At 59.5% G+C, this 66782-nt stretch overlaps 4 protein-coding genes across 7 annotated transcripts; 2 read left to right on the top strand and 2 right to left on the bottom strand.

Moving 5' to 3' along the window:
• Positions 1-6858: 6858 nt before the first annotated feature.
• Positions 6859-18297, top strand: Mib2 (MIB E3 ubiquitin protein ligase 2). The gene is given in 20 exon segments (XM_048350083.1): positions 6859-7714; positions 11785-12053; positions 12138-12309; positions 13139-13245; positions 13351-13545; positions 13659-13801; positions 13920-14027; positions 15074-15178; positions 15256-15418; positions 15504-15637; positions 15710-15858; positions 15946-16102; positions 16199-16359; positions 16436-16460; positions 16462-16563; positions 16698-16931; positions 17187-17365; positions 17443-17627; positions 17719-17784; positions 17995-18297. Coding segments are annotated over 19 exon segments (2871 nt in total). The 5' UTR covers positions 6859-7714; positions 11785-11806; the 3' UTR covers positions 18234-18297.
• Positions 18298-19127: 830 nt separating this feature from the next.
• On the top strand, positions 19128-21987 carry Mmp23b (matrix metallopeptidase 23B). Its single transcript, XM_048349995.1, has 8 exons — positions 19128-19425; positions 19482-19653; positions 19746-19885; positions 19962-20129; positions 20373-20537; positions 20629-20739; positions 21582-21708; positions 21811-21987. The coding sequence occupies exons 1-8, from the start codon at positions 19128-19130 to the stop codon at positions 21983-21985; spliced, it is 1356 nt and encodes a 451-aa protein (XP_048205952.1). The 3' UTR covers positions 21986-21987.
• Positions 21988-22476: 489 nt separating this feature from the next.
• Cdk11b (cyclin dependent kinase 11B) lies at positions 22477-39155 on the bottom strand. Of its 2 annotated transcripts, none has more exons than XM_048350078.1 (19): positions 38853-39155; positions 35955-36070; positions 33156-33283; positions 31102-31240; positions 28782-28936; positions 28562-28684; positions 28223-28318; positions 27977-28141; positions 27139-27204; positions 26668-26843; positions 26051-26141; positions 24557-24678; positions 24342-24447; positions 24082-24203; positions 23899-24006; positions 23688-23804; positions 23417-23565; positions 23105-23294; positions 22477-22665 (listed from the first exon to the last, which is right to left on the bottom strand). In XM_048350078.1, the coding sequence occupies exons 1-19, from the start codon at positions 39033-39035 to the stop codon at positions 22573-22575; spliced, it is 2445 nt and encodes an 814-aa protein (XP_048206035.1). In that variant the 5' UTR covers positions 39036-39155; the 3' UTR covers positions 22477-22572. The 2 variants fall into 2 exon arrangements, with proteins under 2 accessions (XP_048206035.1, XP_048206036.1); XM_048350079.1 differs by having other exon boundaries at positions 38734-39155.
• A 3349-nt stretch (positions 39156-42504) lies between these two features.
• Slc35e2b (solute carrier family 35 member E2B) lies at positions 42505-66243 on the bottom strand. Of its 3 annotated transcripts, none has more exons than XM_048350082.1 (11): positions 66187-66243; positions 63804-63869; positions 63472-63593; positions 57472-57930; positions 56933-57068; positions 56214-56341; positions 54438-54558; positions 50726-50779; positions 50489-50561; positions 47732-47877; positions 42505-44693 (listed from the first exon to the last, which is right to left on the bottom strand). In XM_048350082.1, the coding sequence occupies exons 4-11, from the start codon at positions 57791-57793 to the stop codon at positions 44438-44440; spliced, it is 1236 nt and encodes a 411-aa protein (XP_048206039.1). In that variant the 5' UTR covers positions 57794-57930; positions 63472-63593; positions 63804-63869; positions 66187-66243; the 3' UTR covers positions 42505-44437. The 3 variants fall into 3 exon arrangements, with proteins under 3 accessions (XP_048206039.1, XP_048206037.1, XP_048206038.1); XM_048350080.1 differs by having other exon boundaries at positions 63467-63593; XM_048350081.1 differs by lacking the exon at positions 66187-66243 and having other exon boundaries at positions 63467-63593; positions 63804-64074.
• Positions 66244-66782: the final 539 nt, after the last annotated feature.

Here is a 66782-nt window from a genome sequence, read left to right on the forward strand (position 1 = left end):
TTTGCTGCTGAGTAGCATCCCATTGTAAAAATTTTTTTTTTTGGCCAGTCCTGGGCTTGGACTCGGGGCCTGAGCACTGTCCCTGGCTTCCTTTTGCTCAAGGCTAGCACTCTACCTCTTGAGCCACAGCGCCACTTCCAGCTTTTTTCTCTATATGTGGTGCTGAGGAATCGCACCCAGGGCTTCATGTATACGAGGTGAGTACTTTACCACTAGGCCATATTCCCAGCCCCCCAAATAATTTTTATAATTTGTTGCTATTATAGAAGTGATATACAGAGGGGTTACTGTTATATAAATCAGATAAAGAGTCCATTTGTTTGTTTAGTCAGTTGTGGGGCTTGAACTCAGGGCCTGGGCAATGTCCCTGAGTTCTTGTGCCCAAGGCTACCACCTTGATACACAGCTCTCCTTCAGACTTTTGAGTGGTTAATTGGAGACAGGAGTCTCCTGAAGACTTTTTTGCTCAGGCTGGCTTCTGTTATGCCAAGTCGCGAGAAGACCACCAAGAAGGCCACCGAGACTCAGACATTCCGAAATGCAAAAGCAAGGCAAGGTTTTATTCAAGCGGGGCCGGGCCTCGTCCTACCCACCAACACTGCGGAGTTTAGGCGGAAGCCCCGAGCTGCGATTGCACAGGGCTTATAAAGGCAAAAAAGCAAAGTTACAGCAATCAGGTGTTCAAGCAAGCAAGATTAGGACACAGGTACAAATCTGATTGGCTCAGGGCTCGAGGCATTCTGGGGCTGGTTAGAGTTAAGCATTCCCAGCAGTTAGAGTTTTTGACCCACTGGGCCCTAATAAGCTTGTCCTGGGTTTGCTCACAGGGCCTGCTTATCTCAGGTTCGCGTGGTAAAGTGGGGCCTGACTTCAAAGTCTGGCACTTCAGCTTCAAGCTGAGATCCTCAGGTTTTAGCCTTGAGTAGCTAGGATTACAGGCATGAGCCACCAATGCCCAGCTAAGATTACATTTCTTTTTGGACAATGTTACCCCTTCCATTGCTCTCTCTGTTTTTCCCTCCCATTCCCACCCACAAGTTGTATGTATAGGTCATTTCAACGTAGTCTCCAATGACTACCATTGGTGCATTTGTTTATCCTTTGTGCCTCTATTTCAGTGCCTTCTCTTACACTCCCAAAGACATATAAACAAACAGAAAAAGAAAGAAACCAAAAAGAGCAAGAAAGAAAAAGGAACTGTCTTGTTTCATCTCAATAGATATCCCTGGGATTTATTTCCATGCTGCTGCTTCTGCTTCTTCTTCTTCTTCCTTGGGCTTGAGCTCAGGGCCTGGGCACTGTCCCTGGGCTGCTTTTGCTCAAGGCTAATGCTGTACCATTTGAGCCACAGCGCCACTTCCAGCTTTTGCTGTGTATGTGGTACTGAGGAATTGAACCCAGAGTTTCACGCATGCTAGGGAGCACTCCACCACTTATTAGCATTTCCCCTGCCTCAGGTCCTCAGCCCCTCCTAGCCCCTAGATCCACCCATACCTAAACTCCCTGCCCTAGAGCTATAACGGGCCACTCCCACTCACCATTCAGACCTGCCTACTTCCCCTTTAGCCCCAGTGATGAGATATATATTAAGGTGCCGAAAGACGCCATGTTGCTCCCTCTCCCATGGGATATATGGTCCCTCTAATAAACCTCCTTATGAACCTGTCCATGACTGTCATCCTGTCCGTGACTATCTCTGCACGGTCCCCTGGGATGGTTGGGATTTATTCTTTCACCACTAAGCCACATTCCCAGCTCCCACTTCAACAAATAATACTTTGTATGACTAGATGCACATAGGTGTGGAAACCAAGTGAAAGGTGTAGGGGAACCCCCTTCTTTGAATCCCTAGAAACAGCAGGCTTAGACAAAGTAGTAAGCCTGGGGAGGGGCAAACCTAAGCAGAATAACAGGAGCCCAAAACAGCTGGCCCTAGGCAAAAGAAAGGAATGAGGGGGCTGGGAATATGGTCTAGTGCCAAGAGTGCTTGCCTGGTAAGCTTGAAGCCCTGGGTTTGATTCCCCAGCACATATATGGAAAACGGCCAGAGGGGGCACTGTGGCTCAGGTGGCAGAGTGCTAGCCTTGAGCAAAGAGAAGCCAGGGACAGTGCTCAGGCCCTGAGTCCAAAGGCCCAGGACTGGCTAAGAAAAAAAAAAAAAAAAAAAAAAAAAAAAAGGAATGAGGAAGACCACTCTGTTTAGGGGAAGTTCTAGGAAGAGAAAGCTTAAGTAGTCACATCTAGGACCTGGAATTGTATGGCTTTGCCTTGTGTACTGGAATTTAAGGAAATTGTATTGCTTTGATTGCTGGGGTTTACTGGAATGGTAATCTCTAACAGTAATTCTGCTTCCTTGCGTTGTTTAACCTGGCAGACCACCTGTGTGTGGTACATATGATTCTTACCCCATGACCACCTGTGTGTGGTACATGTGATACTTGCCCTTAAAAGGCACGCTGTGCACAGCTAAACAGACTCCTAGCCTGACTGACTGAGTGCTGGGGATTCTTTTTGTGGGTTCGAGGCCCACCTGGGTATCTGGTGTGTAACGGTAGGCATTGTGCCTTTCTGTTTCTCTCCTAGGAGTAGCCTCCTTTGGTCTCACTGTGTGAGTGCCTAGAGACCTACAGAATTTATTTATTTTTATTTGTTCTGTTTTTGTTGCCAGTGCTGGGCCTTGGACTCAGGGCCTGAGCACTGTCCCTGGCTTCTTTTTGCTCAAGGCTAGCACTCTACCACCTGAGCCACAGCGCCACTTCTGGCCTTTTTGTATATATGTGGTGCTGAGGAATCGAACCCAGGGCTTCATGTATACGAGGCGAGCCCTTTTCCACTAGGCCATATCCTCAGTCCCCTGCAGAATTTATTATGCTGTATGTTTTATAAGTATGGTTTGTCATGCTGCTGGATTTAGATCTGGCTTCCCCATATGAGAGAAAACATGTGCCACTACATTGTTTTTGAAAGAAGCTAGACTTTTTTTTTTTTTTGGCCAGTCCTGGGCTTGGACTCAGGGCCTGAGCACTGTCCCTGGCTTCCTGTTGCTCAAGGCTAGCACTCTGCCAACTTGAGCCACAGTGCCCACTTCTGGATTTTTCTACAGATGTGGTGCTGAGGAATTTAACCCAGGGCTTCATGAGGTAAGCACTCTACCGCTAGGCCATATTCCCAGCCCAAGAAGCTATATTTTTTAACTTCTATTCTTGTACCAGGGCTTGCACTTAGCTCCTTATAGGTTTGTTCAGCTTTCTTGCTCATGGCTGCCACTCTACAGTTTGAACTGTGCTTTTAGACCAGCAATTTACTTGTTAATTGGAGATGGAATCTCACAAACTTTTTTGCCCAGGCTGGCTTTGAATCTCTATCCTCTATGTCTTGGCCTTCTGAGAAGCTAGGATTACAGGTATGTGATGCCAAAACCTGGCTTAATTTTAATTAAACAATAATTTTAAATATTTGCGTGTTTTGTGGTGCTGGGCAATCAAAACCATTTTATCACTGAGCTACAAGCCCAGAAGCCTGTACCATTTTATATTTTCATTAGCAATAAGGCAATTTAGGAAATGAACAGCTGGCATGGAAATCAAAGCAAGCCAGAGTCAGCAGCAAGTTAGGGTTGTGTAGTTAAAATTAAGCATCATGTGTTTTCTGGGTGGGGGCATATTGGGACTTGAAATCAGTGCCACCAGCTCTCAACTCATGTCTGCTGTTTCACACTTAAGCATGCCACCACTTCCAGCTTACTTTGTGCTAATTGGAAATGAGACTCTCAGGTTTTTCTGCCAGATTGGCTGTGAACTTTGAGCCTCAGACCTTAATCTCCTGAGTAGCCTCAGCCACTGGCCCCTGGCTAGATCTCTAGCTTGCTTGCTCAAGAAACTGCTTCCTGCTGGGCGCTGGTGGCTCACACCTGTAGTTCTACCTACTCAGAAGGCTGAGATCTGAGAATCTCAGATAAGAGTCTTCTCTCTAAATAACCAGGAAAACTGGAAGTGGCGCCGTGGCTCAAAGTAGTAGAGTGCTAGCTAGCCTCGAGCAAAAAAGCTCGTGGACAGTGTCCAGGCCCTGAGTTCAAGCCCCATGACTGACCAAAAAATAAGTTTTGCATCTATGTTCATCAAAGAGATTGGCTCATAGTTCTCTGTTTTTCTTGGTTCCCTACTTGTTTTTTTTTTTTTTTTGCCAGTCCCGGACCTTGGACTCAGGGCCTGAGCACTGTCCCTGGCTTCTTTTTGCTCAAGGGTTAGCACTCTGCCACTTGAGCCACAGCGCCACTTCTGGCCATTTTCTATATACGTGGTGCTGGGGAATCGAACCCAGGGCTTCATGTATACGAGGCAAGCGCTCTTGCCACTAGGCCATATTCCCAGCCCCCTACTTGGTTTTAGGATGAGTGTAGTGCTAGCTTCATAGAGTCAGTTTGCTAGTGATCCTTACTGTGGAAACCAAGTGAAAGGTGTAGGGAGCCCCCTTTTTTGAGTTCCAAGAAATAGCAGGCTTTGACAAGGTAGTGGGCCTGGGGCGGGGCTAACCTAAGCCGAATAACAGGAGCCCAAAACAGCTGGACTCAGAGATGCCTGACCCTTACAAAAGAAAGGAATTAGGAAAACCACTCAACTCTGCATGTTTTAGTTTAGGGAAGTTCCAGAAACAGAGATTTAAAGTTAAGTTAAATAGATAAATACCAGTCACATCCAGAATCAAGAATGGTATTGCTTTGATTGCTTTGTTTACAGGAATTGTAATCCTAGCAACAAGTCTGCTTCTGTTAGGTCTGCTTGCCTGCTTGCTTTGCCCGGCTTGCCAGACCACCTTCAGTGGTACATGTGATTTTTGCCTTTAAAAACCCAGCCCTACTGAGGCCTAGGCTGTTAGTCACCATCCCGCGGTGGCGATTAGACCGCTGTACACAACTAAGTAAGACTCCTAGCCTAATGGACTGAGTGCTGGTGACTGTTGTGGGTTAGGGGCCCACCTGGGTGTCTGGTGTACAATACCACCCTTGGGCACCCCGCCCCCCAATAAGACCAGAGCCTATTTTTTATTTTCTTCTTCCTGGTTAAGACCTATATAAGCCTGGCCCTAAAATCCGGTCCCTTGCACAACCTCCAAACCCGCAGGAAGTTCTGTTCCCCTCGCTGGCAATAAACAGTTCTAGCCTGTTGTCAACTGAGTCCTGTCTGTTCCTTTTCTGTTGTCCTCCATTTTCCTAATACTTAACTGCTGTTTTTTCCTTCCTTCCTCTCTCCTCCCTCCTTCTCTCTTTCCTTCCTTCCTTCCTCTCTCCCTCCCTCCCTCTCTCCCTCCTTCCCTTTCTCCTTCCCTTTCTCCCTCCCTCTCTCCCTCCTTCCCTCCCTCCTTCCCTCTCTCCCTCCTTCCCTCCCTCCCTCCCTCCCTTCCTCTCTCTCTCCCTCCCTCCCTCCCTCTCTCCCTCCCTTCCTCCCTCCTTCCCTCCCTCCCTCTCTCTCTCTTTCCTTCCTTCCTTCCTCTCTCCCTCCCTCCCTCCCTCCCTCTCTCCCTCCCTCCCTCTCTCCCTCCCTCCCTCCCTCCCTCCCTCCCTCCCTCTCTCTCCCTCCCTCCTTCCCTTCCACCACAGTGCCCTCTGTACTCCACAGTGGACGTCTCCCGGTTCCCGGGCCGCCCCGCAGTCGGCTCGGGCCCGCCTCTGGGCCGGTCCTGGGACCTGGGCGCTGTCCCTCGGAGGGCCACGCCAGGCTGGGGCTCTGCCCGGGAGCCACGGGGCCCCTCGGGGTGCTCGGCCGGTGCACGGAGACGCGAACCTCGCGGGCGGGGCTGCCGGGCACCCAGTCTCCTTCCCGCCCCGGGGGGCGCGGCGGGGCGGGCGCCGGGTTTGAACGCTGGCTCTCCCAGCGGGTTTGCGGGACGGCGGCCGCCACCCCTCGGGCCTGGGGTCCCGAGGCCCTCCCGGCCGGCGCGAGGCTCCGCCTCCCTCAGCCCAACACGCCCGCAGCTCGGCCCGCGAGGCTGGCCGCGGGGCCCGGTCTCCACAGCGACGGCGTGCGTCCTCGGAGCCCGCGCTGCGCCGGCGCGAGGGCCGCGTAGGCCCCGCCCCCACGCCCCTACGCACCCGGGAGGGGCGGGGCCTCGGCGTCCGCCGGGCGGAGGCTGGCTGGGCCCCCGGCCGCTGGGCCCCCGGCTCGCGCCCCGCCCCGCCCCCCCCCCAGTGTGAGCTCGTTTTCGGTGCGCCACGCGGGCCCGCAGAGCGCCTGCGCGCGCGGCCTCCCGCGGAGGACGCCCGCGCCGCCCCGCCCCCCGGCCCCGCGCCGGGAACTACCGCTCCCGGCAGGCCGCGCGGCGCCCGGGGCCGAGGGAGGTCGCGGCGGGGCGGCCGGGTGGGCTGGCGAGGGCGGGGCGGCCGGTGGCGGCGCGGCTGTGGGCGGGGGCGCCGCGGGCTGAGGTGCGGCGGGGCGGCCGCCGCCCCCGGGCCGTGGGCCTGGGCGCCGCTGGGGCCCGCGCGTCGCCGGCCGAGCGGGTGCGCAGGGACTCGGGGCGCGCGGGGCCCGGAGGCCTCCGCGGCGCGCCGGGCGGGCGGGCGGGCGGGCGGGCGCCTGGGGCCGTCGGCCTGAGCTCCGGGCGCGGGGTGCGGCCGCGCATCCCGGCCTCCGGGCGGGCGGGCGCCGCGCCGCCTCGCGGGCTCTAACTGCGTCTTGCCCCCGGGCCGCAGGCTTCGACTCGGGGCTTGCGCAGAAGCCCAGCACGGCGGCAGCCCGAGCGTCCAGGCGGTGTGGGAGACGTGGACCCGGGACAGGTGAGCGCCCGGCGGCCCGGGGCCCGGCGGCTGGGTCTGGTGCCGCGTGTCCGGGGGGTCGTATCCGTGCCGGCGGGGGCACGGTGTGGGTGGGGGGCGAGCAACCACCCTGTCCTCTGCCTTGGGAAGCACCGGGCGGGCTCCCGGCAGGCGCCCGGGGGGCTGGGGGGCCGCGGAGCCCCCGGGCTCCAGCCGCGGGCCTTTCTGGAAAGCCCTCCGGCTCTGCACGCCACTCTGGCCTGTTGCTGCGGATGCAACAAGTATGGGAATGTCACTTTCCAGCTCAAGGTCAGCCCCCCGGCACTGGGTGGGATGAACCAGGCTTCGGAGGGCCTCCGGGCCTGTGGCCAGCCTTCCCGCATTCCCGGCTTCCCCCAGCTTCTCTGCCTCCAGCCTCCCCGACTCTCTAATCAGCCTGTCTCCAATGGCACTCGGAATGTCGACCTGCATCTTGGCCAGTGCCACAAGACAGGAGCCTGTGATGAACCAGATTTTGCCACACAATGTCAGTTCAGCAGTGTCAGGCACAGCTGAATTTGCCTGGAGTGGGGCTCTATCCTGTCACTATTCTTCTGAATAAAAGCAGTCATTAAACGTGATTTACTTGATATGGCTTTGTAAAGCCTTCCAATAAAATATTTACAAATGGGGACAGTGCCTAACTATACCCTCACTGTTCTGGTACTTATGTCCCTAGAGATGGCCATTCCTCCTGCAAAGAGACACCCCTAGGCAACGGCAGCACTGGCTGTTCACAGTGGTAAAGGCTGGTATAAAACTGCCTCTAAAATCCTTTCTCCTAGACTGGCTCACTGGCTGCTTGATTTCTGTGTTGGCAATGGCTTTGGTTTCCTACAGGAAATCTTGGTGCCTGAGCAAGTTTGTGACCCAGGAAGTAGCAACTGAAGCCTTGGGATGCTGATTTGAGGCTGCTTGTGCTCTGAGGTGAGTTTTTATTTTGCTGCAGCACATTTACCAGTGGGGTCCTCAGTGTCCCTTGTAGATGTGCCTACCAGCCATCGAGGGTGTCCAGTAGTAGACCAGAGACATGGGTCTTCAACTCTGAGGTAGATGGCAGAGTCCAGAATTCTGGTAAAGGCAAAAATAAACCACTGACAGTGCACACATACAACATATTGCAGAGCTCAGCATCCTGAAGTGTCATATATTGGCTGTGTTTTTTGTTTTGTTTGTTTGTTGTTGGTTGTTTTTTTTTTTGCCAGTCCTGGGGCTTGAACTCAGGGCCTGAGCACTGTCCCTGGCTTCTTTTTTGCTCAAGGCTAGCACTCTGTCACTGGAGCCATAGCGTCAGTTCCGGCTTTTTTCTATATATGTGGTGCTGAGGAATTGAACCCAGGACTTCATGTATAGGAGGCAAGCGCTTTACCACTAGGCCACATTCCCAGCCCTGGCTGTGTATTTTTAAGAGGGATCGAAAGAGTTGATTTGGCAACTTCCTGTGGACTTGAAGGCATGGCTGCCTTTATACCTTGGTGTTATGGCTACAGCCCTTGGATTGTGCTGGGTGCTGCTCACCGGAGTGCTGGCACAATGTTGGGTGAGGCTCTTGAAAAGCAGTGGGCTGTCTCTGGGAAACTGAGAGGTCAGCATGGGAGTCCAGGTCAGTCTTGAGCATTAACATTTTCTATAGCACTCTCTAGCTAGAGTTAAGTGGCCATGAGTGGCTGTGGGGAGCTATCTTCTGGGGGCTCAGGGCTCACAGATACCTTCATCTGTGCTGAAGTCTTGTGGTAGGGAAGAAAGGTGGGAGCAGACAGCTCAGTGGCCTCTGGCTCCCCAGGAAGTAGGGTGTGTGGCCATCACCAGAAGCTGGAGTGGGCAAAGTCCAAGGAGGAGGACCACCCTTGGAGGACTACCCCTCAGAGGGCTCGGCAGGCCATCTCCAAATAGAACCCCCGACTCCTCCCATGCTTCAGGGATTCCTAAGTCACCCTGGTCATGTGCTCGTCTGAGGCCTTGCAGCTTGGCACTCTGGGTACAGAGTAGTATCCAGGCATGAAGGCACTTTCTGGACCTGCTGGGCTCTGCTCGGGCTGTTCCCAGTGCACTTAGGGCTTCCCTCCCAATCCCAGCTCTGGGCTCGCCTGAGAGTGCTTATTCCTGATCAAAGGAGAATGGTAATGGCCAGAGGTGACCAAAGAATTCCTTTGTCAGCAAACTCCAGCAAGCCCTCCTTGGTCAGGATCGCCGTGCCATCTGAAGAGCAGAAGCGGGCCTCCACGTGGAAAGGGATGAGATAGATGTAAGGCTTAGATGGTATCAAGGGCCTGACTGGAGATTTCTTCCCCCAAACCCAAGCAGTCTCACCATTGCTTCCTGCCCCGCCCTGTTACCTCCCCCATTCGCTACCCAGTACACCATTGGTGAGACTTGAGTTAGGGAATGATCTCTGAGGCTGATAGCAGGTGGACCGTGGCCAGTGATGATGTGCTGGGTCCAGAAACAGTAACAAAAACCCAGCATGGCAGTTTGGAGGGAAGGAAAAGCTACCTGGTCCTCAAGAGAACCTTAGAATGCTTTGAGATCCAGGAGCCTGGTTGTATCTGCCCTACACTAACAATGTCCTACACTCCTGACAGCTGGAAAGAGGTGCTCCTGAGAATGAGGCTCCAATATTGGCAGTGCCCCTGTGTGGACATAGACCTCAGGGTGGTGCAGGGGCTGAAGGTGCGAGGCTCCTCACCAGACCTGGCTCTGGGATGGCCTGCAGGGCTCAGGCGCCTCCCACTGGCTGCACTCACGTGGTCTTGAGCCAGACTGTGAATGAAAGGCAAGTAGGGGCTGCTGGTCCTCTTTGTTGCCCACCTGTAGCTTCATGTTTCCTGAATGGACCAGGCCCTGGGACATGTTGGATGTTGGGCTAGGACAGGGGCAGGCTTGGGACAAAGGTGGAGTTGTGTGTACTTCCCTTCCCTTGTCGCTTACCCCGCTCTTGGCTGGCCTCTGTTGTGTGGCTGAGTGAGCTGCCACGCACTACCCAGGCTGGAGCTGGCAGGGCCTTGGCCTGGCTGACAGCATCTTTTCCAGTCTTTTTTTGTTTTGTTTTGCTGGTCCTGGGGCTTGAACTCAGGGCCTGGGTGCTATCCCTGAGCCTCTTTGTGCTCAAGGCTAGTGCTCTACCACTTGAGCTACTGCTTCTGGCTCTTACTGAGTAGTTTATTGGAGATAAGAGTCTCAGGGACTTTCTTGCCCTGTCTGCCTTTGAGCTGCGGTCCTCAGCGCTCAGCCTTCTGGGTAGCTAGGATTACAGGCATGAGCTACTGGCACCCAGCTCTTTTCCAGTCTTAAATTGTATCTCAGCCAGGTTAAGAGTAACTTTCTGGCCTTCTGTGAAAGCTGAGTTTAACTTCTGAAGCCAAACTCACGTTGGCCCCCTGTTCTTTGCAGTGCCCTAGCAACTCACTTCCCAGCTGCAGAGTCAGCATTGTCAGCGAGGTGGAGAGGAAGCTTATGGTCTGGGAGTTTCTGAACCGTCATTCTGTTCTCATTCTGCCTTTGTTGTCCATCTGTGTGCTGAGCATGGTGGTTTATGCCTGTAATTCCAGAACTCAGGAGGTAGAGGCAGGAATACTGAAATTCAAGGCTAGCCTAACTGTATAGTGAGTTTGAAGTTGGCCTGTGCCAGATGGCAAGATCCTGTCACAAACAAACTTATGTTGGCAAGACTTTATTCAAGAATGGTACAATACGATGTGTAGGCCATGTAAGCAACCCAAAGTAATTGCTTGAAAGCAGACCTGTGGCCGGCACCGTAACATCCTGGATCTGCCGGTTCCTTTTGTAAACTTCTGTCAGTGGAATCACTGTAGTGGGCACTTTTCGATGTGGCTACTGCCCTTCCATGTCTATGAGCCTTGCCTTGCGTCTAGCTTTTTGCTGTTATTTGGAGATACACTGTCTCCTAGATTTTCTTGCCTGGCTGGCTCTGAACCATGATCCTTGGGTCTCAGCTGGGATTATAGATGTGAGCTACCTGCACCTGGCCTATGGGATGTCTTTGTCAGTGGTCCTGGGAACATCTGCTCTCATAGGCTGTTCCCTATCAACAGGTGGCATCCCTCTGCCCCCACTCAAGGTTGGCATTGTACCACTGCTTAATTGTTCCCCTGCCCCATCCCCTGGCTAATTGGAGATAAAATAGTCCCATGGTCTTTTCTGCCTGGGCTGGCTTTGAACTGAGATGGGTCTCCATCTCCAGAGTAGCTAGGATTATGGGTGTGAGCCACCAGGCTGTCTGGTGACATTTTTTTCTTTATTTTTGGTGCAGGTCCTGGGGCTTGAAGTGAAGGCCTAGGCACTGTCCTTGAGCTTTTCTGCTCAAGGCTCGTGCTCTACCATTTGAGCCACACCTCTACTTTTAGCTTTCTTCTGGTTAGTTGGAGATAAGAGTATCACTGAGCTGTGTGCTGGTGGCTCACACTTGTAATCCTAGCTACTCAGAGTGAGATCTGAGGATCGTGGTTCAAGGCCAGCCCAGGAAGGAAACTGGGAAACTCTTATTTTTAATTAACCACCAAAATGCCAGACGTAGATGTGTGCTAGCCTTGAGCAAAAGAAAAGCTCAATGACAGTGCCCAAGCGTTGAGTTCATGCCCCAGGGCTGGCACACATGCACACATACATGTACATATGCACACATGGATGTACTGCGGAAAAGTGGTCTCGGAGGTGTGGTTCAGTTGGCAGAATGTCAGCCAGTGAGCAAAAGCTTCTGGTACTGAGTTTGAGTCCTGCTCTTTGACCTGAAAAAGAAAAAGTAAAAAAGAAGAGGAACAGTGGTACGTGGCCATACCATGCCGGGCTTGGGCCCAACCTGGGGCCCCTCTGCCGGCGTTCCCTCCCCCTGCGCGCATTCCTCAGCGCCGACCAGCGCGACTGTGACCCTGCCTCCCTGGACTCCGGTCATGTGCTGCTGTCCCTCTCTGCGTCTGGTCCAGCCCCCTCTCCCAGGTGACCTTCTCCGTAGGTGTCCTGAGGATGCTCTCTGTTGGCAGGTCCCCGAGCGTCCCACACACCATGGACCTGGACCCCCAGGCAGGTGTGCAGGTGGGCATGCGTGTGGTGCGAGGCGTGGACTGGAAGTGGGGCCAGCAGGATGGAGGTGAGGGCGGCGTGGGCACAGTGGTGGAGCTGGGCCGCCACGGCAGCCCCTCGACGCCCGACCGCACAGTGGTCGTTCAGTGGGACCAGGGCACACGAACCAACTATCGTGCCGGCTACCAGGGTGCCCATGACCTGCTGCTCTATGACAACGCACAGATTGGTACGTGGCAGCAGGTGACGGCGAGGCTGTGGGTGGGGCCGGCAAGAGGCAGAGGGCAGCCTCCACCGACCTCCCTCCCTCCAGGCATCCGCCACCCCAACATCATCTGCGACTGCTGCAAGAAGCACGGGCTGCGCGGCATGCGCTGGAAGTGCCGCGTCTGCTTCGACTACGACCTCTGCACACAGTGCTACATGCACAGCAAGCACGACCTTGCCCACGCCTTCGAGCGCTACGAGACAGCCCACTCACGCCCGTGAGTCCCCCTGGGCGGCCGCCTGCCCATCTGCACTAGGCCTGGAGACACCCCGCCGGGCCAGAGCCTCAGAGGACCCAGCTCGTCCTGAAGGGGCAGGACGGGGCCTTCCTGAGCCATTTCCTTGAGCAATGGCCGGGGCCTTGACTACCCCAGGGGCCTGAGCACCGGCACTAGCCCACCCCTGGGGGAGGCACCTTATCCCAGCTGGGTCTGCAAGATGGGTGCTGTGAACATTTCTGCGTCACCCCTAGAGCTTGAGTTAGGTTCTTCAGTACAGCTGCAGGCCAGGAGTGGCCTCTGTGGCTGCTGGAACAGCCAGTGTCCCTGGGAGTCACCAGGCCTGGCTGCACCGTCTCGGGCAAGGCAGCCTGCACTGCAAGCCAGCCCCTAAGCACAGCAGCAGCTCTGCCATCAGAGGGGCTGGGGCCAGAAGGGGACCCACTGCTGGGCCAGGGCAGGTGCCCAGAGGCCCCATCCTCTCCCTGCCCGTCAGCTGTCTCCTTGACCCTCTTCATATATGGGAGAGAAACGTGGTCTTTACGCTCCCTCTCTCAGCCAGCGTGTGCGTGTGACAGGGAGCCTGTGCGCTGCTGGTCAGGCCTGTGGTGTTCCTTGTTCCTCCTCTGGGCCAGACTGCAGACGTGACCTGATCACACATAGGCTGCAAACCACTGAGCCAGGGGGCCGGCTGTCCCCCATCCTTGCCTGGGGGGAGCCAGAGTACCCGTCCTGCACGTCCAGCTGGTGTGAGCCGGGGGTGGGGGGCACTGGCAGGGCCAGGCCGTCTGGCGGCATCCTGCCTGGCTCAGGACGTATTCTCTTGCAGTGTCACGCTGAGTCCCCGCCAGGGCCTCTCTAGGATCCCACTAAGGGGCATCTTTCAGGGAGCAAAGGTGGTGCGTGGCCCTGACTGGGAGTGGGGCTCCCAGGACGGTGAGTGGGGGCTGGGGGGGCAGGGAGGTAAAGCTGAGCTGCGGCTGGCTGTGGCTCTCCCCGAGGGCGCAGTCTTAGCTCGCCGGTGGGACACTGTCTCCACAGGAGGGGAAGGGAAGCCGGGCCGTGTGGTGGACATCCGTGGCTGGGATGTGGAGACAGGCCGGAGTGTGGCCAGTGTGACGTGGGCAGACGGAACCACCAATGTATACCGCGTAGGCCACAAGGGCAAGGTGGACCTCAAGTGTGTGGGCGAGGCAGCTGGCGGCTTCTACTACAAGGAGCACCTCCCCAGGCTTGGTATGGGGCCGGCCCCGCTGATCCTCGCTGCCCTCCGGCCATAGCTGGGCGAGGGCTGGCGGGTGCTGCCCCGGGGGACTGCCGCCTGAGGCCGGGCCTGCCACCCTCCCCAGGCAAGCCAGCAGAGCTGCAGCGCAGGGTGAGTGCAGACAGCCAGCCCTTCCAGCGTGGAGACAAGGTGAAGTGTCTGTTGGACACAGACGTCCTGAGGGACATGCAGGAAGGCCACGGTGGCTGGAACCCCAGGATGGCGGAGGTGAGCCGCCTTGCCTGCCGAGCCCCACAGGTCCTCCCCTCCCAAGCCCTCTGGACTCTGCCCTTTGCCTGCCCGGGAGTCCAGCCCAACCCAGCCATAGTCTCCATGACCGCCACAGTTTATCGGACAGACGGGCACCGTGCACCGCATCACGGACCGTGGGGACGTGCGCGTGCAGTTCAACCATGAGACCCGCTGGACCTTCCACCCGGGGGCTCTCACCAAGGTGCCTAGGGGGCTGGGCTGAGCCTCACCCGTTTGCTTCTCTCCTCCCCTCTGTGCCAACACGGCCCCGGGCGTGGTCAGGAGAGGACTAGGGTACCAGTGCCTCCACGAGTTCCAGACCCGAAGGAAGGGGAAGAGCCCGGTGGGTGGAGGGGGAGCCTAGGAGGGGGTCCAGGTGTGGAGAGACCTGGGAGCGCGGGCGGTGGGGAGGGGAGGGGTGACCGACGGACATGCCGAGCCCCGGAGGCCGGAGCAGGCGGGACCACACCTCTGAAGACAGGAGGGGGCGTGGGGCCCCCTGGGAGGGGCTGTAGGGGATCCACGCCGACGGTGTGAGGTCTTGGGGAAGGTATTAGCTGACCTATCTCAGTGGAGGGTTGGGGGAGCCAGCTGGGCCCTCCAGGAGAGGGTAAATGGCCATCAGGCTGGGACAGAGGCCGGCCTCAGGGCTCACCCAAGAGCCCAGAGTCCAGGGGAAGGAGGCGTCAGGAAGTAGGCATGGGCGGTGGGGCAGGCAGCGTGCAGTGAGTTCACTCTGCAAGCCCAGATCCTGGGGCTCTCCGGGTTCCCGGAGGAATATTCATTCCCACGTCCCCTTCTCCATCCTGAGCCCACCCCACGCGGGGCTGGTACCCCTTCTTGCTCCACCCTCTGTCCTAGGCCTGTCCCAGAGTAGGAGGGCACTCCCTCTTGGCCCTGCCTCGGCCCTGGGCTGGCCCACGTGGGGCTGGGCATGCTGGCAGCGGCCCCTTGGAGCTGGCTGCCTGGGCTTTCCCCAGCCGGCCTTGGTCGGGTCTGGATGCCGCTCCCCTGTCACCTCTCCAGCCGTCACCCTTGTGACTCTGGCTGGGCTTTCCAGGGCTGCTTTGGTCACCTGTGGCCCCCGTGCAGCCAAGACCTTGTGGTTGTACTTGGGGGCAGGAACTGGGGTCAAGCTCGGGTCTGCCTGCCCCACGGGGCTCAGTGGGGGTGCCCTCCCCCCACTAGCCTGGGAAGCCATAGGTGGCTAGGGGTGGGGAGCCCCTTACCTGCCTCTCTGTCACTCAGCATAACTCCTTCTGGGTGGGTGACGTGGTTCGGGTCATCGACGACCTTGACACAGTGAAGAGACTGCAGGCTGGACACGGAGAATGGACAGATGACATGGCTCCTGTATGTATCTCCCCTGCCCTCTGCCCTCTGCCCTGCCTCCCGCCCCCCAGACCTGCTGTAACTCCTCCCTTCCTCAGGCCCTGGGCCGCATCGGAAAGGTGGTCCAGGTATTTGGAGATGGGAACCTGCGTGTGGCAGTTGGTGGCCAGCGGTGGACCTTCAGCCCATCCTGCCTAGTGGTCTACCGGCCCGAGGAGGACGCCAACCTGGACGTGGCTGAGCGTGCCAGGGAGAACAAAAGTGGGAGCCCAGCCCCGGGGCGGGGGGGGGGGGGGGGGCGGGGGAGGGCGGCCCCGGCCGGCCCTCACCGCAGCCCCGTTCCCAGGTTCCCTGAGCGTGGCCCTGGACAAGCTGCGGGCCCAGAAGAACGACCCGGAGCACCCCGGCAGGCTGGTGGTGGAGGCTGCGCTGGGCAACGTGGCCCGGGCCCTGGACCTGCTTCGAAGACACCCGGAGCAGGCAAGCTCCCGCCGCCCTCCCGGTGCCCACGGAGGGCCCGGGCCCGGGCTCACCGGCTGGCTCTCCCTGCAGGTGGACACCAGGAACCAGGGCAGGACCGCCCTCCAGGTGGCTGCCTACCTGGGCCAGGTGGAGCTGGTGCGGCTGCTGCTGCAAGCAAGGGCGGGCGCAGACCTTCGGGACGAGGAGGGCAACACCGCACTGCACTACGCGGCGCTGGGGTGAGCCCGCCGGGGGGCGGAGTCGGTGCCGCAGGCCGGGCCGGCGGGCCGAGGGCCCCCCGCCACCCCTTCCCCTCTTCCCCTCAGGAACCAGCCAGAGGCCGCCCGGTTGCTGCTGAGCGCGGGGTGTGGGGCGGATGCCCTCAACGGCGCCCGGAGCACAGCCCTGCACGTGGCTGTGCAGAGGGGCTTCCTGGAGGTGGTGAAGACCCTGTGTGAGCGCGGCTGTGACGTCAACCTGCCCGTGAGTGCCGGTCCCCGGGGCCTCCCGACCCCGGCCGACCCCGCGCGCCCCCGGGTCACCGCCCGCGCCACCCACGGCCTCGCCCTCGCCCGACAGGACGCCCACGCCGACACGCCCCTGCACTCGGCCATCTCCGCGGGCGCCGGCGCCAGCGGCATCGTGGAGGTCCTCACGGAGGCGCCGGGCATCAGCATCACGGCCACCAGCAGCCGGGGCTTCACGCTGCTGCACCACGCCTCCCTCAAAGGCCACGTGCTGTGAGTGGGGGGCGGGCACGGGACCCCCGGCCTCCCCCGGAGCCGTGCGCCCGACGGGCCTCCCTGCTCCCCACAGGGCGGTGAGGAGGATCCTGGCCCGGGGCGCGGCAGCTCGTGGACGCCAAGAAGGACGACGGCTTCACCGCGCTGCACCTGGCCGCCCTCAACAACCACCGGGAGGTGGCCCAGGTTCTCATCCGAGAGGTGGGTGCGGGCGGGGGGGCCCGCGGGGAAGGGGGGGCGGGGAGGGCCGCGGGGGAAGGGGGGGGGCCGCTCGGGGGCCGGGGGAGGGGGAGCCCGCGGGGTTTCCGGGCTGAGCCCGTGCCCCCTCTCCCCAGGGCCGCTGTGACGTCAACGTGCGGAACCGGAAGCTCCAGTCGCCCCTGCACCTGGCCGTGCGGCAGGCCCACGTGGGGCTGGTGCCGGTGCTGGTGGACGCGGGCTGCAGCGTCAACTCGGAGGACGAGGAGGGGGACACGGCCCTGCACGTGGCGCTGCACCGGCACCAGCTGCTGCCCCTGGTGGCCGACAGGGCCGGGGGGGACCCGGGGCCCTTGCAGCTGCTGTCCAGGGTGAGGCGCCCGAGCCCCGGGGTGCTCCCCCTCCCGTGGCCCAGGCGCCCCCGGGCCTTCTGGGCAGGGAGCCGCTTAGGGCCCGCGGCCCGGGTCATGGAGACTGTGAGACCCGGACCCACCTGTGGGGGCGTCACGGGGGTGGGCGGGACGCAACCTGCCTGGGGCGGGAAGGGGGCCCCTCAGCCCTGAGGCTGCCCCCCCCCCCCGTGGCCCGTGTGCGGACCCCGCTCAGCTCTCCGTCCCGCCCCGCAGCTCCAGGCCGCAGGCCTCCCGGGCAGTGCGGAGCTGTCGGTGGGTGCGGCGGTGGCCTGCTTTCTGGCGCTGGAGGGCGCGGACGTGAGCTACGCCAACCACCGGGGCCAGAGCCCGCTGGACCTGGCCGCCGAGGGCCCCGTGCTCAAGGCCCTGCAGGGCTGCGCCCAGCGCTTCCGGTGAGCCCGCACCCCGGGGGGCGGGGGGCGCTCGAGCGCCCAGGGCCCTTTCAAGCCCTTCCTCCCCCTGCAGGGAGCGGCAGGCGGGGGGGCGCGGGGGGCCCGGCCCCCGGCCCGCGGCCCGCGCTCACCACCCCCAACACCGTGACCAACCTGCACGTGGCCGCCGCGGCGGGGCCGGAGGCCGCCGAGTGCCTGGTGTGCTCGGAGCTGGCGCTGCTGGTTCTGTTCTCCCCGTGCCAGCACCGCACCGTGTGTGAGGGTGAGTGGAGGGGGCCCGGGCCGGGGCGGGGGGGCGGGGGGCGGCCGCTCGCCTCACCCGCCGCTCACCCGGCCGCGCGCTGCTCCCACAGAGTGCGCGCGCAGGATGAAGAAGTGCATTCGGTGCCAGGTGGTCATCAGCAAGAAGCTGCGCCCAGGTGGGCGGGAGGGGGGCGGGAGGGGCCCCTCTCCACCCCCCCCCCCCCACTGTCCGTGTGCCCGGGTGGGTGGGAGGGCCTGTCTCACACAGGCGCACCCCTGGCCCCGCCCCCCCCCCCCCCCCGCCATGGCCCCCCCGGCTCCTGGGTCCCTGCACGGGCCGGGTCCACGCCAGCCTGCTCCCCGCCCCGCCCCCGCCCCTCCCGCAGATGGCTCGGAGGTGGCGGGCGCGGCCCCCGTGGCCGGCCCCCCGCGGCAGCTGGTGGAGGAGCTGCAGAGCCGCTACCGGCAGATGGAGGAGCGCATCACCTGCCCCATCTGCATCGACAGCCACATCCGCCTGGTGTTCCAGTGCGGCCACGGCGCGTGTGCCCCGTGCGGGGCGGCGCTCAGCGCCTGCCCCATCTGCCGCCAGCCCATCCGCGACCGCATCCAGATCTTCGTGTGACCCTGCAGAGCCCGCGCCCCGGCCCCTCCCCGCCTGTATTTTATAAAAAGATCCACAGACCGTGCCTGCTGCCTGCCTGGGCCCGTGCGTCGGGGCGCGCCTGAGGGGGGAGCCCAGGCCCCGCTGCGCGCCCGGGGCTGGGGTGTGGGCCCGGGGCGGGCGGGAGTCGGGAGGGCACGGGACGGGACGCAGGGCGGCGCCCAGGGTGGCGGGCGCCATCCTTCCCGCGGGGCTCGCCCGGGCCGGGGCTTTCCAAGAACCGCGCGCTCGCCGCGGGCCTGTCCGCCCGGGCCCGAGCCGCGATGGAGGGACACAGGCCGGGGCCTGGCCTGGCCGGGGCGGGGCCCCTCGGGCCCTCCCACGGCCCCCCCCCTCGGCCCTCCCACGGCCCCCACGGCCCGGCCCGGGGCGCCCAGCTGGGTCCCCAGCCCGCGCACCAGGCTCCGCTTCCCTCTCCAGCCGCGGGGCCTCCCCGTCCCCAGCCGCCCGAGTCGCGCGCCCCCCCCCCCCCCACGGGAGCCTGCGGACCCCTGGCCCCAACGCGCCCTCCCCGCTGCCACGTCCCCGCCCCGTCCCCCCCCCCCCCCCCCCCGCCGGCGCCTCCCTCCCTCCCGCCCGCCCTCCGCCACGCGCAGCCCCGGCCAGGCCGCTGGCTCGGCTCGAGGACCCCGTGGGGTCCCGGGAACCGGTTCCATGGGTGGAAAGTCCGCGACGCCCCCGGGCCGGGCCCGAGCCCCGCGGCTCCCCGCGGTGGTCTCCCCGCCCGCGGGCCCGCCCTCCCCGCGGTAACCCGAGCCGCCGCCGCCCTCCCCCGCCCCCCCCCGCCACCCCACCCCACCCCCCCCCCCCCCCGCGGCCCGGGCCCCGCGCCCGCCCGCCCCGCGCCAGTCCGCCATGGGCCTCGGGGCCCGCGTCCCCCCGGGCCGCCGGCTCGCGGCCGTCCTGGGCGCGCTGTGTCTGCTCCCCGCGCTGCTGCTGCTGCTGGCGCGGCTGGGGGCCCCGGCGGCGCCCACCCGGGGCGGGGCGCAGGTGAGCGGGCGGGGTGGGGCCGGCGGCCGCGGGTTCCCAGCCCGCTCCGGCCAGGCTGCGGGCCAGGGGCCGGCGCCCCACCGGGCGGGCACGTCAGGATCCCGGCCGAGCGCGGGCGGCGCGGCGGCTCCCGGCGGCCCCGTCCCCGGGCAGCCAGCTGGAGGCTGGAGGGAGGGCGACGGCCCGCGCCCACCCGCGGTGACCTCCCTTTCCCAGCAGTCCCGTCCTCGCGCCACCCTGGGGGCCTGGAGCGCGGCCCCCCCCGCCCCGGAAGAGCGACGCGCCCGCGCCCGCGCCCCCCGGGGGCCCCCGCGGCCGGGCCGCCCCGGAGACGGCGCTACGCGCTGACCCCCGCCAGGCTGCGCTGGGACCACTTCAACCTCACCTACAGGTGCGGGCGGGCGGGCGGGGCGGGGCGAGGGGGAGGGAGAGGAGGGGGCCCGGCAGCCCCTGACCCGCCCCGCCCGCCCGCCCGCCCCGCAGGGTCCTCTCCTTCCCCCGCCACCTCCTGAGCCCCCGCGAGACCCGGCGAGGCCTGGCTGCCGCCTTCCGAATGTGGAGCGACGTGTCCCCCTTCAGCTTCCGGGAGGTGGCCCCCGAGCAGCCCAGCGATCTCCGGATAGGTGGGCGCGGGGCCCGGGGCTGGGGGGGCGCAGCCGGCAGCCCGGGCCCGGCTCACGGCGGCCCTGCCTGCCCCAGGCTTCTACCCCGTCAACCACACGGACTGCCTGGTCTCCACGCGGCACCACTGCTTCGACGGCCCCACGGGGGAGCTGGCCCACGCCTTCTTCCCCCCCCACGGCGGCATCCACTTCGACGACAGCGAGTACTGGGTCCTGGGCCCCACGCGCTACAGCTGGAAGAAAGGTGAGGGGGCCGGGCGGCCGGGCTTTCCGGGGTCCAGGCCCGCCCCGCCCGCCCCCGGGACTGCGGGCCGCCCCTCCCCCCCCCCCCCCCCCCCCCCGCTGCATTCCTGGGTGCCGAGCTCACCACGCAGCCGGCGGGGACGGACGGACGGCAGGACGGCTGCCGGCTGCCGGCGGGACCGGGCCGTGCCGGGCACGGGGGCTGGCAGTCAGCGCGCCCGGCCCGCCCGCCCTCCGCCCGCAGGTGTGTGGCTCACGGACCTGGTGCACGTGGCGGCCCACGAGATCGGCCACGCGCTGGGCCTCATGCACTCGCAGCAGGGCCGGGCGCTCATGCACCTCAACGCCACGCTGCGAGGCTGGAAGTCGCTGTCCCAGGACGAGCTGTGGGGGCTGCACCGCCTCTACGGTGGGTGTCGTGGGCGCCGTGGGGCCGGAGGACGGGCAGCGGGGGCGGCGGGGCCCTGGGCGCGCTCTGAGCCAGCCCGCCTCCCCCGAAGGCTGCCTGGACCGGCTGTTCGTGTGCTCCTCGTGGGCACGCCGGGGCTTCTGTGCCGCCCGCCAGCGGCTGATGAAGAGGCTGTGTCCCAGCAGCTGCGACTTCTGCTACGGTGATGCCTGGGCGGGGGCGCGGGGGCGGGGCTCCCGGGGCGGTGCTCCGGGGTGGGGCTCCCGGGGGCGGGGCTCCGGGGTGGGGCTCCCGGGGGCGGGGCTCCGGGGTGGGGCTCCCGGGGCGGTGCTCCGGGGTTGGGCTCCCGGGGGGCGGGGTTCCCGGGGGCGGTGCTCCGGGGGCGGTGCTCCCGGGGGCGGGGCTCCGGGGTGGGGCTCCGGGGGTGGGGCTCCCGGGGGCGGGGCTCCGGGGTGGGGCTCCCGGGGCGGTGCTCCGGGGTTGGGCTCCCGGGGGCGGTGCTCCGGGGTGGGGCTCCGGGGGTGGGGCTCCCGGGGGCGGGGCTCCGGGGGTGGGGCTCCCGGGGGCGGGGCTCCGGGGTGGGGCTCCCGGGGCGGTGCTCCGGGGTTGGGCTCCCGGGGGCGGGGCTCCGGGGTGGGGCTCCCGGGGCGGTGCTCCGGGGTTGGGCTCCCGGGGGCGGGGTTCCCGGGGGCGGTGCTCCGGGGGCGGTGCTCCGGGGGCGGTGCTCCCGGGGGCGGTGCTCCCGGGGGCGGGGCTCCGGGGTGGGGCTCCGGGGGTGGGGCTCCCGGGGGCGGGGCTCCGGGGGTGGGGCTCCCGGGGGCGGGGCTCCGGGGTGGGGCTCCCGGGGCGGTGCTCCGGGGTTGGGCTCCCGGGGGCGGGGTTCCCGGGGCGGGGCTCCCGGGGGCGGGGCTCCGGGGTGGGGCTCCCGGGGGCGGGGCTCCGGGGGCGGTGCTCCAGGGGGGTGGGCTTCCAGGGGGCGGGGCTCCCCGGTGAGGCCCCGCCCCTTCCTGGGGAAGCGCCAGCATTCCTCCGCTGTCCCCGCAGAGTTCCCCTTCCCCACGGCGGCCCCCACCCCGCCGCCCCTGAGGACCAAAACCAGGCTGGTGTCTGAGGGCAGAAACGTGACTTTCCGATGCGGCCAGAAGATCCTCCACAAGAAAGGCAAAGTCCAGTGCGTAGCGGGCCGGGGGGGGGGGGGGGGGGGGGGGGGCGGGTCAGGGGGCGGGGCGGCCCCGGGGCCCCCGCCGGCATGGCAGCCGCCCTCCCCCCGCAGCTGGTACAAAGACCAGGAGCCCCTCGAGTTCTCCTACCCCGGCTACCTGGCCCTGGGCGAGGCGCAGCTGAGCATCATCGCCAACGCCATCAACGAGGGCACCTACACCTGCGTGGTGCGCAGCCGCCGGCGCGTGCTCAGCTCCTTCTCCTGGCGGGTCCGGGTGCGGAGCTGAGCGGCCGGCCGGCGTGATGGAGCCGCTTGGCTCTCCAGTCTCCGTGCGCGTCGTGCTCGGGCGGGTCTGGGCTTGCTGGAGATGGAGGGCCCCCGTGCCGTCTCCACCCGCGTGGCAGCGCTGCGGGCTGGGGTGCCGGCCCCGCCCCCCCCCCCCCCCGTCCACGGTCTCAGGAGGCCGGGCACGCGGAAGCCCAGTGCCCGGCACGGGACCCCGGCGGGGCCAGAGGGGCCCGGGCAGGCGGGCGCAGGGGGCGGGTCTGGGCACCGCCTCTGCGGGTGGGGTGCACGCGGGGGGGTGCGGTCCGCACAGCCCTCCCCAGCCCCCTCCACGGACACCGCGCGGCCCGCGAGGGGCTGAGGTCTGGACGAGGCCCGACGCCATCCCCGGAGCGCGAGCAGAGCAGCCCCGGGCGCCCGGCCAGCACCGCCTCCCCCCCCCCCCCCCCGCCCCCCCCGCAGGCCCACGCGCGGGAACACACACTGGCCTTCCGCAAGGAAATAGGTCATTTAATTCTACAAATTTACAAATCAAAAAATAAAAAACGAAGTGTGGCCGCGTTCATCGGGGGCGCCGGGGCGTCGCCGTCAGAACTTGAGGCTGAAGCCGGGGCCGGCGGCCGAGGCGCCCTGGTTCGTGGTGGTCAGGTGGAAGCCCGTCTCCTTCAGGTCGTCCTCCCCCTGCGGGGCGGGCGGGGCGGGCGGGCAGGCGGTGCCGTGAGGACCCCGCCCCCGTCCCGTGAGGACCCGCCCCCGTGCGGAGCCCCGCCCCGTGAGGACCCCCGCCCCCGTCCCGTGAGGACCCGCCCCCTGCGGAGCTGCCCCCCCCCCCGTATGGAGCCACGCCCCCTTCCCAGTGAGGGCCCGCCCCCGTGAGGACCCCGCCCCCGTCCCGTGAGGACCCGCCCCCGTGCGGAGCCCCGCCCCCGTCCCGTGCGGACCCGCCCCCCGTGCGGAGCCCCGCCCCGTGAGGACCCCGCCCCCGTCCCGTGAGGACCCGCCCCCTGCGGAGCTGCCCCCCCCCCCGTATGGAGCCACGCCCCCTTCCCAGTGAGGGCCCGCCCCCGTGAGGACCCCGCCCCCTGCGGAGCCCCGCCCCGCCCCCGGGGCCGCCGCTCACCAGCTGGCTGTAGCCCAGCCCGCCCTCGGGGGGCCGGGGGCTGGTGCCGCGCTTCACCCGCTGCTGTTCGCTCTTGGCCGGCCAGGTGGGGAACATGGAGGGGTCGATGGGCAGGGGCGTCTCCCGGAAGTACTCGTGCTTCAGGCCGTCTTCCGCATTGATCCGCCTCCCCGGGAAGTAGGTCAGGAACCTGGGGAGAACAGCGTGGCCCCCTCAGGCGGGCGCGGGCCCCGCGGGGCGGAGGGGCCCGGCTGCGGGGCCCGGCTGCGGGGCGGCCGCGGGGGAGCCGGCCAGCGGCGGCTTGGGCCTCACTTGTTCATGAGATCGAAGCCCTGGTCCGAGAGCAGGGCCCCGAAGCGCTTCCGCAGGTTGTTGTAGGGGTGCTCGCTGAAGGTCATCTTCTTGACGGCCGGGAGCTCGTTGTAGCCGGGCCAGATCTTCTCGCTCGGAGTCCCCAGGTCCTGAAGGACGGGCAGGCCCGCGCCCGTCACGGCCCGCTCCCGTGCATCCTGCCCGCGCCGCCCCCCGGCCACGCGCGGGGGGGGGGGGGGGGGGGCGGGAGGGGGAGGGGGGCCGCGCCCACCTTGAAAACCTTGTTGATCTGATCGATCTCTGACTTCCCCGGGAACAGGGGCTTCTGGGTCAGCAGCTCTCCAAAGATGCAGCCCACGGACCACATGTCCACGGCCGTGGAGTACTCCTGGGGCCAGGGGGACACAGCTCAGGGCCTGCCTCCCCCGAGTCGGCCCCGGTGAGCGCCCCCCAATCAGGGGGGGGCTGAGACCCGGACTCACCTTGGCCCCGAGCAGGAGCTCAGGGGCTCGGTACCAGAGGGTCACGACGACGGGGGTGTAGGCCTTCAAGGGCGACCCATACTCGCGAGCCAGTCCGAAGTCACCGACCTGCGGGGACCCAGCAAGGCTGTGAGGGGCTGGGGGCGGGGCGGGGCCGGGCAGCGGGGGCGGGGCCGCCCCCACCTTGAGAATGCCGGCGTGGCTCAGCAGCAGGTTGGATGTCTTGAGGTCCCGGTGCAGAATCCAGTTGTCGTGCAGGTGCTTCACCCCCCGCAGCAGCTGAATCATCAGCGTCTTCACTTCCCCTGGGGGAGGGCTGGGGTCACAGGCATGCCCACTAGTGAGCCCGGGACGCCCCCGGGGCTCCTGGGGGCAGCCAGCCGGCCTGGCACTGCCCGCCCCGGCGAGGCCTCCCCTCCCCTCCCGCCGCGGCCGGGACAGACCTGGCAGGAAGGGCTGCTTCATGGTCTCCATGAGGCTCTTGAGGTCATGCTCCACGTAGTTCATCACGATGTAGATCTTGTCCATGTTGCTGCCCACGACGATCTCCTAGCAGGCAGAGCGCACACCCTCCGGTCCCCCGCAACCACTGGCTCTCCCAGCAGCCCGCATTGCCCAAGGCCCCAGGGCCCGGGGGAATCCCCCCCTTGAGCCTTACGCGGACGGTGACGATGTTGGGGTGCTGGGCCTTGAGGATGGTGTTGATTTCTCTCAGGGAGGTGATGGGGAACCCTTCTTTCTCCTTCTCCATTTTCAGCCGTTTCAGAGCTACAATTTCATCTGGAAAGCCAATCATGTCGCTAGGCCCGGCATGGTGGTACACAGTGCAAGCCCAGGGCTCCGAGTGGAGGCCGCAGCATGGAGGCCGGCCTGGGCTGTACCGCGGGGCACCTGCCTCAGTTGCCAGTCCTGGGGCTTGGACTCAGGGCCTGAGCACTGTCCCTGGCTTCTTGCTCGAGGCTAGCACTCTGCCACCTGAGCCACAGCGCCACTTCTGGCCATTTTCTGTATATGTGGTGCTGGGGAATCGAACCCAGGGCCTCATGTATACGAGGCGAGCACTTTACCACTAGGCCACATCCCCAGCCCTTCTCGGGACCTTTTCTTAAGAGAAGCTGTGGAGCTGGGTGCTGGTGGCTCACACCTGGAATCCTCGCTACTCAGGAGGCTGAAACCTGAGGATCGTGGTTCAAAGCCAGCCTGGGCAGGAAAGTACATGAGACTCTCACCTCCAATCAACCACCAGAAAACTGGAAGTGGTGCTGTGGCTCCAAGTGGTAGAGCGCTAGAGCGCTAGCCCTTAAACCAAAGAGCTCAGGGATGGCGCCCAAGCCCAGAGTTCATGCCCCCCAACCAAAAAAAAAAAAAGGAAGCGTTGTGTTGAGGTGCAGCCCTGGCTGACGGGGCCCTCGGTGGCCAAGCGCGGGTGGAGATGCCCAGCTCTGAGAGAAAGGCCGGCTCCTGCAGTGGCTGCCAGCGGCTGCCGCCCATCCGGAGGCGGCCGCTCACACAGCACGGGGAGGGGCAGCCTGCGGGGCCGCACTGCACCCTCGGGACGCGGGGTCAGCAGGCCGGGGGCCGTGGGGCCAGTGACGCCCCAAAAGCCAGCATGGGGACCGAGGGAGGCTCTTGTGGGAATCACAGCCTGCTGGCCTGCACTCCCCGGTGAGCCTTCCGGGCACCCTGGGACAAGCGGCGCTCGAGAACAACGCCCGTCTACAGCGTTCCCCGCCACCCACGCCGGCTCTCTCGCTGCCTGGTCCTTGCCTAACCTCGCTTTTTTCTTTGGGGGGGGGGGGGTTTGAAGGGTACTGATTCTGGGGTGTGGACTCAGAGCCTAGGAGTTGGCCCTGAGCTTTGCTGCTGAGGCTGATCTTTTCCTAAGCTGCAGGTCCACTTCCTGCTTTTTTGGCAGTTAATCGGAGATAAGAATCACGGGGACTTCCCTGCCCCGCTGGCTTTGAACCACGGTCCTCAAATCTCAGCTTCCTACGTGGCTAGGATTATGGGAGTGAGCATCGGTGCCCAGCCCAACTGCTCCACGGTGGGACATGCCAGGCCCCGGCTTCACCACTCCACGGTGGGGCATCCCGGCCCCCAGCCCCAGCCCCAGCCCGACGGCTCTGCACTGGGGCATCCCGGCCCCTCACACCTGTTTTCTTGTCCTTGGCTCTGTAGACCACCCCATAGGTGCCTTCCTCAATCCTGTTCAGGCACTGGAACTCCTCCACGCTCCGGCAGCCCTGAGGGGGGATGTGGGGGGGGGGGGGGGAGGCTCAGGGGCGGCCGCCGGTGGGGGGGGGTGGGGAAGCAGTGTGCGTGCGTGCGAGGAGGAACACTTGGTGTTTTATCTGGGAACACCTGTCGCCTCTTCAGTAAGCAATGCAGCTGGGTGGGCGGGGCAGACCTGCACTGGACAGCTGTGCAGAGATGCTGACGGAAGCTGGGTGGGGGCAGGCGCCTGGCCCTGAAGCGGCACCGCCGCCCCACCCCAACTCCACGTCTGGCACTTGCAGATGGTCCTAAACAGTCACATGACCGCAGGTCTGACGCCATGTGCACACCTACATGGGTCCCAGCCCCCCTACGGAGGCCAGAGGAGGGCAGAAACTGCAGCACCAGGCTCCTGGGGGCCAGGAAGCCATGCCAGGGCCCTCGGGCCGCTGGCTCCCATGGTTCTCAGTCAGGAAGACGGCTGCATGTGTGTGTGGCGGGACACGGCTCCCCACCACCCAGGCAGAGGCGGGGGGCGGGGGGGGGGGGAATGACCTGCAGGGCCGGCAGGTACTTGGGCAGCTCCTGCTTGAGCTCAATAGGCGACAGGGCTGGGGAGTCAGGAACGTAGTCCCCTTCGGTGGGGGCGCTGCTCTGTGGGGTCCCCTCCCCCATTTCTTCCTCCCCTTCTTCGCTGTCCCCGGAGTCTCGGTCAAATCGCGATTCTGGAACTTTAAAAGTTAAGCCCAGTCAGGGAACCAGGAAGAAGCGAGGCCCGCCGCCCCGGGTTCTGGTCGCAGCGGGCCCGCGGAGGAGTGAGTGCCACCAGCTAAAGGGTTCTTTGCTAGTAAAAACGCGCGCCCAGCCCTACACTGCCAAGCGGCCGTGGTGTGTCCCTGGGAGGCAGGGGGCCATTCCTGGACAGGGCCAGGACAGAGCCCACGGCGGCCCGTGGCCCCACACCACGGCCGGCCCGCGACTGGAGCTCCACAGGGGCCGTGGAGGCTTCCCACAGGAGGCCCTTACCAACCAAGATGTGGTTTTCATTTTCCCGCTCTTCATCCTCACTCATTTCTTCATCACTTACTTCTTCTGTAAAAGAAAAGTGTCTTCTCAGCACAGGCTGAGTCCTGGCTTTGGAACTCCAGCCTCGCCTGCAGGCTGAGCTACAGAAAGGTGGCAAGTGGTCACTTGAATCAATTCATTTTTTGTATGGCACACAAGGCCTGCAAGTATTCTACCACTCGGGCCAAACACCTTCACTGCCGGTTGTTGCGTGCGCATGACGATCCTAGGGCGGGAACTCAGGGCCTGGGTGCTGTCCCCGAGCTCTGGAGCCCAGCTAGCAGTTTGCTGGTTGAGCCACGACTCCACTTGGGGCTTCCTGGAGCCTCACAGGCGTCTCTGCTCAGGATGTCTCTGACCCGTGGTGCAGAGCAGCAGGCGCCGCAGCGCCCAAGGCTCCCTCTCAGCTTCTCAACTCTCGTGCCTTCCTCCTATCGGCCCCAGGCTGAACGGGACCTCATCTCCCCGTCAAATCCTCCCTGGCAGCTGCGAGGACGGGCAAGAGTCACCCCGCGCAGCTCACTGGCGGGGACAAGGAGCTGGCTCACTTTTCCCGGGGCTGGCTTCAAATTCTGATACTCAGTCCAGCCTCAGGCGTGGGAGTGGGCAGGATCCCATACAAGCGCCTGCCTGGCCCCCAAACCCTCAGCCAATCTGTGAGTCCCATCTAAGGTCCACAGAGGAATGGCACTTCAATTTGAAATGAACATCAACTTCCAAGTTGCTATTCGACGCTTCCTAGACGGCCTGCGGGGAGCACAATGGAAGCCTGCCACAATGTGGCCTGCCCGCGCCTCACCTGCAGACTGCTCTGAGGCCTCCTCCGAGTTGCTCCCGGTCTCTTCCTCCTCCTCCTCCTCTTCCTCCTCCTCTTCCTCCTCTTCCTCTGATTCCTCGCTGGTGCTCCCTTCTTCTTCCTCCTCTTCCTCCTCCTCCTCCTCCTCCGAACCCGAGCCTGATTCCACTGTGCAAGAGAGCAGAGCTGAGGGCCAGCCATGACGGCGCTTGGCAGCGCTGGGCAGGCCGCGGCCGGCGGGGGCGGTACCTGAGGACGACTCGGCAGAGCTGGTTTTCCTCTCACTATCACTGATGTCCTGCAGGTCAGACAGCAGGTCTCTTTCCTCCATTTTCTCTTCTTTTACTTGTGAAGTAAACCATCAAAGGTGAATTTAGGGAATCGTTTTTAAATTCACAACATAGCGCCACCCAAGTTCCATGCATGTTCTCACGCCAGCCACCTGAGCTGGGGAGCAAGGCCCGAAGGGTCAGCACCATGTCTGACAGGAGCCACGCAAATGCCAACAGTCCCTCAGTGCACATCACCCCTGGGTGGCAAACCAAGGAAGAAGCCCCCAGGGAGGGCTGCGGGCTGGCCCCGCCTCACCTGGCTTCCGGCTGTCTCCCAGTTCGAAGCGCTCCCTCGGTGGTCGCGCGGGGCTGCGGCTCCAGTGAGTGGCCTTGCCCTTGTCGCTGTGGTCCTCTCTCACCGTGCGGTGGTGCGCAGAGACTGACGCACACAGGACAGAAAGCAGCATGCCGAGGGCGCCCTTCCCAGTGCCTAGGGAGCCCCCTGCCCCAGGCTGGTACCCCTTTCCCACCTGTACCTTCCCTGCGGGCCTCTCGCTCCTTGCGCCGCTCTTCTGCCCGCCGCTCCCGCTCCTTCTGTTCGCGCTGCTCCTTCTGTTCGCGCTGCTCCTTCTGTTGCTCCCTCATCTTGCGCTCCCGCTCCCGCTTCCTCTCCAACTGCTCCAGGCGGTCCCTGGAAGGAGCACGCATGGCCCTCCTTCCTCTGCACAGCACAAAGCTTGCGTTCCTGCGCAGCGTGGCCGTGCACACGGCACTGTGAGCCCGGCGTGGAGGAGGCAGAGGCAGGAGTAGCCAGAGTCTGAGGCCAGCCTGGGCTAGAGGGAGAGCCTGCCTCACAAGCCGAGAGCCACGTGCTGTGGCTCACGCCTGCAATCCTGCTCAGGAGGCTGAGGTGTGAGGAGCAAGGTTTGAAGCCAGAATGGGCAGGAAGAGTCCATGAGGCTTCTTATCTCCAATTAACCACCCAAAAGCCAGAAGTGGAGCTGTGACTCAGTGGAAAAATACTAGCATTGAACAGAAAAAAGGTAAGGACAGTGCCAAGACCCTGAGTTCAAGCCCCGGTATTGGCACAAAACAAACAACAGCCAGACGCTGGTGGCTCACCCCTGTCATCCTAACTACTCACGGGGCTGAGATCTGAGGATCATGGTTCAAAGCCAGCTAGGAAGAAAAGTCTGTAAGACTCTTAACTCCAGTTATCCACCAAAAAGCCAGAAGTAGAGCACTGTGCTTCAAATAGCAGTGTGTCAGCCTTGAGCAAAAAAGCTAAGGGATAGCACCTACGGCCCTGAGTTCAAGACCCAGTACTACCAATAAAAGCTTTTTTTTTTTGCCAGTCCTGGAGTTTGGACTCAGGGCCTGAGCACTGTCCCTGGCTTCTTTTTGCTCAAGGCTAGCACTCTGCCACTTGAGCCACAGCACCACTTCCGGCCATTTTCTATATATGTGGTGCTTGGGAATCGAACCCAGGGCTTCATGTATACAAGGGCGAGCGCTCTACCACTAGGCCACATTCCCAGCCCCAATAAAAGCATTTTTAAAAAGTTATGTTGTAGCCAGGGGCTCCTAATTCTAACTGTTCAGGAGACATGGAGTGGGAGGATCTGTTTGAGGCTAGTCCACACAAAAAGTTCCTAGGTGGGCTGGGGATATGGCCTAGTGGCAAGAGTGTTTGCCTCATGTACATGAGGCCCTGGGTTCAATTCCTCAGCACCACATATATACAGAAAACGGCCAGAAGGGGCGCTGTGGCTCAAGTGGCAGAGTGCTAGCCTTGAGCAAAAAGAAGCCAGGGACTGTGCTCAGGCCCTGAGTCCAAGGCCCAGGACTGGCAAAAAAAAAAAAAAAAAAAAAAAAAAAAGTTCCTAGGAAGCTGGGTGCCAGTGCCTACAATCCCAGCTGCTTACGAGGCCGAGATCTGTGGATCATGGTGCCCAGCTGGCCCAAGAAGACACATCTGAGACGCCACTTCAGTGACTAAGCCAGAGTGGTGGCATGGCTCAAGTGGTAGAATGCCAGCCTCAAGCAAGAACATGGCTGGAGTGCCCTCTTGTGCTGGCTCAATGTCACTACAACTGCACCCTGGTGCTGGCGGGTCCTCTCCAGAGTACCAGGGAGGAAGGAAAAAATGAACACCAGGAGCTGAGGGTCTTTGTAGAGGCCACCTTTGGCAGAGCCTCTATGCTAATAACCAAGTTTGAGAGAGTGGGGGAGGGCACAGTTCCCCCAGGGCCAATACTAAAGCTCTGGCTCAGCTCAGCTGTACCCCGAGTATACGTATGTCTCCAAAGCACACACACATCATGGGCTTTCTCAACTATAGCTAGTGTTAACGCAAGAGTGACAACACACGCACGACACATGCCTTCTGTGCTTCCTCTCTCCTGCTTCACCTCGTGGGGTGGGGTGGGGTATCTACAAGTGCTGCCTGCCACCCACCTCTCACTGCCCGAGCACACGCTGTCCACCCATTTATGAGATCATCACTCCTCACCGCTCCCCGCCTTCTGGTCTGACCTAACCCTGTTCTGGAGCAACCTGGGACAACCCAGCCTTCCCGACACCATCCTTTCCCCAACCCGCTGAACAGAACCAAGTCACTCAGTGAATCGGGACCTTCACATGGCCTCCCGTGGGCTCCCACGGGGAGGCAACGTGACCCTGGCAGACACATCTGGCAGGCACGGTGCAACTCCCACCCTCCAGGAAAATGCATCTCCCGTGCCATGCGCCTGTGTTCATGCACCTGGAGTGAATCTGCTTTCTCCCACCAAGTTCTGGCTCCACTCCTGCCTAACGGGACACTGGGGACTCACTGCAGACTCCAGCGAGACTCACCTCTCCCTCCTTGAATGCTCTCTTGCCTGTTCCCTCTTTTTCTGTCTTTCCCATTCCCGGCGGGCTTTGTCCTGCTCTTCTCGATGTCGCTTCCGACGCTCATGTTCTCTTTCTTTTTCTTTCACTCGAGCATACTTCCCTGATGAGATAAAGCAATTTTCATTTCAGGAAGCTCAATGCTCAAAAATTTACCTTGGAAGGCAGGGACTGTGGCTTAGCGGTAGGGTGCTTGCCTAGCACGCGTGAAGCCCTGGATTCCATTCCTCAGTGCCACATACAAAGAAAAAGCTGGAAGTGGCGCTGTGGCTCAAGTGGTAGAGTGCTAGCCTTGAGCAAAAAAGCTCACGGACAGCATGGAGGCTTTTAGTTTAAGCCCCAGGACCAGCACACATGTGCGCATGAGCACGTGCACGCACACATGCATGCACGTGCACACACACACACACAATGTGATTATTGCCAAAAGCACTGTGCCTTTTAATTTTCCATTTCAAATAAACTAATTAGTTTTATACCTTAGAAAAATTATTGCTCATAAACAATACAGAACAAAGCTTTGTTCCTTTGGATAGCTATCATGTTATACAACTAAATTAAGTTGGTGGCTCATGCTTGTAATCCTAGCTATTCAGGAAGCTGAGGTGAGGATTGAGGTTCAAAGCCAGTCTGGGTAGAAAAGTCCCTGAGACTCTTATCTAAAATTTACCACCAGAAAACCACAAGTGGCTCTATGGCTCAAGTGGTAGAGCGCCAGCCTTGAGCTGAAGAGCTCAGGGACAGCGCCCAGGCTGAGTTCAAGCCCCACCACTGACAAAAAAACAAAACAAAACAAAAAAAAAAAAACACCAAAAAAACGGAAACTAAATTAGTTAAAGTTCCCAGTTACAGGGCTGGGAATATGGCCTAGTGGCAAGAGTGCTTGCCTCGTATACATGAAGCCCTGGGTTCGATTCCCCAGCACCACATATATATAGAAAATGGCCAGAAGTGGCGCTGTGGCTCAAGTGGCAAAATGCTAGCCTTGAGCAAAAAGAAGCCAGGGACAGTGCTCAGGCCCTGAGTCCAAGGCCCAGGACTGGCAACAACAACAACAACAACAAAAGTTCCCAGTTACAGCTGGACGTGGTGACTTGGGCCTGTGCCTGGGAGGCACATGCAGGAGGACTGCGAGTTAAATCAGACTCCAGGGCCATTTTCCCAGTGTTTCCCTTAGTGACCACCAGGAGGCTGAAGCAGGAAGATCTTGAGCTGGAGGCCATCATGTGCTACAAATATATGTATGAAAACCCTGTCTCAAAAGAAAAAAACGCTGGGCCCTGGCAGCTCACTGCCAGTAATCCTAGCTCCTTGGGAAGCTGAGATCTGAAGATCACAGTTCAAAGCCAGCCTCGGTAGGAAAGTCCATGAGACTCTTACCTCAATTAACCACCAGAAAACAGAAAGTGGAGTTGTGGCTCAAAGTGGTAGAGTGCTAGCCTTGAGCAAAAGGGCTCAGGACAATGCAGAGGCCCTGAGTTCACATCCCATGACCACAGGGGAAACAAGAAAGAAAGAAAAAAAAAAGAGCCTCTAAGCCAAGTGCTAGTGGCTCACATCTCTAATGCTAGCTATTTAGAATGTTGGGATCTGAGATTATTGGTTCAGGGAAAGCCTGGGCAGATAATCATATAGATTATCTCCAATTAACCAGGAAAAAGTTGGAACTGGAGGTGTAGCTCAAATGGTAGAGTGCCAACTATGAATAGAAAAGCCAAAGATTGTAAGGACCTGAGTTCAAATCCCTGTACTAGGATAGGCAATAAAAAAAAAAGCCTCTAGCAATTGGCATGATGAGACTGTCAGCAAGCTCAAGCAATTATTTGACTTAATCCAAATCCTTTTTGTTTATTCCCTCTACTTACTAGATGAAAAATTTTTATATGTAAACAAATCCCAAATACAATGAGATTAAAAATACTAGAAGAATGAGGATTATCCTTGTATTTTTAGCTAAAATTTTATTCATCTTCTCACGAAGAAAACATGTGAATATGGAAGAAAGCAAGACTCAATACCCCCTTCCGCCGAGTGGCTGCGGTGCCTGCGCTTCTCTTTCCTCTTCTCGTCTTTTCTGTGATGGGCCTTTTCTTTCCGAGACATTTGCTGAGGTGGTTTGATGGCTAGAGAATCATCTTCCTCTCCCCTGAAATAAAGACCACAACATGCTGGGAAGTTTGCAGAGAGCCAGGGTACCCTCTCCCTGAGAAAAAAGGTCACGAAATAAAGCTGAACCTGAACCATCCTTTAAAAAGACAAGCTAGCCAGAGGCTGGTAGTCACGCCTATAATCCTAGTTACTCAGGAGGACAAGATCAGAGGACTGTGGTCCAAAGCCAGCCCAGGCAGGAAAGTCTGTGAGACTTTTATCTCTAACCAGCAGAAAGTCAGAAGTGAAGCTGTGGTTCAAGTGGTAGAGAGCTAACCTTGAGCACAAAAGCTCACAGACAACAAACACCCAGGCCCTGAGTTCAAACCTCAGGATAGGCACACAAAGTAAATTCTCACCAGGCACCTGTGGCTCACATGTGTAATCCTAATTACTCAGGAGGCTGAGATCTGAGAAAGCCAGCCTGGGCCAGGAAAGTCTGTGAGATTCTTATCTCTAATCACCAGAAAACCAGAAGTGGCTCAAAGTGGTAGAGTGCTAGCCTTGAGAAAAAAAGCTCAGGGACAGTGCCCAGGCCCCGAGTGCCAAGCCCCATGACCAAAGAAAGAATGTTAATTCTTAAATTTAAGCCATTTTAAGGTTAGATGAGAAACATGATAAATCATCAGTGTGGTATATGGAAGGCTGCTCTTTAGGGAGTGAAGGGTTTGTTCATGATCTTGAAATGTGGAGAAGTTTTCATTGTACCAAATCACACATGGGATTTACACTTAGATAAAACTGCTGAGCAGATCCTATAATTTGATCAACCTTAATGATGTCAAAATTTCTTTTAGCTAAACACTAGTGGCTCATGACTGTAATGTTAGCTACTCAGGAGGCTGAGGTCTGAGGCTCGGGGTTTGAAAACAGACCTGAAAGGAAAATCTGTGAGACTCCTCTCTCTAACTGGTAGAAAGCTGGAAGCAGAGACATGACTTAAATTGGAGGACACTAGCCTAAAATAAAAGAGCACTCTGGTCCTGAATTCAAGTCCTAGCATCATCACGCGCAAGCACGTATGTGTGTGTGTGCATGCGTGTGCATGTGTGTGCACGTAGTTCCTCTCACGTTACTTTCAACTGAGTCTACACTACCAATATCCAGAAAGAACTTACACCCAGAGCGCCTCAGAACAACCACTCTACCTTAACTTCTGGGTGTATTTGCTTTATCTCACAAACAATGAGGAATAAGCAAATGACAAGATACCACTGAACAGAAAGAACCACTGAAATATACATGTCTTGGCATGAATGTTTCTATCTTTTTTCTTTCTTTTTTTTGTTGGTTGTGGGGCCTGAACTTGGGGCCTGGGTGTTGTCCCTGACCTCTTTTGCTCAAAAGGCTAGTGCTCTACCTCTTTGAGCCACAGCACCACTTCTGGTTTTCCAGTATTTAATTGGAGATAAGAGTCTCTCAGTCTTTTTTTTTTAAATTTATTTATTAATTGAACACAAATTTTTTGACAAGGTGTTGTGCAAAAAGGGTACAGTTACATAGTAGGGCAGTGTGTACATTTCTTTTTTTTTTTTTTTGGCCAGTCCTGGGGCTTAGACTCAGGGCCTGAGCACTGTCCCTGGCTTCTTTTTGCTCAAGGCTAGCACTCTGCCACTTGAGCCACAGCGCCACTTCTGGCCATTTTCTGTACATGTGGTGCTGGGGAATTGAACCCAGGGCCTCATGTATACAAGGCAAGCACTCTTGCCACTAGGCCATATCCCCAGCCCCCAGTGTGTACATTTCTTATGATATCTTACGTCCTGTTTTTCTATCTCTTCTCTAGGTCAGGTAGACATATATACAATATACAATGTATCAAGAACATATACAGTAGCCACGTGGCCACACTCTCAGTCTTTCTTGCCTGGGCTGGCTCTGAACTGCGATCCTTACATCTCAGCCTCCTGAGTAGCTAGGTGTGAGCCATCAGCTCTGGAAGTTCTGATAGTGGCCTTTCTGCTTTCTACTTTGGATTACTTGCATAGAATATTTATTTATTTATTATTTTGCTGGTCCTGGGGCTTAAATTCAGGGCTCTGAGCTCTTCCTCAACTTTTGCAGTCAAGGCTGGCACTCTACCACTAGAGGAACACCTCTACTTCGGGCTTTTTCCTAGTTAACTGGAGAGAAGAGCCTCAGGTATTTTTCTGGCAAGGCTGGCTTTGAACCCCGACTCTCAGATCTACACCTCCTGAGTAGGATTACAGCCATGAGCCACTGGTGCTGAGCTACTGGTACAAAATCTTACACATGCAACAGAGCCAACATTTAACTGTCTTATCTAAACAGGGCTGGCTTGATTGAAAAACTACCACAAAAGAAAGGAACCCACGCTCATTCTGTCTTCATGAGGAGTGATGTGAAAACTGATGACTCCCCCTCAGCGCCCCCCCCCCCACACCAACCTCATCTGAGGCAAATCTAAAGTTACAAATATAAGCTTTGCCTCTGTAGGATGCTTGCCCAGTCTTTTTTTTTTGGTCAGTCCTGGGCCTTGAATGCAGGGCCTGAGCACTGTCCCTGGTTTTTCCTTTTTGCTCAAGGCTAGCACTCTACCACTTGAGCCACAGCGCCCCTTCTGGCCATTTTCTATACATGTGGTGCAGAGGAATCGCACCAGGTATACGAGGCAAGCATATTCCCAGCCCCTTCCCGAGTCTTGTCACCTGTCTTCCATAGAGTCCTCTCTTCTGTAGGGCGAGTTCCTGATTGTGATCTCCATTCGGTGATCTCTCAGCTCCCCTTCCTCAAGGGAGTCCCGCTTGGAATCCCTGTCATCAGACTAAGAAGTAAACAGAGACGGAGTCATTTCTGTTTTGTTTTTTTTTTTGGCCAGTCCCGGGCCTTGGACTCAGGGCCTGAGCACTGACCCTGGCTTCTTTTTGCTCAAGGCTAGCACTCTGCCACTTGAGCCACAGAGCCACCTCTGGATTTTTCTATTTATGTGGTGTTGAGGAACTGAACCCAGGGCTTCATGTATACGAGGCAAGCACTTTTGCCACTAGGTCATATTCCCAGCCTCGAGATTGAGTTATTTCTGTGTAAACATTTTTTTTGGTCGGTCGTGGGGCTTGAACTCTGGGCCTGGGAGCTGTCCCTGAGCTCTTCAGCTCAGGGCTAGTGCTACCACTTGGGCCACAGCACCACTTCCAGTTTTCTGGTGGTTAATTGGAGACAAGAGTCTCACGGACTTTCTTGCCTGGGTTGGCTTTGAACCATGATCCCCAGATCTCAGCTTCCTAAGTAGTTAGGATTACAAGCGTGAGTCACCAGCGCCGGGCTTGTATAACACTTTTGAGCCAGGTTCTCACTACGTAGCCCAGGCTGGCTTTGGATTTGAGATCTTCCTGCTTTGGGCTCCCAAATGCTGACATTGGTGTGTGCTAACACACTCAGCTAAATGCTTTAAAAAAAAATTCAATCAGCTAAATGCTTTAAAAAAAATTTCAATGTGTATGTGTCTGTACTAAGGCTTGAACTCAGGCCTTGAGTTTCTTCACTCAAGAATGGAGCTCCTAACACTTGAATCACAGCTCCACTTCTGACTTTTTGGTGGTTAATTGGAGATAAGAGTTATGGGCTTTCATCCCCAGACTGGCTTTTGGTTTTTTTTTGCCAGTCCTAGGGCTTGGACTCAGGGCCTAAGCACTGTCCCAGCTTCCTTTTTGCTCAAGGCTAGCATACTTGAGCCACAGCGCTACTTCCAGCTTTTTCTGTTAAGTGTGGTGCTGAGGAATTGAACCCAGGGCTTCATGCATGCTAGGCAAGCACTCTACCACTAAGCCACATTCCCAGCCCCCATACTGGCTTTTAACTGTGATTCTCAGGTGTTAGTCTCCTGATTAGCTAGGATTATAGGAGTAAGCCACCAACACATGATGCTAAGTGTTTTTTTTAATGTGTCTTTTGCTCCCCCCAGGGTTAAATTCTGGGCCTGGTGCTGTCTGAGCTTTTGTGCTCAGGGCTAGAATTCGACCACTTGAGCCACAATTTTCAGTCATAGTTCCACTCTCCGTTTCTTTTGTTTTTTGGTAATTTACTGGTGACAAGTCTCCTGACCTGAATAGTCTGGCTTCAATCCTCAGATCTCAGCATCCTGGGTAACTATAATTACACGTGTGAACCACTGGCGCTTGGCTGAGTGTATTTTAATGATAAACACTTTACCAGGATCTCAAAACAAGCTTTCATATATACTTTGTTTTGTTGTTTTTTTTGGCCAGTCCTTGGCCTTGGACTCAGGGCCTGAGCACTGTCCCTGGCTTCTTTTTGCTCAAGGCTAGCACTCTGCCACTTGAGCCACAGCGCCACTTCTGGCCGTTTTCTGTATATGTGGTGCTGGGGAATTGAACCCAGGGCCTCATGTAAACAAGGCAAGCACTCTTGCCACTAGGCCATATCCCCAGCCCCTCATATATACTTTGGTTGAATCAATGTTATAAAATTGAAAGAAGAAAAATTCTTCAAATCCCATATTGCTGTCTGTAATCCAAAACCTCAGAGATGGGAAACTTAAAACCAGCATCTATGACAAGGGACAACAAAGTCTATGCCAAGTATGTCAGTTGCCCACAAACCAACACTAAAGCTTAACGTGAACTTACACACCAAATATTTCCCAGTAGTTCATGTAACACTTATGTATAATCCCCCCACCCTTAGTTGTGGGGCTTGAACTCTGGGCCTGGGCACTGTCCCTGAGCTCTTCAGCTAAAAGCTACTTCTCTACTCCTTGAGCCACAGTGCCACTTCCAGTTTTCTCGTGATTAATTGGAGATAAGTCTCATGAACTTTCCTGCCAGGGTTGGCTTTGCACTTTAGTCCTCAGATATCAGCCTTCTTGAGTAGCTAGGATTACAGGAGTAAGCCACAGGTGCGTAGCATTTACGTATACTTTAAAACGTTTTTCTGACTGTTCCAAAGGAGGTTCTTAAGCTTCCCAAAACCAAAAAGATCTTTCTGAGCATGTTATTATGCAAACCAAGAAAGATTTAAAACACATGTTAATATCAAGGCACATTCAACTATATTAATAATACTTGGATGTGGTATCATGAATATGCTAATAATGAAATGAGAAAAATTAGTCAAGGTGTGCTAATGACTCTAGGTTCAAACATTTTGTTCTCCATGTAGACATTCTCATTTAGGCACATCTTCACTGTACTATCAATTTGCTTTTTTTGCCAGTCCAGGGGCTTGAACTCATGGCCTGAGCACTATCGTTGAGCTTCTTTTGCTCAAGGCTAGCACTCTACCACTTGAGCCACAGGGCCCCTTCTGGCTTTTACTGTTTATGTGGTACTGAGGAATGGAAGCCAGGGCTTCATGCATGCTAGGCGAGCACTCTACCACTAAGCCGCATTCCCAGCCCTCAATTTTCTTTCAATGTAAACTGATTATATGAATGTTTTTGTTAAGTTTTAGAATAGATTTTGGGCTCACCTGTGACATTTGGAAGTACAAAAGAACTTCACCGAAGAAGCGTTGTTCTAATGGAAAAATGAGGGCAAAGAAATTAAATCTCCTTTAAGAAACCCACTTACTTAAAAAACATAGCTTACATTTTTTAAGCGTTTTATCTCTGCTTTCTCTTCTTGTTCTTTCCTTCGTTTCTTTTCTTGGAGAATTTCATCTAACGTTTTCACTTTCCAAGAGTCCTTTTCATCACCCATTTGAATTAAAACACTGCAAAAAGAAAAATAATTCAAGCATCCTCGGGACACCGCAAGCCACAGTCTGACCATCTGCTGTTTGTGTTTACCTTAGTGTTTCAGAGTAAGTCCCGGGGAGAAGGAAGGGCTCTGTGGCGGAAATCTACCCTCTGGTGTTTCCTCAATTTCACTTTTTCCATAAAATGGAAATAATGCCTACCTAACGGTTTTGCTCAAGGACGAAAGAGCATCATTCAAGTAGAAGCCATTAACTCAGTGCCGGCATTCAACACGCTCTGCCTCTGACGTTAACAGAGTATCAGAAAGGCCACTGGTCCCGGTGCGGCTGGGCCCTCCGGGTCGGGCAAGGCGGCCGGGCCGGGCGGCGACGGACACCGGGCGCTCGCGATCACCGGGCCGAGCGCCGGCTCCGACTGCTCGGAGCTCGGCACGACCGGAGCCGGCTTCGAGGCGCTCCGGGCTCGCCGCCCCTTCCACGCCTCCTCCCGACCGCGGCGAGGGCCACACGGGAGGGCGGCGGTGTCGCCGGCCCCGGGCCTGCGGTCGCCCGAGCCCCGCTCCGTTCCACAGCCGCCGGCGCGCCGGTCGCCCCGCGCTCCCGAGACCGAGCCTGCGCTCGTCCACTCACCCTAGCGCCGCCGCCGCCGCCGCCGCCGCCGCCGCCGCCGCCGGTCCCCGAGCTTGAGAAGAAACAGCGCCTGGCGAACGCTCGCGCGTCGTCACTTCCTGCTTGGACGCGGAATGATGACGTCGAGCGAGCCGGGGACACCTCCGCGGGGCGCGCGAGGAGACACCGCGCCCACGTCACTTCTTCGCGGCCGTCGCGCGCCAGTGACGCACTAGGGGACCGGGCGGGGGAAAGGGTTCGGCCGCCGCCCGGGAGCGTCGCCGCGGGGCGGACGGGTGCCCCGGAGCGCGCGCTCCCCGCCTCCGCCGGCCCCGCCGGGGCGGAGCGCCCACGCTCGGCGCGGCGCCACCGCACGCGGCCCAGGGCGCCCAACGACGTCCCCCCGCTGGGGACGGCCACCCCACTCCGGAGTCAACTCGAGTCACGCAAACCAGGGCCTCACGTTTATTTTCCTTTTTCAGAACAAGAGCCTGACAGTTGCTCCCCTGGCCGGCTGGTTTAGACAAAAGTAGACGAGGCAGCCGCACTCACGACCACTGCCGGGCCGGGGCTCTTCCAGCTATTGAACAGACCCTTTTCTAGGAGGCACTCGTCTACCAACATAAATACTCAAAACAGGTGAATTCAAAACACTGTGTACATTTAGCTCAGTCTTGCTTGGCATAAAACAAGTATGACAGCGCTGGAGTACGCAAGGATAGTTCCCAAGTTGTTCTTGTTTGGCACGACTGGACTGAACTCGGCCTCACAGATGGTAGGCATGGCTTCCCACACTTCCCTCTGAGGTGGGTCTCAGTACCTTTGCCCTGCCTGGCCTCCAGTACGCCATCCTTCTTCTGCCTCTGGGAATAGCTGAGGTCACAGGCGTGTACCACATGTCTGACTTCAGTCTTCTCAATGTGGAAATGTCATCATGAGCCCCTCATCCAAGAGGAGCCTACGCCACTTGTGCAGGTGCAAACTTTCATCTCTCTGCAGAGTCTGGAAACCACACAGGAACCAAATGCACTTTCCAGAAATGAAAACTTAAAATACAAACAAGACATTTTCCCATTGAAGCAACTGAAAACAATTTGAGCCCCACAGAAAACGTGGAGTATTTGAGAGGCCCCAAAGTCGACGTTTCCTATCCTCTGAGCTCTAGTGGGTGCAGCTTGACTACAGTTATCATAATCTTGAGGAGCTACTCCTGGATCCTAGTCCAGGAGAGCTAGGCATTCTTATTTACAAATTTAAAAAGTGTACTGGGTGTATGGTTCAATGGTACAGCATGCCTAGCAAGTGGGAAACTCTAGATTCAGTCCCTAGCACCTCAACAAAAGGGAAAATGGGTACTAATGGCTCACACCTGTAACTATAGCCTCTCAGGAGGCTGAGATCTGGAGAACTATGGTTCAAGGCCAGCCTGGTCAGAAAAGTTTGAGATTCCCACCTCCAAAATAACCAGCAAAAACAAAACAACAACAACAACAAAAACCAAACAGGGATTGAGGTGTGGATCAAGTTGTAGACCTGCCAGCTTAGTGAGGTCTTGAGTTCAAATCCTAGAATCCTCAAAAAGGAGAGGGAGACAAAGAGGTTACAACCAGGCTATATTTTGGGAAAAAAAACCAAAAAAAGTCCATAACAGAACATTTGTCAAGGGCAAAATTTAAAAAAAAAAAAAAAAGTTCAGTGGAAATCAGCCATGGTGACCATGCTTGCAGTCCCAGCACTGTTCTTTTTTGGTGCTGGGGATCAAACCCAGGGTGTTGCACTTGATGGGCAAGCGCTTTGCCACGGAGCTACAACCCCAGTCCATCCCAGGACGTGACGCAAAGGCTGAACGTGATCTCTAGGTCAGGGCCAGCTTAGGCTACAAAGTGAGACCTTGCCTTACAAGACCAAAGAAAAAGAAAAAAATTAGATTTCTATCTTTAATAATTTCCTTGGTTTAGTTTCCAAATCAGGGAAATAGTGTTAATACTTTTTTGTGTGTGCTGGGACTTCTCACTTGGCATTTTCACACAGGCTGGGACTCTTATGACTCAAGCCACACTTCCAGTGTGAATACTCTGAAGCAATGGAGAGCACACCACCATCCCGACTGAGCGGAGTGATCTGGAGCCGCAGGGAGCCAAGCATGCTGGTTTTGTGGTAAAGGCTTTAAAGGCACTACTGAGCAGAGCTCTATTTGGCTGATAGTCTCGAGTGGGCATGCATGTGTGCTGGTACTGGGCCTTCAACTTGGGGCCGTTCATTCTTGCTTGGCTTCTTCTGCTCAAGCTAACTCTACCATTTAAGCCATCAGTCTGCTTCTGGCTTTTTACTGGTCAGCTGGATCTAAGAATCTTTTGGATTTGTCTGTCCATCTGGCTTTGGTCCTCAGTCCTCGAACTTGAGCCTCCTGAGGAGCTGGGATGAGAAGCCTAAACCACTGGCACCCGGGTGGCTCATATTCCTAGTCATTTTTTTTCTTATGGTCTCTGACTCACCATGTTTATTTTTCTCAAATTAAAGACACATTTTGGGTTGCGCAAGAGCATCCTTAACTTCCCAAGTAGATGCTGATAGAGAGGAATTTATGATTAATAGAAAAAATATATATATTTAGGGCCAGGCACTGTGTACAAGGCTGTAATCTCAGTGACTTGGGAGGTGGGAATAGGAGGTCTGAGGCCAACCAGAGCCAGAAGTTAGCAAGATCTCATTTCAACAAAGAGGCCAGGTGTGCACAGCACAGGGAAGCCACAGATAGCATCCTGGTCCAGGATGACCCCAGGGCAAAAGTCAGATACTCATCTAGAACAACCTAAAGCAAAGGGCTGGAGGCAGAGCACTTGGCTAACAAGCTCAAGGCATCCCCAAAAGGTTTTGATGACATTCATCAGTGGAGTATTATTACTAATATTATTGTTATTTTGTAGTGCTGGGGCTCAAACTCAGGGCCTCACACATCCCTGGGGAGTGCTGTAGCAATAAACTACACTCCAAACCCATCCTAGTTTCTCTTAAAATTAGAAACCTGTACATCTCCAAATATGTGGTAAATAAACAAAGGCCCAACTTGGAAGTTCTGTCCAGTTTACAAAGGCACAGACAATGACCTGGATAAAGGAGGAATTAACCCAAGTAGCAACCCCAGTGTCAATGCTTCTACACATGAGGACATACTATTCTATATAAAAGCACTGTACAAAATTAATTCTTTAAATGTCTGTACGAGCATCCACGGTCAGTCTGGGCTTTGAATGTCCCGGGGCCACTGTGGAGCAAGGTGTGGTGACAGGCTGGAGGGGGATGTGCGGCCACGGCCCGGGTGAGGCGCCTCTCGAAAGCAGCGCTGCCGCAAGCTGCCTCCCTTGCTAACAATTTCGGAGATTTTCTTTTTGTTTATGGGCCAGGGGTGGGGGTGCAAGGAGGGGGAGGGGAAGGGGGAGAAGGCTCCAGAGGCCACTTCCTAACTGCTGTGGCATCAGGGCCAGGCATTCCAGACAATACTCGGAAGCACTCCACACTCAGGCCAGGTCTGCAGGAAGGTGGGGCTCCTGCAAGCAACGCCTACAGATGCAGGTCCTCCTCCCCTTGGCAGAAGCTTGGTGGCTCTGCTCTCGAGGAGACGGACTCGCTGGCACATCAGTCCAGCATCTATCCCCAAGCCACCTCCATTGTATTTCCTTTAGCTCTGGAGAAGCAGGAAGAGAGGAAAGGAAGGAAAAGCCTGGGCAAAGTCCTCTTTAGAGTCGTCAGAGCATCTTCACAGTGGAGGTGGCCTCACAGTGCGGGGCGCGCAGCTGGCCTGTCCCAGAGACGGGAGGGCAGCGTCTTGAGCAAGGTGGCTGTGGGTTACAAGGCCTCGTTTCTATTCAGCATCGCGCCGGCTTTCAAGTAGGTAGATCTTATGGAGGCGTAGTTATTGCTCTTTGTGTCTGAGCGCTTATTTCCTACAGGGGCTGCTTTTGTATTTTCCAGACTGGAAGCCTCATGGAAACGAGTGACCCATCCTCCATGGGCCCCAATGACCTGAAGAGCGAGGAAGGGGAGGGAGACAGTGCCAGAAGCTTCGGCCCGCCGGGGCCCAGAGCTCGCGCTGATGGGGAGGGTCTCAAAGACCGGCTGGTGAACCCCAGACATGAGGAATGAAATGAACCCTCCGCCTCCACGGCTCAGTGCGTGGTCCCCTCGGTCCCTCCTGGGCTGTGGGCCCAGTGACTGGCCAGGAGTGGAGGGCTCAGCACGCCGCGCCGGGGTGCTGCAGGGGCGACCTGCCGGCTGCGCAGGCGCTCCAGGGACGCTTGGCACGTGCTCCGCTGAGACAGCGTCACTGAATCAGCACAAAGGCTCTGCCAAACCGCGTGTGTCCCCGCACGAGGGCATGGCAGAGTTGATGGCCATGATGTCAGGAACGGAGGCTCAGCGCAGGACAGGAAGTCACCACAGGCTGCCTCAGCAGGGGGCGCAGGACTCAGTCAGTTGAATGGCAGTCCCCAGGTGACCCCAGGACGACCTGAGTGCCGAGTCGGGGGGGGGGGGGCGGGAGGTTGGTCCCTGCGTCCCCTTGCTCTCGTTTCTGGGTCTGACTGCCTGCAGCCATGGGCTCCTGTGATTCCAGTGACTTAGGGACAACCTCCCGGCCATCTCCAAGCAGGGCATGCACGTTTGGGTTGACCCGGGACCCCAATGGTCACCCACAGTGCAGCCTTAAGTGCGCGAGGTGGTGAGCTGTAGGCCACCCGCCCCCTCCACACCGCTCAGCACTCACCATGAAACATCTGAGTCCCAGGGAGAGGAGCCCGCACAGCCCCACTGCAGCCCAGCCGGTGGTGCGGGCCGGTGGCTTTGGGTCTTGGTTCCGGGGGACCCAGTGTCAACGCAGTGCAGCTGTTGGGCAGCCGGAGGCCTGTGCTCGGTGGTGCTGTCTGGGCTCCTGGGGACCCAGGGCCTCTGTCCCAGCCGCAGCCAGGCCCTGCACGGCCTCCTGCTGGCGCTGCCGGGCCTTGGTGTACAACAGCACTCCCACGGTCACCAGGATGGTGCCAATGGCCGACAGGCTGGTGATTTTGTTGCCAAAAACGATGATGCTTAGCCAGATGGACAGCGCATGCTTCACCGTGCTGGCGACACTGCGGGAACAGGGCGGAAGGGGTGGTGAGGCTCTGGTTCTGCCTGCCTGAGCCCACCTCAACTCCAGCGCCCGCAAGCCCCTGGGAACCCTGCGGGCCTGGGCCTCAAGGAGACACAGACTGGGAGCCCACCGCGGTGCCAAGAGCCTTTCACTAGCTACTCCATTCCGTCTTTCTCTCTTTGGAGGCGGGCGCTTTGTTATAAAAAATGTCAGAGGGCTGGGAATGTGGCCTAGTGGTAGAGTGCTTGCCCTGTATACATGAAGCCCTGGGTTTGAGTCCCCAGAACCTCATATACAGAAAACAGCCAGAAGTGGTGCTGTGGCTCAGGTGGCAGAGTGCTAGCCTTGAGCAGAAAGAAGCCAGGGACAGTGCTCAGGCCCTGAGTTCAAGCCCAGGATTGGCAAAAAATAAAAAAGTCAGAGGCTCAAAGTGTGGCTCTGCCATTTAGCAGCAGCCCAGCCTGGGGCCGGAGGCCCCGAGTTCAATCCCAGAGCAGCCAACGTGAGAAACACCAGAGAAGAATAACACTGTAAGCCATAGCTACAAGCCCAGGGTTTGTTCCTCTTGTGGGACTGAAATAAAGTAAATACTGACACCGCCAACTTTGGTTTTTTTTTTTGAGGCAGAACTAGGAAAATAATCCCAAATGATTATTTGTTAAGTGTAAAACAGCTCCGTATACACGACATCAATACTTGGTAATGTGTGATATATCAAAAAAGGTCATTAGACTCTTCTTGGTCTGATGGGTTAGGGTTATGGATAACTGAATTTCGCCTTAATTTTTGAACTTTTGTGCTTTTCCAAACTTTTTATAATGACTACAGTCGACCTTCTCTATATGTGGACCCAACCAACCATGAAGAAAAAATAAAATAAATCGTCTGTACGGAAAATGTTCAGACCCTTCCTTCCTCCCTGCTTTTGTCTCACTAGGTTTAAACGCAGGGCCTCTCCCTTGGAAAGCTGGTGCCTATGGACTTGGGGTTTTTGGGTTTGTTTTTCTGGTTCAGTGGAGATGGAGTCTAGTGGGCTTCTCTGTCAAGGCGAGTCTCAAACCATGATCCCCAGATCTTGTTCTCCTAAGAAGCAAGGATCATAGAGGAGAGCCACTGCCAATCAGCTTCATTGTTTCACAGTTCTGGAGACTGACCTCAGGGCCTTGAACCTTGGGCCACACCCTGAATCCATTTACTTCTAGTCTGTTTTTCAGAAAAGCTTTCCCTCTTTTGTCTATGCTGGCACTGAAGCTCAATTCTTTTTTTTTTTTGGCCAGTCCTGGGACCAGGACTCAGGGCCTGAGCACTGTCATTCTGACACCTGAGCCACAGCGCCACTTCTGGCCGTTTTCTGTATATGTGGTGCTGGGGAATCGAACCCAGGGCTTCATGTATACTCTTGCCACTAGGCCATGTTCCCAGCCCCAAAGCTCAATTCTTCTACAACCATACCCAGAGTGCCTAGGTTTCAAACATGAGCCACTATGCCTAACTCTTTTTGAGTTTGAGGCTCAAATTCAAAGATCCTCCTGTTTCAGCCACCTGAGTGTCTGGGGTTACAAGCGTGTACAGACATTTTTCCTGTCATCAATCCCTAAACAATATAAAATGCCAATAAAACGTGAGTGCTGTGTAAATAGCTGTTGCGTTACATTGTTTAGGAATGATCACCAATACTGAACATCTAGGTTTTAGAATCAGGAGCCTGCGGGTGGGAGGGGGGTCTCCCTCCCTGACTTCTCCCTGGGGTTTCCTTGTGCCCTGCACAACTCAGCTGGAGTGGACACGCAGCAGAGGCAGAACAGGGGACGTGGCCCCGAGTGTCCACTGCAAGCTGGGCAGCGGCATGGCTGTCACACACACACGCATGGTCTGCACATTCGAGAAGTCCCCTCCCCAGGAGGGCCTCATCCAACAACAGAGCAAGGGCAGCGCCAGGGACCTCAGCCCTCAGAGCTGGAGCGGCTCTGCCCAGTGGACGGGCCGCGCGTGTCACTCACAGGTAAACTGACTAAAGACAAGAAAAGGAGGCTTGTCTGCCAGGACTGGTGGCTCGAGCTTGTGGTCCTGGCTACTTGGGAAGTGGAGATCTAGAAACCTTGGCTCAAGGCCAGCCCAGGCCTAAGACCTGCAGAACCTCCATCTCAACCAATGAGCCGGACAAGCAGCTCGTGTCCCCAGCTACCACAGAAGCACAATGGCTGGGCATGGTGGCTGCAGCCAGCCAGGCCTCCTGTGAGGCCCCGCCCTGAAAATGAGCAATGAAGCGGGGGTGGGGTGTGTGTGTTTGTGTGTGTGTGTGTGTGTGTGTGTGTGTCTGCAGCCAGCCAGGCCTCCTGTGAGGCCCCGCCCTGAAAATGAGCAATGAAGCGGGGGTGGGGGGGTGGGGGGGGGCGTGTGTGTGTGTGTGTGTGTGTGTGTGTGTGTGTGTGTGTGTAGTGAAGGGCGGGGCGGGGCGGGGCTGGAGCGGCAGGGCGGCAGCCCTGCTACTGCAAAGCCCTGAGTTCAATCTCCATTGCTAAAAATAAAAAAAGTCAGCTGGGGGGAGGGACCTGGGAGGGGGAAGGTGGGTGAAAAATGGAGGAGGAAAGTTTGATAAGAAAAGCACTCACTGCCTTACCTATGAAACTGTAACCCCCTGTACATCACTTTGACAATAAGGAAATCAATTACATTTCAAAAAGTTAATTAACTCATCTCTGCTCTATCATCACATCAAGTGCTCTGGAGCCAAATGCAGTCAGCGGCCGTGGGGTGGGCCACCGTGGGCACAGAGTTGGTATGGACAGCTCTGCCGAGAGAGCCATCGATACCCAGGGAACCCGAGACGCTGTCCCAGGCCGACTCCTTGTAGGATTCCTCTGGAAACCCGCTTCTCACACGGCACCGTGTCTCGCACAGGCTACGGGACCACCAGAAATGTGCTGGGTGGTCAGTCAACCACCATGGAAGAGCCCTGGACAGCTTTCACTGCGCACAGAGTCTTCTCTGCAGACCACCAGACACGCTGTGTCTCTTGGGCCGCCCGGTGCCCACCTGAAGGTCACAGGGGAGATCTTCCCCATGAGAGCGTAGGCAGTGACGCTCTGGAGGTGGAACAGGGCGCCGTCCGTCAGCAGCAGCAGCACAATGTCCTGGCTGTAGTTGAAGCTCTTCCCACTCCTCCCAATCACGGGCACATCCTAGAGCCAGAACACAAGAACAGGGCTGGCCTGTGCCCTGTGCCCCCCTGCCCGGGGGCGCCCCTCCACCCACACCCAGTAACCAGGTGAAGCAGGTGGCACTGAGGAGAGCTCTGTCACTCTGACAGTCCAACGGCCTTTACCAGGAGCACTGGAAACCACACCGACAACCACTGCATTCCTTTAGGACAGCGGCTATGGAACACAAGCCGGGCATTGCAGGCTCCCTGGCAGGAGGACTGTGAGTTCAAGGCCAAACTGGACTGCATAACAAAACTTTGTCTCAAAAAAAAAAATCTTGGGGCTGGGAATGTGGCTTAGTGATAGAGCGTTTGCCTCACATCCACGAAGCCCTGGGTTCAATTCCTCAGCACCACATAAGCAGGAAAAGCCAGAAATGGCACTGAGGCTCGAGTGGTAGGGTGCCAGCCTTTACTAAACGAAGCTCAGGGACAGCACCCAGGTCCCGAGTTCAAACCCCAGGACTGGCAAAAAAAAAAAAAAAAAAACCAATCCGAGTAGCCAGGCACTGATGCCTCACGCCTGTAATCCCAGCTACTCAGGAGGCTGAGCTCTGAGGACTGCAGTTCAAAGCCAGGCCAGGCAGGAAAGTCTCATCTCCACTTAACCACCAGAAAGCCAGAGGTGCAGCTGGGACTCAAGGGGTAGAGTGCTAGCCTTGAACAAAAAAGCTCAGGGACAGCACCCGGGCCCTGAGTCCAAGCCCCTAGGATGGGCCCATAAAGACGAAGAAAAAAATAAACGGCAAGCACTCATGAGGAGTGGGGGAGACGCAGCCCCTGGGCAGCGCTGGGGGGTGGATGTGCCGCCACCTGGAGAGTGCATCGCAGGCCCCCACAACCTGCACGGCCCCCCACAACCTGCACGGCCCCCCACAACCTGCACGGCCCCCCACAACCTGCACGGCCCCCCACAACCTGCACGGCCCCCCACAACCTGCACGGCCGGGCTCCCCGGCTCCCACCTGGAGAGTGCATCGCAGGCCCCCACAACCTGCACGGCCCCCCACAACCTGCACGGCCCCCCGCAACCTGCACGGCCCCCCACAACCTGCACGGCCCCCCACAACCTGCACGGCCCCCCACAACCTGCACGGCCCCCCACAACCTGCACGGCCGGGCTCCCCGGCTCCCACCTGGAGAGTGCATCGCAGCCCCCCACAACCTGCACGGCCCCCCACAACCTGCACGGCCGGGCTCCCCGGCTCCCACCTGGAGAGCGCATCGCAGCCCCCCACAACCTGCACGGCCCCCCACAACCTGCACGGCCGGGCTCCCCGGCTCCCACCTGGAGAGTGCATCGCAGCCCCCCACAACCTGCACGGCCCCCCACAACCTGCACGGCCCCCCACAACCTGCACGGCCCCCCACAACCTGCACGGCCGGGCTCCCCGGCTCCCACCTGGAGAGTGCATCGCAGCCCCCCACAACCTGCACGGCCCCCCACAACCTGCACGGCCCCCCACAACCTGCACGGCCCCCCACAACCTGCACGGCCCCCCACAACCTGCACGGCCCCCCACAACCTGCACGGCCCCCCACAACCTGCACGGCCCCCCACAACCTGCACCGCCCCCCACAACCTGCACGGCCCCCCACAACCTGCACGGCCGGGCTCCCCGGCTCCCACCTGGAGAGCGCATCGCAGCCCCCCACAACCTGCACGGCCCCCCACAACCTGCACGGCCGGGCTCCCCGGCTCCCACCTGGAGAGTGCATCGCAGCCCCCCACAACCTGCACGGCCCCCCACAACCTGCACGGCCCCCCACAACCTGCACGGCCCCCCACAACCTGCACGGCCGGGCTCCCCGGCTCCCACCTGGAGAGTGCATCGCAGCCCCCCACAACCTGCACGGCCCCCCACAACCTGCACGGCCCCCCACAACCTGCACGGCCCCCCACAACCTGCACGGCCCCCCACAACCTGCACGGCCCCCCACAACCTGCACGGCCCCCCACAACCTGCACGGCCCCCCACAACCTGCACGGCCCCCCACAACCTGCACCGCCCCCCACAACCTGCACGGCCCCCCACAACCTGCACCGCCCCCCACAACCTGCACGGCCCCCCACAACCTGCACCGCCCCCCACAACCTGCACGGCCGGGCTCCCCGGCTCCCACCTGGAGAGTGCATCGCAGCCCCCCACAACCTGCACGGCCGGGCTCCCCGGCTCCCACCTGGAGAGCGCATCGCAGCCCCCCACAACCTGCACGGCCCCCCACAACCTGCACGGCCGGGCTCCCCGGCTCCCACCTGGAGTCCAAGCCGAGATCTGAGGATTGCAATTTAAAGCCGGCACAGACAGGAAACGTCTCTGAGACTCTTATTGCCAATTAACCATCAAAAAAGCCCAATGCGGAGCTGTGGCTCAGCGGTAGAGCACTACTACCTTCAGCACAAAAGCTCAGGGACGGAGCCCAGGTGCTGAGTTCAAGCCCCAAAATAAATAAGGCAAGTAAGCAAACCTAGAAACGTTCACACACAATTTCAGCAAACCACAACAGTCCCGCCCGAGCCCAGTCCCCCAAGGGCCCCTCGGCTGTGTTTCCCCCACTTGCAGGGCTAGAGGCGCGGCAGCCGAGCCTACCATGAAGAAGATCCATGCCGGGATGAGCATGGCCACCGCGGCGGCGCTCGTGTAGAACTGCAGCTCCGGGGCCCTGCAAGGACAGCAGCCAGGCATCTAGCAGTCCCTGCGCCCACACGCCCGGAGAGAGGAAGGGACGGCCCCAGAGGGAGCGCCAGCAGCAGCTCGCCTACGCGGGGCAGGCGCGGGGCCTCGAACCGGTGGAAACCCGCCAGCGCGCCGCCCCTCGATACTCACGAGAACTTGTACTTGTCCCCGCTCAGAAGCTTTTTGGAGAAAACGTTCTGCAAACTAGAAGAGAGAAGAGGCCGTGCGGGCGGTGGGTGGGCGTCGCCGGCGGGTGCGGTGTGCATCTCACCCTGCGGGGCAGTCCTCGGCGGCCAGCCCAGCGCCACGGCTGGGGGGAGGCCCGTGCCCGACGGCCCCTTTTGGGGGGCTGTCAGGGCTTGAACTCAGGGCCTCGTGCTTGCTAAGCAGGCACTCTACCCGAATCATGTCTCCAGCTCTTCTTCGCACTGTTTTGGAGGAGGTAGTGGGGCTTGCGCTCAGAGACTGAGCACTGTCTCTTAAGAGCTTTTTCTGCTCAAGGCTGGTGCTCTACCACTTCAGCCACAGCTCCACTTCTGACTTTTTGGTAGTGAATTGGAGATGACTGTCACAGACTTCGCTGTCTAGACTGGCTTTGAGCTGAACTCCTGAGATCTCCACCTCCTGAGTAGCTAGGATTACAGGCGTGCGCCACTGTTGCTCAGGTTACACTGGCTGATTTTTAATGGGGATTTGCTTTTTGTCTAGGCATAGGACTGAACACAGTTGATGCTTCCTGTAGGAGCTAGAGTCACAGACACGCACCATCACGCCCTTCTTCCCCTGAGATAGCCTAGTAACCTTCTTTGCGGGGCTGTCCTGGAACCACTGTCTCCCCATCTTCCTTTCCCACATAGCTGGGATGGCAGGTAGGCACCACCAGGCCTAGCTCTTGATTGAGAAGGGGTCTCAAGAGCTTTGTGCCCAAGCTAGCCTGAACAGAGATTTTCCTGAGTCGCAAGAATGGCAGGGGTAAGCCAGGAGCCGCCAGCACCCACCTGCCTGTTCCCCTCCTACAGACAATGGGCACGAGGTCCTCAAGGCTCAGTTACCCTGCTCCGCAAACATGGCAAAATCTCACTTTCAGGGAAGGTCCCATACATGGGCAATTGCCAGGGCACCTGGCTACTCCTGGGCGTGTGCCTGGGTGACTGTGTGTGTGCTCAGGAGAGTGTAGAGAGCCACAGCTGTGGGAAACACCAATGGCCAGTGAGGAGACAACCTCAACCTCTTCCAACTGCATGAGCGAGCCCAGAAAGCAGGACTTGCAATGGTGGATTTACCCGGCCTCTGAACAGAGAAAGGGGTTTTGGTGTGTGTTAAGTGCAAAAACTTAGCATAAGCCAAGGCAACACAGTGACGCTGACTCTTGCTGGTAGGACAATAAACCAGGGCGGCTGTCTCAGAAATTACCTGACGGGGGGCTGGGAAGGTGGCTTAGCAGTAGAGTGCTTGCTTTGCAAGCATGAAGCCCTGGGTTTGATTCCACAGTACCACATAAACAGGAAGTGGCACTGTGGCTCAAGTGGTACAGTGTTAGTTGAGCAAAAAGAAGCCTGGGACAGTGCTCAGGCCGAGTCCCAGCCCCAGGACTGGCAAAAAACAAAACAAAAATGAGAGAAAGAAAGAGAGAGAGAGAGAGAGAGAGAGAGAGAGAGAGAGAGAGAGAGAGAGAGAGAGAGAGAGATCACCTGACAACAGGGATCACGGCCTTCCAGGGAAGTTTCTGGCTCCCCTGGCAATCTGCAGCTAGAACGCTGCCCTACAGGAGGGCGAGAGGCGCTGGCGGGCGGGCTTCATGGCAAAGGCATGCCCTACAGACCTCCCCTTCTGAGCTGAGTGGAGGCCTGTGCGTGGGAGGGGCGGGGAGAGCAGGCAGTGACGCAAGCTCAGCTCAGACGACCCGCGGGCAGCCCACTGCCCAATCCCACAGGGCGCTGAGGAGCCGCCGTGGGAAAAGAAACCCGAGGAGCTACTTCCCGCTGACTTCTCTGGTTGATACTGAGAGGTGAACTCGGGGCTCTCACCGGGGCCTTGTGCGCACATCTGGTACTCCACCACTTGAGCCACACCTTGGCACCCTGTTTGTTTATTTATTTATTTATTTATTTTTGGCCAGTCCTGGGGTTTGGACTCAGGGCCTGAGCACTGTCCCTGGCTTCTTTTTTTTTGCTCAAGGCTAGCACTCTGCCACTTGAGCCACAGCGCCACTTCCTGTATATGTGGTGCTGGGGAATTGAACCCAGGGCCTCATGTATATGAGGCAAGCACTCTTGCCACTAGGCCGTATCCCTAGCCCAGCACCCTGTTTATTAACAAGAGCTTTCTGCTTGGGCTGGTGTCACACTGCACACCGTCACGCGTCAGGACTCCCCTGCCCGGCCGCCAGCATCCCGGGCGGCTAGGATTACAAGCGCGGGCCCTGGCTCGGCTAGTTTTCTTCAGCAGTGATGACAAGCTTCTGGCTATTGGTACAGTTGTGATTGCTTCTTTACTTCCTCTCAAGAAGAAACACTCAGAAGTGACTGGCATCTGTGCGAGGACAGGCTTCGCCGGACTAGCCTGGGCTTCCGTGGCAATGCCGGTGCAGCTAGCCAGCCCTGCCTCCCCGGCTCCCCGGCCTCCGCATGCCGGGGCCAGGAGACGGAGGAGGGGCGCGAGGGGGGGGGGCTCCAAGTTGGAGGCCAGACCCTGTCTCAAGGGAAAAAACCAACAGCATCTGACCCAGGCGCCGATGGCTCATGCCTGGAATGCTAGCTACTCAGATGGCTGAGAGCTAAGAAACCCAGTTCAAAGCCAGCCTGGGCAGAAAAGTCAGTGAGCCCCTCATCTCTAATTAACCAGCTGTGCCTCTGGTGGCAGAGTGCCAGCCTTTAGCAAAGAGCTGAGGGAGAGCTCAGGCCCCAGGACTCGTGCACAGGGGAGCGTGTCTGCCCTCTGCTTGCTGTGCGAGCAGAGACGGCCACCCAGCGCGTCCCCAGGACAGCGGCCCTGACGCCAGGCCCAGGCGTCACTCGGCCGGGAGCGGGGGTGCCGAGCAACCTGCAGGGCCAAGAGCTGCCCCTGCCGACTGTCCCCCTGCCGACGGTGCCCCACGCAGCTCCGAGACTGAGACAGCCCCCAAGTTGGGGGTTTCCTTGCCCATCCTGGGGCTTGAAGGCAGAGCCTGGGCACTGTCGGAGCGATTCTGCTCAAGGCTAGCACTCTACCGCTTGAGCCACAGCACCACTTTCAGCTTTTTCTGAGTAGTTTATTGGAGTTAAGAGTCTCACGGACTTTCCTGCTGGGCTGGCTTGGAACCACGATCCTCAGATTGCAGGCCTATAGGTGTGGGCCACCGGCACCTGGCTTGCCATGCTAGGTTTATTTGGCTTGGACGTACACGTGTCTTTGAGTGAGACTAAGTTTACACTGCATGTTAGCCTTTGAATCTCGGGACTGTGCACCAAGCCGGGGTCTCTACAGAGGGAAGGAACCTTAGTAAGAGCTTCCTGTCTTGTTTTGTTTTTTTGCCAGTCCTGGGGCTTAGACTCAGCGCCTGAGCACTGTCCCTGGCTTTTTTGCCCAAGGTTGGCACTCTGTCACTTGAGCCACAGCGCCACTTCAGGCCGTTTTCTAGATATGTGGTGCTGGGGAATCGAATCCAGGGCTCCATGTATACGAGGTGAGCACTCTTGCCACTAGGCCATATCCCCAGCCCAGAGTTCCGTCTTGCTGCTCCAGGAAAAGCAGCACCAGAGGAGCACGGCTGAGTCGCAGGTGGGACTGAGCTTGTCTGCACTGAACATCCTTGGGCCCGGGAGAACCAGAAGCAGGAAAGCCAGCGCCATCCCCGGGGCCCCGAACCCAGCTCATGACTCACCAGTCCATGATGTTGGTGGACAACGCAGCCGAGAACCCCAGGATGTTGAAGCTGATCTCAGTGGCAGTGCACAGCGCCAGCCCCCCCATCACGGGGATGAGGGACAGGTTGACCAGCAGCCCTGGGAAAGGCAAGACACACGGTGCCCGCTGCAGCCCCGCTCCGGGACGCACGGGTGCCCGCTGCAGCCCCGCTCCAGGATACACGGGTGCCCTGCACAGCCCCGCTCTGGGACACACAGGTGCCCACTGCAGCCCCGCTCCGGGACACACGGGTGCCCTGCACAGCCCCGCTCCGGGACGCACGGGTGCCCGCTGCAGCCCCGCTCTGGGGTGCTCAGGGCCCTGCACAGCCCCGCTCCGGGACGCACGGGTGCCCGCTGCAGCCCCGCTCCGGGATACCTGAGTGCCCGCTGCAGCCCCGCTCCAGGATACACGGGTGCCCTGCACAGCCCCGCTCCGGGACACACGGGTGCCCGCTGCAGCCCCGCTCCGGGACACACGGGTGCCCTGCACAGCCCCGCTCCGGGACGCACGGGTGCCCGCTGCAGCCCCGCTCTGGGGTGCTCAGGGCCCTGCACAGCCCCGCTCCGGGACGCACGGGTGCCCGCTGCAGCCCCGCTCCGGGACGCACGGGTGCCCGCTGCAGCCCCGCTCCGGGATACCTGAGTGCCCGCTGCAGCCCCGCTCCAGGATACACGGGTGCCCTGCACAGCCCCGCTCCGGGACACACGGGTGCCCGCTGCAGCCCCGCTCCGGGACACATGGGTGCCCGCTGCAGCCCCGCTCTGGGACACACGGGTGCCCGCTGCAGCCCCGCTCCGGGACGCTCAGGGCCCTGCGCAGCCCCGCTCCGGGATGCACGGGTGCCCGCTGCAGCCCCGCTCCGGGACGCATGGGTGCCCGCTGCAGCCCCGCTCCGGGACGCTCAGGGCCCTGCGCAGCCCCGCTCCGGGACGCACGGGTGCCCGCTGCAGCCCTGCTCCGGGACGCACGGGTGCCCGCTGCAGCCCCGCTCCGGGACGCACGGGTGCCCGCTGCAGCCCCGCTCCGGGATACACGAGTGCCCGCTGCAGCCCCGCTCCGGGACACACGGGTGCCCGCTGCAGCCCCGCTCCGGGACGCATGGGTGCCCGCTGCAGCCCCGCTCCGGGACGCTCAGGGCCCTGCGCAGCCCCGCTCCGGGACGCACGGGTGCCCGCTGCAGCCCTGCTCCGGGACGCACGGGTGCCCGCTGCAGCCCCGCTCCGGGACGCTCAGGGCCCTGTGCAGCCCCGCTCCGGGACGCACGGGTGCCCGCTGCAGCCCCGCTCCGGGACGCACGGGTGCCCGCTGCAGCCCCGCTCCGGGACGCTCAGGGCCCTGTGCAGCCCTGCTCCAGGGATGTGACGGCCCATCTCTGTCCCTGCACAACATCTGCTGGCAGCTCAAGGCGCACACTAGCCCATAATCCTTGTGCTTCTAGAAGGTTTGCATGGGCTGGGGATATGGCCTAGTGGCAAGAGTGCTTGTCTCCTAGCAGGTTTGCTTTTCCCCCGGGGCTGTCGGGCGCCTCTCCTCTAGCTGCCACCGGCTGCTGCCACACCCTGGCCACATCAGGCTCAAACAGCTGCACGACACTGCTATGGCCCCCAGGAGCGAGGGGACGGCAGCCCAGTGCTGTCGCTGCTTTGAGTAGCCCTCGGAGAGCCTGGCAGCAAAACGGGGGACCGGGACGACGAGTCCAGGCCCCAGGGGTGGGTGGGTCCCGGCAGACCGGGCCCAGGAGGGTCCTCACCTGTGTATTCCCCCAGGATCATCCGAGACAGGATCACAGTGAAGATGGGTGCAGAACTCTTAACTGTCTCAGCAAAGGAAACGGCCACATTTTTCAGGCTGACCAGCCCCAAAACCACTGTTGCAAACCTCAAAACACACAAAGAGCAGCGTGAGGACATCTGCCTACAAGACGGACGCTCCACGCCAGGCACCGCGGGCTCCCCGGCCACGCTAGCTATCGGGAGGCTTCCACGCCAGCCTGGGCAGAGACGCCCACGAGACATTCATCTCCAGCCCAGTGGAGGCGTGGCCCAGACGGTGGGTGCCACAGCAAGCAGGAGTGTGAGCCTCGAGTTCACGCTCCAGTACAGATGTGCTCACGCGTGCGCACACACAGGCACCAAGAGCTAGCTCCAGCCGGGGGCACACCGGGGAGTCCTCCCCGCAGCCTTCCCTCAGTGTGGGGAGGCCTCAGGGTCCGGATTCCACTGCCGCACGCCTCGCACGCGGCTCCTGGTCCTCTCCCTGCGGCTACGTCAGCTCCAGGACTGGCCCGGAAAGCCAGCATCCATCCTTGTGGCACCAGGATCCACAAAGCCAACCCCCGCCTGGCCCTGTGAGTGCCCACTGTGCCCTCGCTGCCCTCGCCGGAGCCCAGCAAGGAGCCCAGCACACTCAGAACCAGGAACACGCCTCCCATCTCAGAACAGACATTCGAGCCGGGGTGGGGCTCCTCACCTCATCAGGCCCACAAAGAGCATGGTCATGATGAAGTTGGGCGGGTAGGAGGGCCGGGGCTTATGCTGGTACAAACAACACGGGACAAATATCTTGACGCATCCAATGAGCGTGGTGGACACCATCTGCACAGCACCTGGGGGGGGGGTACAGGCCAGGCTGGGAACAGCACCTGGGGGGGCAGGCCAGGCTGGGGACAGCACCTGGGGGGAGACGGGGGACAGACCAGGCTGGGGACAGCGCCTGGGGGGGAGGCCAGGCTGGGAACAGCGCCTGGGGGGAGACGGGGGACAGGCCAGGCTGGGGACAGCACCTGGGGGGAGACGGGGGACAGGCCAAGCTGGGGACAGCACCTGGGGGGGGGACAGGGGACAGGCCAGGCTGGGGACAGCGCCTGGGGGGGAGGCCAGGCTGGGAAGGGACCTCCACCCCTGGGCCGTAGCACGCTGCCCTTCCCCCTCCCCCTCCAGGCAAGTCCCCTCAGCCCTCTCTGGCCCCTCCTCGGGGCTTCATCGCTGTCCTGAACAAGCAGGCCGTACCTAGCATGCTGGGCTCGCCCTCCAGCAGGGACAGGATGTACTTGTTGAGGAACAGGGTGCAGAAGCTGAAGAAGAACCAGAGCGTGAGGTAGAGGAGCGCCCGCGAGCTCCAGATGCCCAGGTCCGACTCGATGACCGTGGTCTCCGTGATGGTGACCGTGAGCAGGCTCTCCTGGGGGCCCGCACCCTTCGCAAACACAATCTTCTCGCTCCGGTGACCAAAAAGAGAGCCCCAGGGGAGAAGAGGCTTTGCTTCCCGCTCCCCATCCGAGCCCGGCCCGGTCTCCTCCAGCGCTTGAGGTTTTGCAGAAGATGCCGCCATGCTGAGCCCACGGTGAGCGGTGGATCTCAAGGGCAGAGGGCCTGAGCCGCGACGCCTCGGGTGCGGGGGGAGCAGGGGCGAGTCCCCGCTAGCACGAACATGGCCCGGCAGTGCGGGTGCCGACACAGGCTACAGCGCTGAGAAAAGGAAACGCGTTACTCAAGTGCAATGTTAGATGGGATTATGAATTTTAAAAGCACAAATGGGTCCGGAGTGGCATAAGAGGAAGACAGCCTGCCCAGCGTCTACCCTCCCCGCCCAGCAGGGCCTGCCCAGCGTCTACCCTCCCTGCCCCGCAGGGCCTGGCCAGCTTGAGGGTCCCCAGGCTCTGGGTCCCACTGTTCCACCCAGACTCCCTTCCACAGCAAGCTCAGAGGTGCAGCTGCCTCTGCCACCCGGTTCCGGAGCCTTCCCCAGGCCAGCACACGCCCTGCTGAGAGCCTCAGGCCGCCTGCACTGGCGCCTTCTGGTCCCAGCCTTGCCGGCTCTGCCGCGCCCTCCAGACGTTCTATGCGTGCGGGCTGCAGCGTGTCTGGCTGCTAGCGGGAGCCACTAACTGCACCTGCTACTTGCACAGGGCCTGTTGGGACACGTGTCAAAGGGGCCTGCTTTTCTGAGTTTGTTTTTCCTCTTGATTCCTTCCTCGCATCTTTAATGTATGGCCTCTGAGAAGGCACCATCCACACATTTCAGCCACCTGTGTGTGACACTCTGGGGCGGGGGGGGCCCTCGCTGGCGGGCCCCTTTTCCCAGCAGCCGTGGAGGTGTGGGGTCCAGGTACCTGCATGGCAGCCTCTCTAGTTGGCCTGGGACATGCTACGGGCCCGCAATGGACGTTCTGCTGCTTTCTGGACCCGTGCTGCGCACACGTCAAAGGCTCCCCGCGGTCTCAGGGAAGGCCTCCATTGCGAGGTGTCAGGGAAGGCCTCCGGCACAGCAGGACCTCCTGGTCTGCCCTAGCTGGGGACCCGGCTTCAACTACTGGGACCAGGTGCCTGACCCATTCTGTGACCTGGACCTCGTCTTGCTTCACACCACGCTTCCTGTTCTCTTCCTGTCCCCCCCTCCCCTGCCACGCGCATGCGCAACGCCTGTGTCCCCGCGCCCCCGTAAGACAGGCCCAGGGTGACTGGAGCCTCCTGCACAGACCAGTGGAGGCTCCTGACTCCAGATGCACATTAAATCAACATCTAGGAACTCCAACCAGGCACAGGAAAAAAGGGGCCCGGTCCCCCGATCAAGGAAGTTTGACAATCTTAAAGAAAATTCAAAATTCAGCAAGGTGCCTCACTGGTGGCTCACGCCTATAATCCCAGTACTCAGGAGGCTGAGATCTGAGGATGGCAGTTCAAAGCCAGCCCAGGAAGGAAAGTCCATGAGACTCTTGTATCCAACTAACCACCAGAAAAACCAGAAGTGGTGCTGTGACCCAAAGTGGTAGAGAACTACCTTTGGGCACAAAAGCTCAGGGACAGTACAAGGCCCTGAGTCCAAGCCTCACAACTGACAAAGAAAAAAAAAAGTTTAAAAAGTTCAGATTTTGCTGTGAACATGACCTAGTGGTAGAGTGCTCGCCTCGTATACATGAAGCCCTGGCTTCCATTCCTCAGCACCACATACACAGAAAAAGCTGAAAATGGCGCTGTGGCTCAGGTGGCAGAGTGCTAGCCTTGAGCAAAAGAAGCCAGGGACAGTGCTCAGGCCCTGAGTCCAAGGCCCAGGACTGGCTAAAAAATTTAAAAGTTCAGATTTTGCCAGTTGCCCTGATGATTCAAGAGCAGGCAGGTGCAGCCCCAGGGCGCCCAGGCTCAATCCCCATCCTAGGGAAGAAGTACGGGTCTTACAATGCAAGCAAATTCCAAAGGAAACCAGGGAGTTATTTTAAGCCAGGTATGGTGGGATAGCCTGTAATCTCAGAACTCGGGGCGAAGGCGAGTTTGAGGACAGTCTACAGAGGGAGACCTTGTCTGAGAAAGAAAAGGAAAATCTGTCCATGAAGCCTGACACGCTAAGGACCGTGGGGAGGTTGACTCATCCATGCAGTGGATGACCAGGGAAAGCCCCAGAGACCGCAGGCCAAGTGCTCCAGGGTGCAGCCCCACAGGGCAAAGTACAAAAGCACACCGGAAGACAGACAGCCCCTCCCTGGCGGAGGGGGGGGGGGGGGAAGGCCCAGCCCTGTGGGGCAGGGCTGTGGATCTCACCCCTCACCACAGCACCCTGGTGAGACTCAGGACCTCCTACCAGGCGCTGCCCCAGGGAGACTCAGGACCTCCTACCAGGCGCTGCCCCAGTGAGACTCAGGACCTCCTACCAGGCGCTGCCCCAGGGAGACTCAGGACCGCCTACGGAGCGCTGGGTCACTGCCTGGGGGGGCGCTGGGTCACTGCCTGGGGGGGCGCTGGGTCACTGCCTGGGGGGCGCTGGGTCACTGCCTGAGGGGGGCACTGGGTCACTGCCTGGGGGGGCGCTGGGTCACTGCCTGGGGGGCTGCTGGGTCACTGCCTGGGGGGGTGCTGGGTCACTGCCTGAGGGGGGCACTGGGTCACTGCCTGGGGGGGCGCTGGGTCACTGCCTGGGGGGGCGCTGGGTCACTGCCTGGGGGGCTGCTGGGTCACTGCCTGGGGGGGTGCTGGGTCACTGCCTGAGAGGGGCACTGGGTCACTGCCTGGGGGGGCGCTGGGTCACTGCCTGGGGGGCTGCTGGGTCACTGCCTGGGGGGGCGCTGGGTCACTGCCTGGGGGGCTGCTGGGTCACTGCCTGGGGGGGTGCTGGGTCACTGCCTGAGGGGGGCACTGGGTCACTGCCTGGGGGGGCGCTGGGTCACTGCCTGGGGGGGCGCTGGGTCACTGCCTGGGGGGCACTGGGTCACTGCCTGGGGGGGTGCTGGGTCACTGTCTGGGGAGGCGCTGGGTCACTGCCTGGGGGGCTGCTGGGTCACTGCCTGAGGGGGGCACTGGGTCACTGCCTGGGGAGGCGCTGGGTCACTATCTGGGGGGGGCACTGGGTCACTGCCTGGGGAGGCGCTGGGTCACTATCTGGGGGGGGCACTGGGTCACTGCCTGGGGGGGCACTGGGTCACTGCCTGGGGGGGTGCTGGGTCACTGCCTAGGGGGGCGCTGGGTCACTGCATGGGGGGGGGGCTCTGGGTGCTGTATCAGGGCCCTGGGTGCTGTATCAGCGCCTGGGGGCCCTGGGTGCTGTATCAGTGCCTTGGGGGGGGTTCTGGTGCTGTATCTGTGCCTGGGGGGGTTCTGGTGCTGTATCTGTGCTGGGGAGCGTTCTGGGTGCTGTATCAGTGCCTTGGGGGGGGTTCTGGGTGCTGTATCTGTGCCGGGGAGGGGTTCTGGGTGATGTATCAGCGCCTGGGGGGGTTCTGGGTGCTGTATCAGCGCCTGGGGGACCTGGGTGCTGTATCAGCGCCTGGGGGGGGTTCTGGTGCTGTATCAGTGCCTTGGGGGGGGTTCTGGTGCTGTATCTGTGCCTGGGGGGGGTTCTGGGTGCTGTATCAGTGCCTGGGGGGGTTCTGGGTGCTGTATCTGTGCCTGGGGGGGTTCTGGGTGCTGTATCAGCGCCTGGGGGACCTGGGTGCTGTATCAGTGCCTTGGGGGGGGGGTTCTGGGTGCTGTATCAGCGCCTGGGGGGGTTCTGGGTGCTGTATCTGTGCCTGGGGGGGGTTCTGGGTGCTGTATCAGCGCCTGGGGGACCTGGGTGCTGTATCAGTGCCTTGGGGGGGGGGGTTCTGGTGCTGTATCTGTGCCTGGGGGGGTTCTGGGTGCTGTATCAGCGCCTGGGGGACCTGGGTGCTGTATCAGTGCCTTGGGGGGGGGGTTCTGGTGCTGTATCTGTACCTGGGGGGGTTCTGGGTGCTGTATCAGTGCCTGGGGGGGTTCTGGGTGCTGTATCAGCGCCTGGGGGACCTGGGTGCTGTATCAGTGCCTTGGGGGGGGGGGTTCTGGTGCTGTATCTGTACCTGGGGGGGTTCTGGGTGCTGTATCAGTGCCTGGGGGGGTTCTGGGTGCTGTATCAGTGCCTTGGGGGGGGGTTCTGGTGCTGTATTTGTACCTGGGGGGGTTCTGGGTGCTGTATCAGTGCGGGGGGCGTTCTGGGTGCTGTATCTGTGCCGGGGAGGGGTGCTAGGCTCTGTGTCAGTGCCTGGAGGGGGGCGCTGGGCTCTGTATCAGTACTGGTAGGGTAAGGCCTTCACATACGTGGCACTTTGGTGGACCACACAAGTGGTGCTGTGGACCACTAACCCTAATCAATCTGATGCCAGGGGATGTGACTGTCTCTCACCTCAGCACTGGGGAGACTGAGGCAGGAGAGGTGTGAGGTCAAGGTCAGCATAGGCAATAGCCAAGACCTTGTCACCAAAAAAAAAAAAAAGTCACAGACAAATAATAAGTATAGAAACACTCAATCACTTAAGAACATGGTAGGGCTGGGGATATGGCCTAGTGGCTAGAGTGCCTGCCTTGTATTTATGAGGCCCTGGGTTCAATTCCCCAGCACCACATATACAGAAAATGGCCAGAAGTGGCGCTGTGGCTCAAGTGGTAGAGTGCTAGCCTTGAGCAAAAAGAAGCCAAGGACAGTGCTCAGGCCCTGAGTCGAAGCCCCAGGACTGGCACAAAAAAAAAAAACACATGGTAAAAAAGACAAACGATTACAAAAGCAATACTTGCAAAACTGCTTAGTGTAAATCTACTGAACAACTCATGGGGGGAAAGGGGGAGGGGGAGGGGGAATGAGGGAGGAGGTAACAAGAAATGTATCCAATGCCTAACGTATGAAACTGTAACCTCTCTGTATATCAGTTTGACGATAAAAAAAGATTTGATTCTCAAAATAAATAAATACAAAAAAATTTTAAAAAGAACATGGTATCTGGGGCTGGGAATGTGGCCTAGTGGTAGAGAGCTTGCCTCGTATACATGAAGCCCTGGGCTCGATTCCCCAGCACCACATAAACAGAAAAAGCCAGAAGTGGCGCTGTGGCTCAAGTGGCTGAGTGCTAGCCTTGAGCAAAAGCTCAAGGGCAGCGCTCAGGCCCTGAGTTCAAGTCCAGGAGTGGCAATGCCATGTCCGCTTGTTTGTTGTTGGTTGTTTAGAACTCTCCAAACACATACGCTAGCTCCCACCAGCTTCCACGGGCGCTGATTCACACACTGGCTCAGCCGATCCTAACAATCATCCTTGGAAGGTTCTACCGGGGCCCATACCCGTAATCTTAGCAACTCAGGAGCTAAAACCTGATGACCAAGGTTGAATCTGGGTAGGAATTCCATGAGACACACTGGTCTCCAGCGTTATAACCACAGAAGCCTTCTGGAAGTGGCGCTCTGGCTCACGAGATGGGGCAGTAGGCTTGAGAATAATATGCAAGCACGAATGTGAAGCCTGGCATTCCAACACCAGCACTGGGACACCCACACGCAAGCGTGCAAGTGTGCACACACACAAGATTCTACCTCACTCACCAGAAGAGACAAGCTCCCAGCAAGGTCAGGGAGAACTGGAGGACAGCTCCCAGATGGCTCTTGAAAATGGACCAGATTATTAAAACTTTTAAGTTGTGATACATTCAGGGAAGAAGAGAGCTTCAACGAAACCAGCAGTTATGGCTGACTCATTTGGGAGTTAAAACAACACAACAAGAAAACAAAAAGATACCTTACTGGCTAAATTCGGCACTTCTTTTTAACTCGGTACTGGATCTTCTCTCTCACTTGGCTTTTTCACAAGAGTCGGGAACTTTGGCGGAGTCTCCCAGGAAGCTGCAGCTTGGCGGCTGGCATGTCTGGGTGTTATGCAAAGACAGACTTGAGCAGAGCCAGGCCACCCCCCACCCCTCGCTTCCCTGGGGCCCTGGCCGAGGCCTCCCACTCCCCCCCCCCAGACCTCAAACCCTGGCAGCAGCGTTCATCTGAGACCCTCAAGCAAGGCCCGGGAGGAAGCTCCTGAGGTCTCCTGAAGGAAGCACCAGAGAAGCCCCTGGGGGTGCACTCACCCAGCCCTGGTTCCTGGCTTTCCCGTCTGCCTTCCCAGTTGCTTTCAGAGGAAAGCAATCCTTATCCTGCAAAAGACCAAGGGTCAGCATTGATCTGGGAACCACTACCAACTGCTCTGAAGAACCAGGAGCCCTGCACGCCTGCGTGGGCCTGCAAACAGTCGGGGCAGCTGGACTTGAACTCCGGGGGTGTGGAGCGCTGGCCATAAAAGCCTGAGTCATCACCACCCATTAGAGTACACGGAGAACAGATAAAAGCTGCAGGGCAACCCTGTCCTTCTGACCCCTGACAACAGAGGCTGGGCTCGCGGGAGGCTCCTCAGCAGCCAGCACGGAGCTCAGGACGAGCACCAAGCACCCATCCCACTGCCCCGCCACCGGCTTCCTCCAGCTGTCTGTGGCATGACTGACAAACATGTCATTTTCTAAAACACACCTGATTCTCGGCTCCCTTAATTCTAGGTTAGAGATCTCTGGGGCAGCCAGGCACAGCAGTGGCTCACCCCCGTAATCCCAGCCACTGAGGAGGCAGAGATCCCAGGGTCACAGCTTGTTTGTTTTTTTGGCCAGTCCTGGGGCTTGGACTCAGGGCCTGAGCACTGTCCCTGGCTTCTTTTTGCTCAAGGCTAGCACTCTGCCACTTGAGCCACAGCGCCACTTCTGGCCATTTTCCATATATGTGGTGCTGGGGAATCGAACCCAGGGCTTCATGTGTAGGAGGCAAGCACTCTTGCCACTAGGCCATATTCCCAGCCCGGGTCACAGCTTGAATCCAGCCTGGGCAAGGAAGTTTATGAGACTCTCATCTCCAATTAACCACCAGAAAAGCCAGAAGTGGAGCTGTGGCTCAGGTGGTTGAGCACTAGCCTTGAGCAAAAAAGGTCGGAAACATATGCCCAGAAGTCAAGCCCCAGAATTGGCATGAGCACACACACACACACACAAGCCTGGAACATAGAATTTAGGAGGTTCTCAACCCCTGGCCAGGATATTTGCATTGGCTCAAACTGCCAGCAGCACATTTTGAACAAAAACATATCAAAAGCACAAATTCTAGAGGCTGGGGATATGGCCTACCGATAAAGTGCTTGCCTCATATACATGAAGCCCTGGGTTTGATTCCACTGCACCACATATACAGAAAAAAGCCGGAAGTGGCGCTGTGGCTCAAGTGGCAGAGTGCTAGCCTTGAGTTAAAAGAAGCCAGGGACGGTGCCCAGGCCCTGAGTCCCAGCCCTGGACTGGCAAAAAACAAAACAAAAAGTACAAATTCTACACACTGGAATTCCACCTCCAGCTCACCCTCTGGAAACAGCCAGGGAGCCCAGGTTTGCTTTTACAAGGGCGAAGCTGGGAAGCCAAGGAATTTAGGACAGGTACATCCACCGATTCTTGATAGAAGTAAGCCTGTTACCAGTGAGAAGGGCAAACTTTCACCACTGACTTTGTGGGAATACAGCACACTTTACCAGCTACAGCCAGCTCAGGGAGTACACTCGGATCCACTAAGCTCCTCTTAGGACATTTTCTAGTTTATCCACATTGACAATGGGTCCCTTCTGTGTAGAAAAATCTTCCTGTTTCCTTTTTTAAAAAATTGTTTTAATTGATGTGCAGGGCGTTACTATTACATACATATGTTGAGCAAAGAGTACATTTTTTAGGTGGAAGCCAGTGGTTCTTGCCTGTGATCCCAGCTACTCGGGAGGCTGAGATCTGAGGATGGCAGTTCAATGCCGGCAGGGGCAGGAAAGTGCATGAGACGCTCATCTCCCATCAACCACCAGAAAACGGGGAGCGGCGCTGTGGCTCAAGTGGGGGCGAGCTAGCCTTGAGCACAAGAGCTCAGGTCAGCGCTGAGGACACAAGTTCAAGCCTCACAACCGACTACACAAAAAGAGTGCACTTCTTTTCCGCCGGTCCGGGGCCTTGGACTCAGGGCCTGGGCCCGGTCCCGGCTTCTTGGTGCTCGAGCCCAGCACTCGGCCCCTCCAGCCCTTTCTGTGTCGGGGGTGCTGGGGGACCGAGCCCCGGGCTTCCAGCACGCCGGCGGGCGCTCGGCCCCGGAGCCCCAGCCCGGCCCCAAGGCTGCGGTTCTTTCTGTTCGGGGTCCCCCCCCCCCCGACGTTTCCTCTCCCGGCCGGGTCTTCACCGCCCGGGGGCGGAGGTCGGGGCCGGGCCCCGCCGCGGGCGCCCCGCCTCCAGCACCGGGGCTGCGGGCGCCGGCCGGTGCCTCCCGCCCCCGGCCCCGCCCCCGACCTCCGCTCCCCGGCGACAGAACGCGCCGAGACCCGGGCCCGGGCGCGGCGAGGAAACGGCCGCCGCCGGCCTAGCCGCTGCCCGGGGCGGGCGTAACGGCCCCGGGACGCCGGCCGCGTCTCACCTGCGCTTCCCGGCCGCGTCCCGGCCGCGCCGCGCCCGCTCCGTCCGGCCGCCCGCCGCGAGCCCCGCCGCCCGCTGCGCCGAGGCGGACGCGGGGCCCAGGCCGGGTCTCCGGGCGCGGTCCGCGACGAGGCGGGGCCCGGGCTCCGCGCTCCCGCGGCGGGCGGCGGGCGGCGGGTGGGCGGCGGTCCCGGCTCCGCCAGGGCGGCCCGGCGCGGGCAGGCGACCCGGGACCCCGCTCATCCACGGGCCGCGCCGCCGCCCGCGGGGCCTCCGCGCGCGCCCTCGGGCTGGAGGGGGGCGGCGCCGGCCGGGGTCCCGCGGCCGGGCTCGGGGGGTGCAGAGCCCCGGCACCCCGAGGCCGCGGGGGCCGGAGGGGGCCCACGGGAGACCACGGACTCGGCCACGGGCTGCGGCGCCTCGCGAGCCGGCTGGGGACCGGAGGGCGGACCGCGGCGTCCCCCGCGGCCGCGGGGCTCTTGGTACCTCCCGGCCCGGTCCACCCAGCCAGGCGGGCGGGGGTGAAGGCGTCCCCCGCGGCCGCCCTTGGTACCTCCCGGCCCGGTCCACCCAGGCGGGCCGGGGTGTAGGCGCCGG

Source organism: Perognathus longimembris, chromosome 7, assembly GCF_023159225.1.
Source record: "Perognathus longimembris pacificus isolate PPM17 chromosome 7, ASM2315922v1, whole genome shotgun sequence".
Lineage (NCBI taxonomy): Eukaryota > Metazoa > Chordata > Mammalia > Rodentia > Heteromyidae > Perognathus > Perognathus longimembris.

What these genes read in the sequence shown, in the direction of transcription:
- Mmp23b (XM_048349995.1), top strand. Translation starts at nt 19,128, where the DNA reads ATGGGCCTCGGGGCCCGCGTCCCCCCGGGCCGCCGGCTCGCGGCCGTC. An exon ending in GCCCAGCGATCTCCGGATAG is followed by an intron (nt 19,886 to 19,961) that starts GTGGGCGCGGGG and finishes TGCCTGCCCCAG; the next exon opens with GCTTCTACCCCGTCAACCAC. An exon ending in CACAAGAAAGGCAAAGTCCA is followed by an intron (nt 21,709 to 21,810) that starts GTGCGTAGCGGG and finishes CTCCCCCCGCAG; the next exon opens with CTGGTACAAAGACCAGGAGC.
- Cdk11b (XM_048350078.1), bottom strand. Translation starts at nt 39,035, where the DNA reads ATGGTCAGACTGTGGCTTGCGGTGTCCCGAGGATGCTTGAATTATTTT. An exon ending in CAGCCACTCGGCGGAAGGGG is followed by an intron (nt 31,241 to 33,155) that starts GTATTGAGTCTT and finishes TTATCTCATCAG; the next exon opens with GGAAGTATGCTCGAGTGAAA. An exon ending in GAAGCAGCCCTTCCTGCCAG is followed by an intron (nt 24,204 to 24,341) that starts GTCTGTCCCGGC and finishes GCCCTCCCCCAG; the next exon opens with GGGAAGTGAAGACGCTGATG.
- Slc35e2b (XM_048350082.1), bottom strand. Translation starts at nt 57,793, where the DNA reads ATGGCGGCATCTTCTGCAAAACCTCAAGCGCTGGAGGAGACCGGGCCG. An exon ending in GATCCTGGGGGAATACACAG is followed by an intron (nt 54,559 to 56,213) that starts GTGAGGACCCTC and finishes TGCCTTTCCCAG; the next exon opens with GGCTGCTGGTCAACCTGTCC. An exon ending in ATCTCCCCTGTGACCTTCAG is followed by an intron (nt 44,694 to 47,731) that starts GTGGGCACCGGG and finishes CTGTTCCCGCAG; the next exon opens with TGTCGCCAGCACGGTGAAGC.